This window comes from Macadamia integrifolia, unplaced genomic scaffold (genome assembly GCF_013358625.1).
Source record: "Macadamia integrifolia cultivar HAES 741 unplaced genomic scaffold, SCU_Mint_v3 scaffold1991, whole genome shotgun sequence".
NCBI lineage: Eukaryota > Viridiplantae > Streptophyta > Magnoliopsida > Proteales > Proteaceae > Macadamia > Macadamia integrifolia.
Window position 1 is genome coordinate 1 of NW_024868455.1, and position 72,089 is coordinate 72,089.

Consider the following 72,089-nt stretch of genomic DNA (forward strand, 5'->3'; position numbering starts at 1 on the left):
GTTTTTTAACTTTTTATTGGAGGGGAGCTATTGCACGAGTTTGGGTGGAAGAACCTACTGGGACACCAAAGTAGTCAGCGAACTTCAGATCTGATCGGATCTGCTCAGATCTACTCGGATCCGCTCGGATCTGCTCGGACCTGCTCGTCGGACACCGTGAGAACTTCAGACCTGCTCTTTGGAACTTCACACGCCGTGAGAACTTCGGATCTGCTCTCCCTCCTTCTCTGCTCTGCTCTCTCACAGAAGGAAGATGATGGCTGAGTCGAGTAATGATACTAGAATCGGACATGAGCCAAAGGATGGCTGGCCTCCGGATCGTGGGCTTTGATTACTGATTTTCTGAAACCAGATTTTCCAAGGAAGGATTCCAGATCGGCTTCTGCTAAAAATGATTCTAGATCTGTAGAGGGAGGTGAGGTTGATCGGGTCAAGGATGCAGATGAAAATAGGGAGGAGGTGCGACGATCCTACTCTACTGTGGTGGGTCATGCCTTGCCGGAAGTGGGAACTTTACCTGATCCTATTCACGCTGGAGCCTACACCAAGATCATAATCCCACAAGATGCCTATGAGGAAAGACTGCTACGGTTCAGGTTTGCATTGATCGGGAGGACGAACTTTAGATACCTTTCAATGGATGACATTCGAAAGGAGGCGAAGGAGAATTGGAATCTAAAAGGCGGAGTAAAGATGGCTCCTATGGGGAAGGGGTATTTTCTTTTACAATTTGAAAGGGAAGGAGACATGGCAGCCATGTGGAGACGAAGTCTTACAAGAGTCTGTGGGCAGATCATCAGATTCCAGCCTTGGAAGGCAGATTTTGATGTTCATGCCAAGAACGTCAAAACCAAGTTGGTTTGGATCAGATTTCTAGACCTCCCACTGGAATACTGGCATGAGAGGATTCTGCTAACAATGGCCAAGGCATCAGGGAGACCTGTGGCACTGGACAGACGAACTCGATCTGCGGCAATGGGCGCTTTTGCGAGAGTCCAGGTTGAGGTAGAGATTGGAGCTACCAGACTCGAAGAAATCCAAGTAGAACGAAGGCAACCAGGAACTAACGAAACATTCTGGTTCAAACAAAATATTATTTATGAAGATGCCTTGATCAGATGTGGTTTCTGCAAAAAAATGGGACATTCTGTCCATGTATGTAGAGTGAGAATGGACGCAGAGACCAGGAAGGAGTCGCAGCGCAAAGAGACTATTCCAGGGGCGACCTATGTAGATGAAGAGGAAGGCGTCCAGAGCAATGGTCACCGGAATGAGAACAGTGGCCGCCGGAATGAGCAGAATCCGATGGCTGGTGCGTCTAACTTGGAAAGATTTTCCTTACTTTCGAAGGAACGATCTCCTACCATGTTTGACTCGCACACTTTAAGGAACATTGATGGAAAATCAGTTATGCATAATTTGAATGGAGACATACAAATATGCCTTCCATTAGAAGAAGAAGGGAATATGGAAAGAAATAATCTAGCTGACACGAATTACTTGGATGATGGGGAGAATGACTTGGATGATGGGGCGGATTCTATGGATGGATCGGATAATGGATTGGTTGGTGGAAATGGGTCTCTTCTGGGTCAACGTTCCTATAGAAATGTTGTTTCATCTTGTGGGGCTGGGAACAACACCCATAGGGCCATACAAGAGAAGGAATCTTCAAGCTCCATTTACCATGGTAGTGGTGATCGGGTGATGACCCTGTCTAGGCATGGTGAGCTACATGAGACTGGTCAGTGCCAAGCACTGCAATGGTACAACAATGTCATCTCGTCATTCAACCCTCTTGAGATTAATGGTGGCACGGTGGTGGTTAATCATAAGGAGGTAGAGCAGATAGACAAAACTCTCTGCGAAAAGGAGGCTTTGGATCTGGTTCCTGGAAGACAGGGAAAGGGGAAACACCTGACCAATACAGAGCAGACTTTGAGAAAGTCTGGCCGTATTGCCTCATCAAAAAATAGTAAATGAAAGCCCTCTATTGGAATATTAGAGGGATAAAGAAGGCTGCCGCAAGGTTAGCTTTGAGGAATATTTTAAGGGACAAAAGACCTGATTTCCTCTGCATTGCCGAACCTATGATTCCCTCTGACGCCTTTCCTACGTTGTTCTTCAACAAGCTAGGTTTTGACCCTGATTTCATCCATAACGAGCGTCTAGGCGGAGTCTCAAATCTATGGCTGATTTGGCGAAGAGGTGTAGCAAAGCCTGTTGTGCTATCGTCTTCTGAGCAGCAAATCTCTGTCTCTGTGCAATGGGCTCAGGAAATTTTCATCTTATCTGTAGTGCATGCCAAATGCCTAAGAGCTGCTAGAAGAGAACTGTGGACCGACTTGGTGGCAACCCATCCTGGGCTGACTACTCCTTGGATGATTTTTGGAGATTTCAATGCCACCCTTCTCTCTTCTGAAAAAAGGGGGCCTGGAATTTTCAACCTGGGATCAGCGGGAGATTTTGGCGCAATGGTGGATACTTGTTCACTAATTCAAGTTCCTTCGCAGGGAAGGAAATTCACATGGACTAATAACAGGAGAAGGGGACATGTCTCTGCAGTGCTCGATCGAAGCTTTTGCAATGAGGCCTGGATTTCTTATTTTCAAGAATGTCACCAATTTGTCTTGCAGAGAGTGGCGTCTGACCATACTCCCATTTTGGTGGTGTCTGAAGGCTCTGAAAGACCAAAAAACTGTCCTTTTCGCTTCCAGAGGTTCTGGGCAGACCATGAGGCTTATCTAAATGCAGTTAAGTCCTCCTGGGTGAATGACATTCCTGGATCGCCAATGATGGTTATGGCTCAAAAATTAAAAAGATTGAAGGTCTTCCTGCGCTCCTGGGCAAAAGAAAATTTTCCAAATTTTAATTTGGAGATGATGGAGGCAAAAAAATGCATGGAGGAGATCCAGACTGAAATTGACAGAGATGGGATAAATGACTCAATTTATGCCAAAGAAGCTGATGCAAAGACCAGATATCTGAAGGCACTGCAAAATTATGAGAAATTATGGGCTGAAAAATCTCGTTCTAGATGGAGGAATCAAGGAGACAGATGCTCAAAATTTTTTCACATCTCAGTGAAGATTCGGCGAATGAAGAACTCCATTAAATCTCTGAAGATGGTTGATGGGACCCTGATCTCTGATAGAGAGCAGATCAAGGAATATGTTGCGGGCTATTATGAGCATTTTCACAAAGGTACTCCCTTACCAATCACATGGATTTATTGCAATGCATTCCTAATGTATTGGAAGAATGGGATAGAGGTCGATTAGATGGTATTCCCTCTGACTCTGAGATTAAGAATGCGGTGTGGGATCTTGATCCAGATAGTGCTCCTGGTCCAGATGGATTTCCTGGAGCTTTTTATAAATCATGTTGGGACATCATATCTTCAGATTTGTGCAATGCTATCAGATGGTTTTTCAGAACTGGGTTCATGCCTTACGGCATTAATAATAATTTCCTGGTTTTGATTCCTAAAATTGAAGGAGCACTATCCCTTGACAAATTCACGCCATTGTGCATGGGAAATTTTTTATGCAAAATAATATCAAAGATTCTGGCTATGCGATTATCGTGTGTTCTTCCAAAAATTATCTCTGAGGAGCAAGGGGCCTTCCAGAAAGGGAAGATCATTCATTCCAACATATCACTTGCCTCGGAGCTGGCAAACATGATGTTTGCATCCACAAGAGGTGGAGGTATGGGTTTAAAAATTGATATCCAGAAGGCGTTCGACACCATCTCTTGGAATTTTATTTTTCAGGTTCTGAGGAGATTTGGATTTTCTGAAAAATGGATCTCTTGGATCCATCAGATCCTTGTTTCTGCCAGAATCTCAGTTCTGTTTAATGGTGGCCCTGTTGGATTCTTTGGTGTGGAGAAGGGTCTGAGACAAGGAGATCCAATCTCGCCTATGCTGTTTATCATTGCTGAAGAGGTTCTTTGTAGAGGCTTATCTGAGCTCCTAGCCAATAACAGCATTAAAGCTCTATCGGGTCCGCGTGGGGCGATTATCCCTACACATATTCTTTTTTCTGATGATGTTTTTATCTTTTCAAATGCTTCCATCAGGTATGTTAAAAATCTCAATAATTTTCTCGCTAAATATCAAAGCTTCTCTGGCCAGAAAATAAATTTAGACAAAAGCAAGCTTTTCTTGGGATCTGTTCCTGCCTCTAGGAAGCAAGCCATTGCAGAAGAGCTTGGTATCTCCATTTGTAACTTCCCCACCCGCTATTTGGGGGTCGAGATCTTTAAGGGAAGGCTGAAAAAGGAGTCGCTAATCCCCATTCTGGATAAAGTCAAAGGGCGTCTAGCAGGATGGAAAGGAAAGATTTTGTCCATGGCTGGACGAGTGGAATTGGTCCGCTCAGTGATCTTGGGAATGATGAACCATAGTTCAGCTGTATATTGGTGGCCTTCATCCCTTATTGCAATAATGGAGAGGTGGATGAGAAATTTTATCTGGACAGGTGAGATTGATACTGCAAAAAAAAATCAGTCAGATGGGATCTTTGTTGCAGGCCTAAGGATGAAGGTGGTTTGGGACTGAGAAGGCTCAGAGACATAAACAAAGCCATGCTCTGTAATATGGTCTGGAGGGTCAAGCATGAGAATTCCTTAGCATGCAAATTCTTAAGGGCGAGATTTTTGAGGGGTGATGGTTCCTTCAAAAAGTCCTATAAGCCTTCATCGATTTGGCCAGGCTTTAGGAAGATGTGGGACTTCATGACCACCAAAGAAGCCTGGATGATTGGAAATGGGGACAGCATAAATTTCTGGTCAGATAAATGGTTGGGCGGCAAATCCATCCTAGAGCTAGTTGGCCTGGAGGGAGAGTCGAGTCTTCTCTGCAAGGGAAAGGTCAGTGACTTCATTGACAATTTTAAATGGAAATTGCCAAATGTTATCTCCCCTTTGCTGCATGATATTTTTGAGAAAATTCGAACCATTAAAATTCCATCTTATCCCTGTGAAGATATGTGCCTGTGGAGTCTATCATCTGATGGGATTTTCAATTCTAATTCTGCCTAGGAAGATATTAGGATTCGTAATCCGAAAGTGCCATGGTTCTCTTTGATTTGGGGTAAAAAGATGCAACCCAGGGTGTCTATCTTTGGTTGGAGAATGGTGCACGACAAGCTCCCTACAGATGACGCTGTTCAAAAGAGGGGCATAGTCCTTGTCTCTAAATGTAGCTTATGTGGAATGGAGGCTGAGACATCTTCTCATGTTTTCCTTCAATGCTCCTACTCCGAAGATATATGGCTCTTTTTTTGTGGATGCTTCAATGTGCAATGGCAGCCAGCTGGAACCATGGCCGATTTCCTCACATGGTGGAGAAGAAAACAGAAATCAGTTTGCTGCAAAGAGGCATGGATCATGGGGTTACTAACAGTGGCTGATCACATTTGGCGCGAAAGAAATATGAGAAGGCATGATGGCAAGGAACGACCGGCAAGATACCTGAAGCAGATGATTCTAGAGGATATTCAGTTTGCTAAGCCAAGCACTAAAGGTGAAGTCAAGACAATGTCCGATCTCATTTGCTGCAGGAAGCTTGGTATTCCGATTCAGCGATCTCCACCAAAAGCAATCTTAGAGGTTTTCTGGTGTAGACCCGAGGCAAATTGGATTAAATTGAATTTTGATGGAAGCTCAAGGGGGAACCCAGGTCGTGCAGGTGCAGGAGGAATTTTTCGTGATCACAGGGGAGGCGTTCTTGGATCCTACAAAATTTTTATGGGTGTCTCGGGAGTCTTCGAAGATGAAATCGAAGGCCTAATGGTGGGGCTGATGCGTGCTAGGGAGATGGGCATTCCATGTCTGTGGGTAGAGACGGATTCTAGTGCTGTTGCAATCTCTATCCAGCAAAATAAAATTCCATGGTTTGCTTTGCAGAGATGGATATTCCTCCAGCCATATTTGGAGAGTATAACATGGAAAATAACTCACAACTTCAGAGAAGCGAACTCAATTGCCGACTACCTGGCTAGAGATGCGGCGAAGACAGGGATATCAGCCATAAATGTTGACTTTCCTGCCAAAATTAAGGATTTCATCAGAAGAGATGCTGATGGCAGACCAAACTATAGATTTGATTAGTGGGATTCTCTTTCCCCTGCTGATGGCAATGCCGAAGGTGGGGGTCGGGGAATCGATTTTATTTTTGATTCACTCTATTTTCTCAGTTTGATGTAGCTCTGTAATTTCTTCCTTTTTCTTCCATTTTAATATAATGACTTTCTAGCGAAAAAAAAAGTGGCCCTCTTAAGTCCCATCCTAGCACCTCTCTGGGTCCTTCCTTGATTCTTCGATGGGTCCCTAGTATATGAACCAATAATAAGCGGGCCTTAGAAGAAAAAAATCTGTAAAAGATCGACCTTTTTTATTTTTTGTGATTTTCTCCATATAAACTAAGATAAGTTTGGCCATGATCAAATTTATGCTTAAAAAATTAGAATAATCAAATGGAGCAAGAGCTTGGCTCGTTGCCTGTTGGGAATGCCTTGATTTACTGCTTGGCTTGTTGCCTGTTGGAAACACATTGTTACAAATCAGCTGAGAAATTAATCCCAATAAGCCTTCTGTGTGGAACAACAAATCCAAGTGGATCCGTTTTGGTAACTCCACGTGGAAGAACCTCAAGTAAGGTATACAAATTAGGAATCAAACATTCACTGTGAACTGCAAACCAATTCATCACCAACAACGTACATACAGTAGTAGTACAACCACGGTTTAAATTTGCCACATATGAAAGTTTGGGGTACCAAATGTTTGGAGAAAATATATCTAAGTTATCCAATGTTGGTGAAATTATATTTTGGGTAACTAATTTTATATTTTCAATTATACCCCAAACATTACTTTACACCACCGCCCCTTCACAACGATTGGCTCCTTCTTCGCTAGTCTCCACTGCTACCACAACAACCGCATTTTTTTTTTGCCAAAGATTCAAATATATTAAAGAGAGAAGAAAAAAAAAAGATGACAAACAATTACATATCGAAGACCACATATTTCCCCACCTTCGGCATTGCCATCAGCAGGAAAAAATGCAGAAAAAAATTAAAACCGAAATCTAGGCCTAGAGTCGGCGTCATGAGCTATCTCATCCCAAATGTGCTTCGGGAGCTGAGCATTATATTCAGATGATTCTGAAATCTTCCAGGAAATGGAAAGCAAGAAAGTCTCTAGGGAGATCCATTGTTGAGCGACAAACCATGGAATGGACCTGGCTTGAACTGCCACCACCACCGCCGCAGAGTTTGACTCAATCCAAAAAGACGAAACTCTCAGGTCTTTAGCCATAAGGATACCTACGATCAAAGCTTGAAATTTTGCTACATAGTTTGATTGAATCCCAATAAACTTCTTAAAGGAACCAATCACAGCCCCAAGGTCGTTGCGAATAACTCCACCTGGGGCAGCCCTGCCAGGGTTGCCCATGGAGCTACCATCCACATTTAATTTTGTCCAACCAGAAGGGGGCTTGCACCAGAATATTTCCAAATGCTCGGGAGGACGCTTAGGATTAATGATCAAAACCCAGACGCCGGCAGCACATGATATCAGAAATGTGAGGCAATCTGTCAGAGATTGTGATTTTGGAGTCTTGATGGACTCTTTTAATCTTATCAAATACAGAGAAGGGGAAAAGGGATCTACTCCCATATCTCCTAGAATTCCTTTCTATCCAAATGTTGTCAGCCACAGTGACTAACCCCATAGACCAAGGATCTTTAAGCACTAGGATCCTACACTTTCTGATCCACCACCGAACAAGCTGAGGAAAGTCATCAATGTCAGGCCAAGACACACCAAAGCAGTCCAAGAACATTTTCCAAACTACCACGGCAAAATTGCAACCCATGAACAGGTGATTAAAGGACTCAGCTTGCTCATCACATAACCAGCATTTAGAGGCCAGAGGGATTCCTTTCACCGAAACCACATCATCTGTAGGGAGTTTTTTGTGCATTAGTCTCCATCCAAAAGTGGATAGTCTTGGCTGCATGAGTTTCCCCCAAAACAAGGAGCTCCAAGGAACCTTGGGGTTGCGTGTTCTTATCTCCTCCCACGCAGAAGAAGAGGAGAAAGAGCCCGAGGAAGTACATGACCAAGCAAATTGATCCTTCATGTTTGTTAGAGGCAGCCTAATTGCCAGCAGCTTCAAAACATTGATGGAGGAGAGGGGAGCGAACAGGTGGTAAAACCCATTGCGAGTTCTGGATGAGATCCGAAACCTTCAAAGTCGAATTCTTCAGGAACCCATAGTCTAAACCACAAGACTCTGCAATCGATTTGTCATCTATCCAAATGTCAGACCAAAGCCTAATATCTTGCCCATTTCCAATGATCCATCGCTCTTTGGAAGAAACAAAATTCCAAACTTTGCGCAATCTAGGCCAAACTGATGAGGACTTAAAAGATGGATTAATATTTCCATTCTTCAAAAATCTAGCCTTAAATAGCCTACTCATGCCTGAGTTCCCATGCTTGATGTTCCAAACTTGCTTGCACAATAAAGATTTGTTCAGGTCTCGAAGCCGGCGGATTCCTAGGCCTCCTTCATCCCTGGGTTTACAAACCTGCTCCCATTTAACTGTGACTGCTTTGGAGCTTTCCACATCACCAGTCCATATAAAATTTTGCATCCACCTTTCCATCAAGCTAATTAAAGAATTTGGCCACCAATAGACGGCCATGTTATTGACTGGCATACCCATAATCACCGAACGCACCAACTGAATCCTTCCAACCATTGAAAGGAGCATTCCTTTCCATCCCGCCATGCGCTCCTTTACTTTGTCTAGGACAGGCAACAAAAAGCTTTTTTTCACTCTTCCATTGAAGATCTGAACCCCAAGATATTTAGTAGGGAAGTTGCAAACAGAGATTCCCAAGACCTCAGCAATGTCCTTGATACGAACATGCCTGATTTTCCCCATGAATAGCTTGCTTTTATCTAGATTTATTTGCTGGCCAGAAAAATCTTGGTACTTCCTCAGAAAATTATTTAGATTACGAACATACTTAAAGATGCATTCATGAAAATAAAGATGTCGTCTGCAAATAAAAGGTGGACAGGCATTGCCTCACCTCTAGGCCCCTGGAGGAGTTTGATTTTCCCATCACGAATGAGAGCTTGCATACCTCTGCACAGAACCTCCTCCGTTAGAATGAAGAGAATTGGAGACATGGGGTCCCCTTGCCTTAAGCCTCGCTCTACATTGAAATATCCCACAGGACCGCCATTCAAAAAAATAGGGATTTTTGAAGAACAAAGGACCTGATGAATCCAGTTCACCCATTTATCAGAGGAGCCAAAACGTTTCAACACTTGCAACAAAAAATCCTAGGAGATAGTATCGAAGGCCTTCTGAACGTCAATTTTGATTCCTAATCCTCCTCCTCTGGTGGTAGAAAACATAATATTAGCTAGCTCAGAAGCCAAACCAACATCGAGTGAATCAATTTGCCTTTTTGGAACGCCCCCTGTTCTTCTGAAATCAACCTCGGCAGCAAGAAAGACATTCTTGTAGCCAAGATTTTTTTTATAACTTTACAGAAAAAGTTCCCCATGCACAAGGGCCGAAACTTGTCCAATGAGATGGCTCCAGCAACTTTTGGAATCAAAGCTAAAAAATTATTATTTAGATCAGGGGGCATGACGCCTAAGAGAAAGAATTCTCTGACCGCTCTAATGAAATCACCTTCCACCACCTCCCAACAATGCCGAAAAAAATACCCAAGGTAGCCGTCAGGGCCCGGAGAGCTATCCGGATCAAGGTCCCAAACAACCCTCTTGATTTCAGTTGCACTCGGAATAGCATCCAAAGAAAGCAAGTCAACCTCATCAACTAAAGCAAGAATGGAGTCAAGCAGATCCGAATGCTCCATGACAGGCAAACTTTTATGAAAAGATTGGAAATAATCTACCATATAGCTCGCGATCCCATCTCTGTCAAAAATCTTTGACCCATCAGATTTTTGTCGCAGTCTGATAGTGTTTCTTGCCCTTCTATTCTTGGCATAAAGGTGAAAGAATTTAGAATTCCTATCACCTTGCTTCAGCCAAGTGATGCGAGATTTCTCCGCCTAGAGCTTTTCATGGTTCTTTAAAGCATTTAAATAGGCTGTTTTAGCATCCGCTTCCTTCCCAAATAAATCGTCAGTCATCCTTGATATTTCAATTTGACTCTGAATCCCTGCCAGAGCCTCTTTGGATTTATCCAACTCCATATCAAAATGTGGGAAGGATTGCCTAGCCCAAGCTCTAATGATAGGCTTAAGCCTCTTGAGTTTATGAGCTAAGATAAAAGTAAGTGGACCAGAAACATATTGAGACCACGAATCACGAATGAGATGAATAAAGGATGAATTTTCAGTCTAGAATTTATGCATTCAAAAAGGGCAGTTACCTGGCTTCGGGCAACCCTCAAAGACCACTAAGATAGGGCAGTGGTCAGAGAAATCCCGTTGGAGCACTAATTGAGCACAGTCTTGGAAGTGGTTGAGCCATGCTTCATTGCAGAATCCCCTGTCTGGAACTGCAGCCACATGCCCTCTTCTCCTGTTGTTTGACCAAGTGAACTTTGAACTCTGGGAGGAAATTTTAATCAGGGAGCAAGAGTCAATCATAGCTTCAAATTCAGCCGCCGAACCCAGACTGAAGGACCTTGGACCATGCCTTTCATGAGAAGCAAGCGTGGCATTGAAGTCCCCAACCATGAGCCAAGGAGCAGCCGCGACCGGGATGGATGCCAATTCGAGCCATAATTCCCTCCTTTTCACTTTGAAGTTGCTGGCATGAATGACAGATAACCACAACAACCACATACCTCTTGCAACATCCCCTCCCTTTCCCTTTCTCACAACCCCACTTCCTACAAACCCGTTTCATCATACTACCCTATACCCACCCCACCCCATCTTCCACGTGCAACTGCATCATCCCCTCTTCTTCCTTGCGCGCCCTCCACCCCGGTCATTACGGTTTCTAGATGAATAAATAAGTGATCTTTTCTGTTCTTCGAATTATCATACCTTTGGATTTTTTTATTTTTTTAATTTTTTTTTTTAAAACACACCTTTGGAAGCTACCCTGTCATTTACGTCTTGACTTGGGTCTTCATCAATTGGGTATTGCAGAAAAGAACAAAAGAGAATATTGAGATATGAGAAAAGTTAAGCAATCACAAAACCCTGTTTGTTTGGAAGAAGAAAATGGGTAGGATAGTATAGTTAGTGGAAAGAAAAAGAAAGGAAAGACGGGAAAAGTATAATGATGAGGCCTACATTTATAAAATAACCAATTGTCATACCTTTGGAAGCTATCCTGTCCATATAGTCGACCCCATTTAGTTGAGATAAGGCTGAGTTATTGTTATTGATCTGCAATATTCCTACCTTGGGGATATCCATGGTTCTCTCTGCAATAATGCTTACCTACCCCATATAATTCCCTTGGTATACACCCTAAGGTTAACTTTTTCTACAAAATTTAACTATTTTTAATTATAGAAGAAAAAAATTAAAATGCAAACAGAGTAGAACCTGATTGGGTATCGGACAAGACCTATCTGATATTGATCCATTGGTACATCCCAAGGGTAAAAAATTAATAAAAATAAATATTTTACAGAAAATGGATAAAATTAATCGATCCAAAGGTCTTGAGCTTTAAAACCATGTTGGAGATTGCACAGAGGCTAGGCTTGGTTAGTGGATCAAGTACACCAGCATCATCTAAAAAAGAAACCTCTATTAGCCCAATATGTTCTCTTACAGGATTACAAGAAGTATGTGGCTCTCTTGGGTGCCCGTATAGCCCGTAATGGACACCCTTGGAAAAAAAAAATCTGGAAAAGAGACTTTTCTCTTATGTGATTTTCTCGGTATGAACTAGAATAAGTTTGCCCATGACCAAATTTATCCTTGTAAAATTAGAATAATCAAATAGAATAACATCGACCTGTTGCCCGTTGGGTACGCCTGGTTGCAAATCTTGCAGCAATGTGGGGAGTATGATTGCGCCTATGATTCTTCTCCTCCGATCAAGGTCAGGTCTTCATTCTAATCAGAATCTTTCTTGGCTTCGTACTTGTCTCCTTATACCCCGTCTACACGTCTTACTGTAATTACCGACAAAGACAATCAACACCGACACCTTCGTTTCAAACTCCACATTAACACGACACCTTCGTTTCAAATTTCCAAGAAGTGGATTGCTTTCCTTTGAAAAAACAATATCTCAAATTTATTTATTTATTTTTGTGTACAAAAATCAAATGTGGAAAAATATCCGTACCCATGAATTAGCAATATCGATAACTGATATCTTGTTATCGATAGGACTTCAAAAAAACAAAATATCGATCAACTCTCTATAAATTAGCAATCAAGATGACATAAGGTTCACTACCGTACCCATGGCTTCTTCTCGCACTTATCCGACTCCATTAATGTCGTTTTTCTATCTTTGCCTTATCATCTTATTCCTCAGTACTTCCTCTCAGTCGTTATCAAGTGAAACAGAGGCTCTACTCAAATGGAAAGCCACTCTCCAAAACTACTCTGTCTCTGCTCTCCGTTCTTGGAAGCTTACATCATCATCATCAGCACCAATCCCCTGCTGCAACTGGTTTGGTATAACTTGTAACAAAGCCAGAAGCAGTGTGATTGAGATTAGTCTTCCGGAAGTGGAGCTGCAAGGTACGCTTGACAACTTCACCTTCTCTTCCTTTCCTAATCTCCTCTGTCTCAATCTCAGTGGCAATGGACTCACAGGACCCATACCAGTGCATATTGGTAGCCTCTCCAAACTCATCCTCCTTGATCTCTCCAATAATTATCTTTCCAGCGTTCTGCCTCCCTTAAGTAATTTAAGCAGCCTACACTTCTTAGACCTCTATGGCAATGAAATCAGTGGAAAAATTCCTTTAGAAATAGGGAATATGAAAAATCTGGTTGAGTTAGCAATAGCTTCGAATAAATTCACTGGCTAATTTAAGCAACCTTGACTTTCTATACTTGCATACCAATGAACTCAGTGGTCCAATACCTTACGCAATGGGAAATCTAGAAAATTTGGTTATGTTGGACCTAGATGCAAACAAGCTCAGTGGTCCAATTCCTCATTCTCTGTCTAATTTAAGTAGACTAGAGAGCCCCTTATCTGTTTGACAATTAATTATCTGGTCCAGTGCCTACAGAAATCAGAGATCTGAAAAATCTGATTTACTTGGAGCTATCTTTCAACAACCTCAGTGGTCCAATCCCTCATTCTCTATCTAATTTAATTAGACTAGAGAGCCTCTATTTGCATTCGAATCAATTATCTGGTCCAATTCCTTCTGAAATCGGAGATATGAAAAATCAGATTGACTTGGAGCTATCTCAAAACAACCTTAGTGGTCCAATCCCTCATTCTCTGTCTACATTAACTAGACTAGAGTTTCTCTATTTGGATTTGAATCAATTATCTGGTCCAATGCCTTCTAAAATCGGAGATATGAAAAATCTGATTGACTTGGAGCTATCTGAAAACAACCTCAGTGGTCCAATCCCTCATTCTCTGTCTAATTTAACTAGACTAGAGTTCCTCTCTTTGAATTCGAATCAATTATCTGGTGCCATACCTCAAGACTTTGGTAGCCAAGCATCCATTGTAGAATTCCAGTTGTGCAACAACCTCTTATCTGGAAGCTTACCGCAACAAATATGCCAAGGACGATCACTTCAAAGATTAGTGGTTCAAAACAATAAACTTACAGGTCCTATTCCTGACTTCAGAAATTGCACAACTTTAATGAGAGTAAGACTTGAAAAAAACCTATTAGTAGGAAATATAACTGATAGTTTTGGTGTATATCCACATCTTTATTACATTGATATGAGTCACATTAGACTATATGGAGAGCTATCACCAAATTGGGAAAAAGGTAAGAATTTGTCCGTTCTAAAGATTTCTGGAAATAATATTAGTGGGAAGATACCACCTGAGATTGGTCAGTTAACACGACTCGGACTACTTGACCTTTCTTTCAACAAACTTGCTGGGGAGATTCCAAAGGAACTGGGCAGCTTATCCACTTTGTTCCACTTGAATTTAAGTGGCAACCATATTTCAGGGCATGTACCAATTGAAATTGGCAATTTAATCAATTTGGAGCTTCTTGACCTCTCTGCAAACATGCTAACTAGATCAATCCTCACTCAGCTTCGTCAATGCTCCAAATTGTTGTCATTTGAGCTGGAATTCATTGAATGGAAGCATTCCATCTCAAATTGGTGATCTAGTATCCCTACAAGTTCAATTGGACCTTAGTCATAACTCAATTAGTGGACCGATACCACCAGAGCTCGCAAAGTTGGTGATGTTGGAAATTTTGAATATATCACACAATAGGATCACAGGCTCAATACCTCTTTCTCTTGAAGACATGGGTAGCTTAGTATCTCTTGATTTCTCCTACAATGAGTTGGTGGGTGTTGTTCCTAACAACAAAGTTTTCAAAAATGCTTCACCACAAGCATTTAGGAATAATAAAGGGTTATGTGGTGACCTTCAAGGTCTGCTTCCCTACAATCAATCTCATAGAAGCAAGGGATCAAAGAAAAATGGACATAAGGTTGTCATATCCATCGTTGCTTCTTTGATAGGAATTGTATTCCTAGCACTTGCAATTATCGGTCTTTTCTACCCCTTGCGAAAAAAAGTGAAAAAATGAAATATAGAAGCAACAACAAGAAATCATGGCAATATATTTTCCATATGGAATTTCAAAGGCCAGATTGCTTATGAGGACATTATTCAAGAAACCGAGAATTTTGATTCCAAATACTGTATTGGAACTGGAACTTTTGGGAATGTTTACAAAGTAGTGCTACCTACTGGCCATGTTGTAGCCTTGAAGAAGTTCCACCCATTGGAAGGTGAGACAATAGTTAATGATGAAAGCTTTGGGAATGAGATGCGCATATTAACAGAAATAAGGCATCGAAATATTGTCAAACTTTATGGATTTTGTTTCCATCCACGATGCATGTTTCTTGTGTATGAGTACATGGAAAAAGGAAGCTTAGCACGGATTTTGAGTAACCAAGCAGAGGCTATTGGGTTGGATTGGCTGAAAAGAGTAAATGTCATCAAAAGTGTGGCTAATGCTTTGTCTTACTTGCATAATGATTGTATTCCACCAATAATTCATCGGGATATTTCAAGCAAAAATATACTGCTAGACTTGGAACTCGAGGCTCGTGTATCTGATTTTGGCATTGCAAGACTATTAAAGCCAGACTCATCTAATTGGACGTCACTTAAAGGAACTCATGGATATATTGCTCCAGGTATGTAAATTTGTCATTGCTATGTACTAATTTTTTTTTTTAATTGTTGTTTAAGTTTTCTTTATTTTTACTATAAGGTGTTTTTATCGTTGTTTAAAAGTATTTAAGACCTAGGACTATTTTTTTGGATTGGTCCATTGAAGTATTTGTCATATACGTATAAAGTGTTTATATCTCATCATCCAAAAGGAGTAGAATGTTTATCGCCTAAAAGGACAAGAATTTATAGGTTTTCCCATCTAGAGAGTTATTCTGGCATAGCCTGTTTCTATCATATGGCAAGTCAAATGGCGATGTAATGTTTGTGGACAAGTGGACTAGGTTCCCCTCACTCCTATTCAAAACTATAATTTGACACATGAAAAGACTTATTTGCTAATGTGAATAGCGTATAAAGAGTGTTTTACTATGCAAAATATGTATATATAGGGTGCTAGTGTCAAAAGCCACAATACTCACTAGTAAAGAAGAAATATTAGGCACAAGTTTCCTCCAAAATTATAGAGAGGAATTTATTTACATCACCTACCATTTTTTAGCCAAGTGTCTTATTGAATGGGGCACAAATTTTGTGGAGAGGTAGAGCCCAAAGTCCCTAGTTCACATGTGAAGTTTAACCTCAATGAGATTTCCAGTGGATAAATGAAGCATTAAATTATCATGATTATAGAGAGGCCCAAAGAGGGCGGCATGGACTACTGAGAGATGTATGGACAGAGGGTAAATAATTGAATTTGAGCTTTAAAATTGACACTTGATGAGTCCATGCCTTTCTCTGCCATATCCATTATTTAAAATATATTTTAGTTTCTTGTTTCTATTTTAGATAATTGGATGTCTCATTTATATACTTTCACTAAGCCTTTTTCTTTTTTCCCTTATAGAGCTTGCCTACACTATGGCTATAATTGAGAAGTTTGATGTATATAGTTTCGGAGTACTAGCACTAGAAAAAATTATGGGAAGGCATCCAGGGGAGCTCATCTCATCTTTAACGTCAATAGTTGGCCAAAAGATGCTGTTAAGGGATATGTTAGACCCATGCCTAACATCTCCATCAGATCAAAAGGTTGCAAAGGATGTGATTTCCATTGTGAGAATAGCACTTGCATGTTTACGCAGTCACCCACAATCCCCTCCAACTATGTATCAAGTATTGGAAGAGCTACTTGTTCTTCGACCATCAGTTGTGGAACATTTTCATACAATTTCTATAGGTGACCTAAATGATATTGACGTGCAATAATTGTGATTGAATATTCATTTGACCTACAGGGGATTGAGGCAATTCATTTGAGACTACACTCAAAATTAAACAATAGTTCCCAAGGTCAGCCTTCTATTAATTGCCTCATCTTTTTTAATCCAGTTTTCAAAACTATATAACCCTTTTGGGATTTTGATAGGGATGGCATGGCTAAAGTCCTCATTGTAGACAATACAGATGGTCTTTATTTCTTTGGAGGTGATTCTTTTCTGAAAACATTTTTTTTTTTTTAAGGTCAGCAAAGTATATGTATTAAAAGTGAAGAAAGAATACAGAAAAAAAATCTAAATCTTTTCTGAAAACATTTGTAACTATAGTTTCTCTATTTTAAAATGTACACTTAGCTTTCGTAGTTATCGGCTTATTTTAATTTTACTAAATGAGGTTTTTCTAATGTCAATTAATTCACCTTGATCCCTTTCTTATTTTGGAATTTAGAAGTGGCAGTTGAAGTTGAAGGAAGCCACAAAGGCTACTCTATTATTTCAGCCTCATGTTGTAGTGACAATTGACTCCAAGGGTTCTCTTTTCACCTCCTTAGACAATTACGTGATAGCATTCTACCAATTTTCTTTCATAGTGACATGGAGACTCAATTTTTGATATTGTTATAAAATGAGGGAATGTTATGCCATCTGATTATTCTGTTCCTTATCTTATGCTTTAGTTATCTAGTCTATCAGAGTTATTTGATGAATGCTTTTATGGATATATAAGGAATATGAAGAATTCAAAGTTCAGATAAATGGGTAGTTTTCATGGCAAGAAGATCCCCAAGGAGGGTTGAACTATGAAAAATGAAACACCATGGCCAAAGAACATTATATGGGATCATCCAGATAAGGTGCAACTCTATTTACAATAGAATGATCCGAGTACCATTAATTGTAGGAGAGCTGTTCAAGACTATGGATTTCTGGTTGGTTGATATGTGTTAAAATACTATAGTTAACCTAGAAGGTATACTTCATGAGAATGAATTGTTTGGCTTAATATCCTTTTGTCATGATTTTAGTGCCTGGATACGAATCTAATATGTAGAAGATTTGAGAAATAGATTTCTAACCTTATATTGTTTTTATACACAAAATATGACATCTTTAATTAAAATGTCTGCTTATACAACATTTTGCTTGAAACTGAACTACATTTAAAGACGAGAAAATGGTAAAATAGTTGGGATCCATATTGGTTCTTTTGTTTCTAAATATATGATTTGTACTACAGATATTTCTTAGACAAAATGGTGTTCGCGATACTGAAGGAAATGAATTTTCATATCTGATTTATGTTTCTCAAGAGAAGCCATTGGAATTTGATCACCACAAATACATTGGTAAAGCCCAAATCGTTTCTTCAGTTGCACCAACATCAAGTCTGTTTTTCCATTCTTTATACTGATGAATAATTTATTTTGTTCTTTCTAGTGTGATGAAATGTCTACCATAGGAAGAGTGTGAGACCAATTGAGATTGAGGTCTGTTATGCTGATTTTGTCCAACTTTTAAGTATTTTCTTTATCATTTTTTCTTTAATTTTGTAGAAATGATGAGTGTTCTTAGTGTAAATGTCTTTTCAAATTTACTCCCATTCATTTTTCTTTAATAGACACCTTTATCTATTCTGTTACTTCTAATCAGCCTTTCTTCCTTTTTTCCAGGTTTACATGTTCAAGTAACATAATCTGCTATTATGTTACTTCTCTCTCTCTCTCTTATATAAGTATAAGATAGATAAAGGTGGAAATTAAAGATCTTACCTCTCTAATTTTCTTCGTTTCATGTTTTATGTCCAAAGCCGAGTCAGTTCCGCGAATTTCAATTTTCACGAGAAATTCCCATGATAGAAGAAGGTTCTTTTGGGTGCTCTGTTTTGTACAAGAATTGTGTTGTGACGGCATGTGACAGTGATATTCTTATCCAGTGAAGATAAGAAGGTGATATTTTTTTCTTGTATTTTTCATTGACGGTATTGAAGTGAGAGTGTTATTGTTTTTGTGATTCTACCTTATTATTTGGTGAGATATTTTGTTTTTTCAAGAGTGGGTTAGTGTCATTGATGCTTATTGGTAGCCTCTAGTTTATCTAGAGAGGAACATTGTAATCTCATTATTTACATAGTGGAAGTTTGATCTGGACTAAGTCCCGTGGTTTTTACCTCTCATATTGGAAGGGTTTTCCACGTTAAAAATTGGTGTCTCCTATTGTGGTTTGCCTTGATTGATTTATCTATATTATTAGTTCTTTTTTTCGCTAAAGGGTCATGTATATTAAGAGAAAAGGGAAAAAATTAGAAACTGTACAAAGCGGATCCATAAAAAGAGGATCCAAAGAAAAACAAAAACAAAAATCACCCCAACTAGGACCCACCCCCACCTACGGCATTGCCATCAGCGGAAAGATAGGTGCTAGGCCAAAAAACGGAAAATGAAAACTAATAAAATCTGAATCGCGATCTGCCCATTGCATCCTCAGCCATGAAGTCAAGCACCTCAGGAGGCCATGCCACCATTGATGTAGATGCTTCCTTCTTAGCAGCCATCTGCGCCAAGAAATCTGCTATAGGGTTTGCCTCTCGATAACAATGAGTGATTTTCCATCTTATACCACTGAGATAAGAAATAAGGGAAGACCACCTTTGCCAAACAAACCACGGGACCCAACCCCTTTGAAACATGAGCACGACAGCGCCCGAATCACATTCAATCCACAGAGATGCACAATTCAGCTCTCTTGCTCTCTCAATTCCTTTAATTAAAGCTTGAAATTCAGCATGGAAATTTGAAGCTATTCCTAAATAGGAGCTATAAATCGCTACAATCTGGCACTTGCTGTCCCTTATAATGCCACCTGCTCCAGCATTCCTTGGATTACACAAGGACGAGCCATCACAATTTAGCTTCCACCATCCATCCATCGGAGGCAGCCAGAAAATTTCTCGCACCCCTTTAATCTTCCTTCTTGGCACCTCTATATTAAGCTTCAAGCATCTCTCAGAATCTAGTCGAGATTTTATTTTGTCACTTTTTCCTGGGCCACGTCTTCTAATCTCCTCCATTATTGTATGAAAGACTTGACCATAAGATCGATGGAGACCCTTAAATCTTCTTGAATTCCTTTCCATCCAAATAAAGTATGGAACAAGAATCAAACCAGCCATCCACATTTGAGACAGTCCAATGGATTTGGATTTTTGAGTCCACCATGAAACATGCGCTGAAAAATCATCCCCCTGATAGGACCAATGAAAACCAAAGACTTCAGCAAACGCCCTCCAAATGTAGACAGCTCCATCACATTCCACGAACAAGTGATTTATAGACTCCTCAGCCTTATTGCACACCTCACACCTAGAAGGGAGCAGCACTCCTTTTCTTTTTACCTTGTCATCACAAGGAAGCTTTCCATGTATAAGTCTCCATCCAAAAACTGATTGGCGGGGGATCAAAACCGAGCTCCACACCATTTTTGCCCAGCCCACTTTAGGAGAAACCTTTCTCAATGCTTCCCAGGCCGATTTAGTGGAGAAAGCTCCTAAGGAGGATAGAGACCAGCAGCATCGGTCTTTCTGACCCTGTGGTAAGGATATATTCCCTATAGCTTTGAATATATCTTTTAAAAATTCAGACTGAATAGGGGGAAAACACCACTTACCATCTTCAATAAAATCTGCCACTTTGCAATTGCTATAAGAAAAATGAGACAAAGGGAGGGGGGAGAGCTCAGCAATAGACAAAGGACCTATCCATCGATCCTTCCAAAAAAATATGTCCTCACCTGTACCCACCATCCACCGCTCAGATAGAGATACAAAGTTCCACATCTTCGCAATTCCTTTAAACACCAAAGATGCTCTATAACCCTTCTTGAGGTCTCCACCTTCATTCACAAATCTAGCCCGCAAAAAGGAACTAAAAGCAGATCCTTCATGCTTCATTTGCCACACAAGTTTGCTAAGCACCGCACAGTTGACCTCCCTCAATCGCCTGATACCTAAACCCCCTTCCTCCTTAGCTTGGCATATCTCTTCCCATTTCACAGTGATTTTCTTCACTGTGGAAATATCCCCAGACCATAGGAAATTCCTAATCCAGCGCTCCACCGTTTTAATCACTGATTCAGGCCACCAATAAATGGAAAAATTATGAATAGGCATACCTAAGATCACAGACCGAATGACCTCTGCACGACCAGCCATTGAAAGGAGTTTTCCTTGCCATCCCTGTAATCGAGATTTAATTTTATCCATAAGAGGAAGCATCCTATCCTTCTTGATAGCGCCCTTGAAGATCTCAACCCCAAGATACCTCATCGGAAGAGAGCAAATTGGGATACCCAGCAGATCAGAAATATACCTCTTCCTGTGAGGGGCGACTTTGCCAAAAAAACCCTTACTCTTCTCCAAGCTTATTTTTTGGCCAGAAAATTCTTGGTAATTAATCAAGAACTCTCTCAGACATCTAACATGTTTTGCTCCGGCGTTCATGAAGATAAAAATATCATCCGCAAAAAGCAGATGACTGGGGACAGTAGCATCTCTAGGACCAGGGAGCGCCTTTAGTTTTCCCTCCTTTAATAGACCATTTAGACCCTTGCACAACACTTCTTCTGCCAAAATAAAAAGCATAGGAGATAGCGGATCCCCTTGTCTCAAACCTTTCTCAACTCCAAAGAAACCCACCGAACCACCATTCAATAACACTGAAATTCTAGAAGAAACCAAGATTTCATGAATCCAAGCTAACCACACATCCGAGAAGCCAAATTTTTTCAAGACCGCAAAAAGAAAATCCCATGACAATGTGTCATAGGCTTTCTGCACGTCAATCTTAATACCCATGCCACCCCCTCTGACAGATGTATGTAATAAATTAGCAAGCTCAGAGGCTAATCCAATATTTGATGAAATAATCTTACCTTTCTGGAATGCCCCTTGCTCATCTGACACCAATCGAGGAAGAAGGCAAGATAACTTCTCAGCCATGATCTTTGATAGGGCTTTACAGAAAAAGTTTGCCATGCAGATGGGGCGAAATTTATCCAGAGAGACCGCTCCCTCCACCTTTGGAATTAGCGTCACAAAACTGTTATTTACCCCATTCGGAAGCTTCCCACCGCGGAAGAAAGCAATCACAGCCCCACAAAAATCGTCACCCACTATCTCCCAACACTGTTTAAAGAAAGCACCTAGGAACCCATCAGGGCCAGGAGAGCTATCTGGATCCAACCCCCATACCACCTTCTTTATCTCTTCTCTGGCAGGAATAGCTTCTAATATGGAAGAGTCCTCCCTATTCACCTCATTAGGAATCACCTGCAACAGCTCCATATGATCTATGCAATGGTCCACTTTATGAAAATTTTCAAAAAAAAGTGACACATATTCTACCATCTGCAGCGGCTCAGAGACCATTGTACCATCTTGTTTTTTCAAAGCACGAATGCTGTTTTTTATACGTCGCACCTTAACCGATAGATGAAAAAATTTTGAGTTACGGTCTCCAAGTTTCGCCCAATTGCAGCGAGCTTTTTCAGCCCAAAGTTTTTCGTGCATCTCCACTGCTTTCAAGAGCTTAGTTTTCGCCTCTGCTTCTCTGGAGTATAACTCATCAGACATCCCTATCTGGTCGATAGTTCGCTGGACTTCCTCCACTTCTGCAGTAGCATCTTTAAGAGCTACATCCAAGTTAGGGAAAGTCTGTCTTGCCCACCCTTTTAGAGCACTCTTCACCGCCCTTAATTTATATGCCAGCCTGCCAATGGGACCACCCCTAACCTCCCTAGACCACACATCCCTCACTAGGTCCACAAAGGATTCCTCTTCCATCCAAAAATGATGAAGTCTGAACGGGGCATTTCGAGGCTTAGGAATCGCTGCTGAGGAAAAAAGGATTGGAGCATGATCTGAAATTGATCTATGGAGCACCTTCTGACCACAATCACCAAAAACTTCCAACCATTGAGCATTGAAAAAACTTCTGTCAAGCCTTGCCGCCACATGTCCTCTACATCTATTGTTTGTCCAGGTAAAATTGGATCCCTGGGACGGAGAGCTAATCAAATCACAAGCATCCACCATGGCCTAGAACTCTGCCGCGGCACCCACATTGAATCTACCAGGACCCCTCTTCTCATGGGAATATAATGTGGCATTAAAGTCCCCCAAAGCAACCCATGGAAAGGACAGGGCAGCCACAATGCCCATCTCCACCCAAAGATTCCTACGCTCTGCCCTGAAACACGAAGCATGAATCACAGAAACCACAACCTGCTGACCATTCCATTACATAGAAACTGAAATCATCTGCTCTGAGGACTGAACCACCACAGGCCTCGCAAGAGAATTTTTCCAGACTACCCAGAGGTTTGGCACTTTATCAAGACGGGAGTTATGGATAAATTCGGTCATGAATCCCAGTCGATTAAAAAAACGAGCAGGGAAAGAAAAAGAATCCACCATGGGCTTTGCAATACACACCACATCAGGGGAGTGATCACGAAGAAAAATATGCAACGCTCTAGAAGCCGCTGCCTTTCGAACACCTCGGATATTCCAATAGAAAATCCGCATAATTAAAAAGATGTTCCATCAGACTTGTCCGACCTCAAGGTCTGACCACCACCTTTCTTTTTCTTTTTCTTTTTCTTTTTCTCCCCTGCTTCAGCTCCTTTCTCAATCATCTCTGCTGCCTTGTCGACCGCTTGAACTCCCATCCGAGCAATCTCCTTCCTGCTCAAAGGGAGCTGCAATGGGGCAGTATACTCCCTATTCATCACTGTACGACCCCCTGCCAGTCAGACCTCCTCGAGAACTACCTAGGGACACCCCTGTCCTTTTATGACGAGCAGAAAACCTCACCCCACCCTGAGAGGAGGGTGCCATGGCCTTGCTCACCTGCTGCTGAAGCTCCAACGGTCCAGTGGTTAAAACTGAAACCAACTGGTTCGGTTCTCCTTCCTTGACCATATCCCGGTCTGATTCCTGCCCAGATTCAGAGGAAGACTCTTCATCAGACCGGCCCACCTCATCATCAGAAAATACCGCCTCCTTATCTGAATTAGAAGATTCAGACTGTATTTCCTCACTATCATGAGATTCCTTATTTAAAATCTCCCCCTCCTTAGCCGTTTCCAGATTTTCCGAAATAGGAATAATTGAATTGTGAGATGGAGAAATCAAATCAATTAAAATCTCACCTTCTTCCACATTTGGTAACTGAGGCAGAGAATTAAGAGGAATACAAGATCCCGCCAGTACTCCATCAGTGTTCACACGTTTTGAATTTGAAATCACAAGATCGTGATCCCTTCTTTCCAAAGAAGTGTTGATTCGAACCGGTGAGTTACTCGTTCCTAAGTTAACTCTGTCTTCTTCATACATCGCCCTTGGTATCTCTGCATTGGCTCGAGCATTCTGCCACTCATCATAGGCCTTCTTTTCTCGGCAGGTGTGAACTTGGTGCCCCAGTTATTTATAGAAACTGCATTTGCCCAATGAATCCTCATATATCAATTGTTGCTTGAACCAGAACAAAGTTTGAGTCCCAGGCTATTTGCGTTTAACTTGGATTTCCTCCAGCCTTGGAACCCCCACTTCCATCTCCACCAGAACACGAGCATAATTTCCATATATAACGCTCTTGGTGCGTTGATCGAGACCAACTAGCCTCCCTACCGCCTTGGCCATTGTTAATAATACCTTTTCATGCCAATATTCCAGAGGAAGATCTGGAAATCACACCCAAACCAGGACCTTATTGATCAATTTTTCATGGATGCTAAAATCTGGATGCCATCTTTGAAACCGAACGAGTTGACCTCCAATCTTCATAGGGCTTCGCTTCCACATCTGGTCCATGTCATGCTCAGACTCAAATTGGAAGATCGTGAAGCCCTTACCCACGGGTATCATCTTCACTTTACCTTTCAGTTTCCAAGAGTCACGGGCTTCTCTGCGAACATCATCCAGGGAAAGAAAACAAAAATTGATTCTGCCAATCAAGGAAAATTGATATTTTAGTAATCTATCCTCGTAAGCCTCCTGGGGAATGATCACCTTGGTCGAATTCCCTGCATGAATAGGGTCGGGCAGTTCATCCACCATCGGTGTGTTTGAGCCTACCACATTCGCATAAGATTTATGTGGTATTTGATCAGTTGGGACGATCACTTTTACAGAAGCTTCGGTATCAGGACCAACAATGGAGGCGAAGGATTTATTTGCAGCAGCAGAAGGCTCATTTCCTTCATCCAAAACTGCCTTCTCCATTGGAGGATGAGCCTTTCAAAAGTCTGTTAACCGGAGTTGCCTTCCCCTATCCTGCGGGAATCCACCTCCTGGACCATCCCCTGTGACTGTGAAAGGGCTCTCAAACATCTTCTCAGTAGTTCCAGAATTTTTCCTTTAGGAGTAGATTTTTTTCCTTATAGTACAGTCTGAACTTCTAAATAATATTTTTAACTCTATCAAGGAGATAGCTATTTGCCCTGATCAGATGGAGGACTTCTGCACCTGGGAATTATCTCCTATGGAGAATTTTTCTACGGCTTCTACATGGGATGAAATTAGAGAAAAATCCCCAAAAGTTCCTTGGTTCTCTTTGATTTGGAGGAAAGGTCTTCCCCCATGGTATTCTACCTTAGGATGGCAGCTTGCTCATAGGAAACTCCCAATGGACGAGCTGATCAAAGCGAAAGGCATCATGATGGCATCGAGATGCTTCCTTTGCAACCAAGATGAAGATGGCATTGACCATGTATTTATTCATTGTCCATACTCAACTTGCATATGGGAACGGTTTTGTGATTGTTTTGGGATTTCTTGGTCGATGCATCAATCTATAGAAGGTTTGATAACATGGTGGAAGTCCAAGGCAAGAATCTTAAATTTAAAAAACCCATGGCTACTGAGCTTCTCAATCATTGCCACTAATATTTGGTGGGAGAGAAATAGACGAAGCCATGAGGACAAGGCTCAATCTGATGCGCATATTTTTGAATTAATTTGCCATGAGATTGGTCTTTGTTTGGGTAGTTCGAAGGGTGAAGTGAAGAGCATCAGCGATCTCTTATGCTGCAGGAAATTGGGGTTACATGTAGAGGCCCCTAAGTATATTCCACCTCTAGAAGTTCATTGGTGTAAACCCCATTCAAATTGGTTTAAAATCAATGTAGACGGGAGTTCTCTGGGAATCCAGGAAGGGCAGGTGCTGGTGGCATTGCTCGTAACAAAGAGGGTCAGATTTGCAACTCTTTTAGTATTTATTTAGGCATTAAAAAAATCTTTAAGGCTGAGTTTGAAGCGGTTTTGGAAGGTCTGATCATGGCAAAGAGATATGGTGCGAGTGAAGTGTGGGTTGAGTCAGATTCTGCTGGTGTGGTGTCTGCTATGCAGAAGAACCAAGTTCCATGGTTTGTGCTCCAACGATGGAGAGCTATTCTCCCCTATTTGAACTCTATTTCATGGAAAAATTCTCATTGTTTTTGCGAGGCAAATGTGGTTGCAGATTATTTGGCAAGGAAGGCTTCAAAATCAAGAATCACAGAAACCTCTGTGACATTCCCCAGTCATATTATGATGGAGATTGAAAATGATGCAATGGACAGGCATAGATTTAGATTCTACTAGGGTGTTTCTTTACCCTAGTAACTATTCTTTACTAGATTCTACTAGGGTGTTTCTTTATCTTATCCAGGAGAGGAAGCAAATAACTATTCTTTACCCTGCCTTTAAAAGTCTCCACCCCCAAATATTTTGTAGGGAGATCAGCCACGGCAATGCCCAGAAAATCGCTAATAAAATGACTTCTATGAGGGGCAATCTTCCCAAAAAATATTTTACTTTTTTCCAAGTTTATTTTCTGCCCTGAAAAAGATTGATACTCGGATAAAAACTCATGAAGGTGCTTCATGTACCTAGCTGACCCATTCATAAAGTTGAAAATATCATCTGCGAAAAGTAATGGGAAGGAGTAATTGCCCCTCTAGTGCCTGGGAGAGCTTTCATCTTCCTTTCCAGAATCAAGTTCTTCAACTCCCTACAAAGAACCTCCTCTTCCAGAATAAAAAGGATTGGACAAATAGGGTCTCCTTGCCTGAGACCACGCTTCACACCAAAGAACCCCACTGGACCTCCATTTAGCAAAATTGAAATCCTTGTTGAGAGCCGCATCTGGTGGATTTTGTTGATCCAACTGGGAGAGAAACCAAATTTCTTCAAAGTTGCAAAGAGGAATTCCCAAGACAGAGAATCATAGGCTTTTTGCACATCGAGCTTTAGACCCATACCTCCACCTCAAATGGATGAGTGCATCAGGTTTGCCAACTCTGAAGCAAGGCTTATATTTGCTGAAATAATTTTATCCCTCTGGGAGGCACCTTGTTCTTTTGAGATTAATCTTGGGAGAAAGAGAGTTAACCTGGAAGCAACAATTTTGGACAATACTTTGCAGAAAAAGTTTCCCATACATATGGGACGAAACTTATCCAAAGAAGATACACCATCAGCTTTAGGGATAAGGGTTAGGAAACAATTATTTACCCCCTTAGGAATTTTTCCTACTAAAAAGAATGAGAAAACAGCCCTACAAAAATCACTTTCCACAATATCCCAAAAACTTCTAAAAACTGACTTGGAAAGCCGTCAGGGCCTGGAGAGCTGTCCGCATCCAGATCCCATATCGCCAACTTAATTTCTTCCCTTGAGGGAACAACATCCAAGAAAGCATTGTCTTCATTAGAAATGATTGTCGGAATTTGGTCAAGTAACTCATAGTGTGGTTCTATAGGAATTTCAGAGTGAAAATTCTTGTAAAAATCCACAATATATTTACCCAACTCTAATTGATTAGAAATCCAAGAACCATCTTCATGACGTAACATACTAATCTGATTTCTTGATCTTCTAATCTTCATTAAAAGATGGAAGAATTTTGTGTTCCGATCGCCTTCTTTCAACTATCATAATTTAGCCTTCTCAGACCACAGTTTTTCTTGCAGCTTACTAGCATTTCAAAGGGCTGTTTTTGCATCAACTTTTTCGTTAAAGAGAGCATCCGACATTCCTGAAGCCTCAATAATATCCTGTACTCTTTTTAGCTCTGAAGTAGCTTTATTCACTTCCTCATTTAAATTAGGAAATCTTTCTTTTGCCCAAGCTTTTAGCACCCCTTTCACCACCTTCAATTTCTACGCCAAAATGTAGATGGGGCAGCCACCCACATGATGAGACCAAGCTTGCTTCCCCACCGACTGAAAACTATCATCTTCCATTCAAAAATTATGAAATCGAAATGGAATGTTGCTAGGATTTTGGATCACATTAGAATGGATCAAGATGGGAGTGTGATCAGATGCAGTGCAGCTTATTACTCTCTGAGAAATATTTTTGAATTCATCAATCCATAACTCATTATGAAAGCTTCTATCCAGAACAGCCATGACATTACCCCTTCTACGATTATTTGACCAAGTATACTTTTTACTCTGTGAAGTGGTAGAAATGATCATACAAGAATCCACCATTGCTTGGAACTCTGTTGCCGATCCAACATTAAACTTCCCCGGACCTTTTTTCTCATTAGACAACAGCGTCGCATTAAAATCACCAACAACAAGCAGAGGGAGAGAAGCTACTGAAATAGCCGCCAATTCCGACCACAAAACTCTACGCTCAATTTTAAAGCAACTGGCATGAATAAAGGACAAAAGCATTTTTTCCCTGCCAGTCGACCTCAATAGAGAGCTATTGTTCCGACATTGAGACAATGGAAGGGTGACTCTGACCACATTTCCAAATTATCCATAGGTTAGGCAACCTTTCGTGACGAATATTATGGATAAACTCCGCCGAATATCCCAATTTATTAAAAAATAAATCACGGAATTGACTCACCTGAACCATTGGTTCAGCCAAACACAAAAAATCTGGAGAAGACTTTGTTAGAAGAGATTGTAAAAACCTCTTACCAGCCTCCTTCTTCACACCACGAATATTCCAGAAAAGAACACGCATGATTAACTTGTTGAGTCCATGACCTTGTCAGATACAGATGTCTGACCTCCACCTTTTTTCTTCCTCCCCTTTTTTTCTCCCACTGTTTTACCCTGCTCACCCATCAAAACAGCTCTATCCACTGCCTGAACTCCCACCACAGCGATCTCCCTTCTACTAATTGTAGAGGTAGGACCCGGAGCATGCCCAGAGGTAGAAATCCAACCACCCTTGCTCGTCAAGCCGCCCTGACTAGTACCCTGAGTTAGTCCCGTTCTCTTTGTGCGCAATGACATTCTCATAAGACCCTATGACACCCTCGCCAAAGGGACTTCCTACTGAGAAGTATCCACCGTATCATAGATTGGGGAAGATCGAACCTGATACGGTCCACTTTCTTTTGAACCAGAATCCTGGTCTGAATCGGATTCTAATTCTGATTCAGAACCAGAATCAGACCCCTCCACATCATCACTAGAGTCCTTCCCTGACTCAACTCTTTCCTGCGCTAATCCCACATTTTCCGAAATAGGAAGATTTTTATTACCCGAATTCAAATTAATTTGAATCTCACCTTCTTCTATGTTTGGAAATTGAGAAGAGATAATGTTTGGTGAGTGTCCCGCAGATCTGTTTCCCTCTTCAATAGGTAACTACCCTTTATTTTTCAAATTCTGATTTGAGAGAGGCGGATTTGAAAATTTTCTTTCCAAAGAAGATCTGGAAATACCCAACAAGTCACCCCTGTCTGAGTCAACTCCATCTTCTTCGTATACCGCACCTGGTACCCTTACATTGTCACGAGCACTCTGCTTCTCATCCTCCACCTTTTTGAGTCGGAAATTATTTACTTGGAGACCCATCCGCTTATAGAAACCACACGTTGTACAATTATCTTCATATATTACTCACTGGCGAAAGCCAAAAATCTTAGTAGTACCTGGTTTGAATCTCTCTACCTGAACCTCCTCAACACGAGTAGCAGCTTCCGAGCTATCAACTTCAATCAACACTCGGGAAAAGTATCCCAAGTTACCTTGTCTAGTATGATTATCCAGGGCAACCAGACGTCCTACCGCCTTCGCAATAGAGAGAAGGACATTATCATTCCAGCATTCCAAGGGAAGGTCTAGAAAACGAAACCCACACGAGCTTCGTGAAGGAATTTTTTTCATGGGTGTTAAAATCCGTTTCCAGTGTTGAATCCGAATTAACTGTCCACGCACACGCAAAGGGGTTCTTCTCCAAATAGCCACCTTATCGCCCTCACATCGCAATTGAAAAATTACATAGCCTTTTCCCAGAGGGTGCATCACAACCCCTTGACTCAATTTCCAGTTATCTCTTGCCTCTTGACGTAAATCATCCAAAGATAGAAGACGAAAATTTACATGGCCTATGAGAGCAAACCTGAAATTCTGTCTCTTTGCTTCATAATCATTCTGTGGTATGACGATCCTTGTAATGTTTCCTGCTTGAATCGGCTCTGGGAGTGAATCAATTGCAGGCCATGAGGCTAGACCTACAACCCTTGCATAAGAAAGAGTAGGTGCATTCACCTCTGGCCCCTGAGGAGGAGGTCCTCGATCCAAAGCTTCGCGATCACCATTATCCATATCACCACCTTCAGAGCGCCTCTCTTCCATCCCTCAAAATTGCCTACCGATTACCATTTCAACAAGAAACGGAATCTATAAACCAATCTCTCAACATTTTATAAAGACAAAGTCAACTGAACATAAATTATACCATCTAGCGCGAGGAAACAATGCTCGACCTATCAAGCATTCAAAATACATCAGGTTTGCCCATGTATTTGAATCTAAGTTTATAATAGCTAGAGTACACAGTTTTAAGAATTTGAATAAGATTGTGCAACCCCTGCACCCAGACACAGAGGGGCAGTGAAATTATGCCCCCATTTCCATAAAATTAAAAAAATTCATTCCCTATTTATGCCCATATGCACCTCTCCTTTAGTCCATATGGGAATAGGGGCCACAGTACCAATTCTTTCTCCTCTTTTAATAAATGCAAGTAAAAGAACTAAAAAAATCTATGCATGATTGACGTCATCAAGATAGAAGTTATAAACCAGGAAAGCTTAGTTTGCTATGAGCTATTCCTCCCATATGTGGGACTCACTACTTCTTGACCAAGTCGGCATTTTGCAAAGAATACAAATCCCATAAATACTTCATTTCTTCAAATTGGCATTACTCAACCATGTCATACTATTGAATCTTTAGCCAAAATTATTAATAACTGGATTGTCTACTCATTCATTTTCTTAAGGATTTCGATCGTTACCTGGTTGCATGGTCATGCACCAGCATAGGACCGAAGCGGTGTGGGGGGAGGGCATAGGAAGGCATAACCAGATAGTGTTTTTTTATTATTATTATTATTATTATTTTTTTTTTTTTTTTTTTTACCTCAAACTTTTTCTCGTTACTGGCTTGAGAGGAAAGGAAAGACTTCACACCTCACAAATTAGCCCAGATATACCGTCTCCCTATTATCTAGGTTGGACTTAGTCTTGTCAAGCAACCAACTGTGCTGTTTCTCCTTTCACATCACTTGTTATATGTTAGCTCTGCTAATACTAGCCCCACCTACCTTGTTTTCCATTTTGAAATATCTAATATCCTTCTTAAAGATCCTACATGTATCAAAACTTTAGTTGGAATCTACTTTCTCCATCACTTTCAGATAGTAAATGCCTCTTTTGTTGCTTTCCATTAACTTAAGACAACCAAAGTTGTCATCTTGACTTGCATTACTTCAGTATGATAAAATCTTCATTCTCTGTTGTCCACAAGATTCTGTCTATCATGATAATTATGATCAACCAGCTGTTTCTATGTCTGGTTCTTCCAAACAATATGTACATGGTTAACTCTCAATGGGAAAGATATACAAAAAGAAAAGGAGTACTCAGTTCACTAGGTTCCCGCATGTGCGAGGTGGGAGGGGCAGTACCTTACCGTTGGATCAAGCATGCTCCTCAAGAAAGATATACGCAGAACATCTATAATTGATGCAACTTCGTTGGAAGCTATCGATCGCGAAAATCAAACACACTCCTCCAAGTGTGCAAGGCTAAAAGAAATTCTAAATCTCATGCCTTAATTATGTTAATCTAATGGCTGAAATCAAATACCAAAAACAATTGAGACAAAACCTAGTCAAGATACCCTGATGGCCTAATCGATGGAAGGGGGTTTCCTTGACACAATGGTTGCTATTATTTTTTTTGCTAAAAAGGTCAATGGTTGCTATTAAAATAAAGAAAAACAAGGAAAAGTATTGCGGCCAAAACCATGAACCAGGGACTGCCAAGGTTGGACGAGACTTGTGTGCTTCGTAGCAGGATCCCAAAGACAACGACTTCCCATATTCATAACAGATCACTTTCCAAGCTTGGAAATTACCTGCCCCTGTCATCATCTAAGCATCTTTCTAAAAATACAGAAATAAACTGCATTTAAAAAATCCTAAGAATTAACTTGGTAGGGGAAGTGTTCTCATTCCTTATTTACTGCTAAGAAGCTTCAAGAATCCTTCCATTTTTTATTTTATTTTATTTTTTTTCTTGATAGTTAAGCACTTAGGCCCCCAAGTATATGAACAAGTTGGGTTAGCTGAACTCCATCATGGTGGTTGGGCTAGGTTTTCTGCTTCTCCTTATGGCCTTAATATAAGCGGATCTCCGTAACAACTTGGGGTGGTTGCATTGGGCTGCTTCGACCTTTTCAGTTATGATGCTTAGGCTTGCATCAATCATGATACTCCATAAAATCATCTCACCAATAGGTGTGGGACACATGGCAAATAACCATAAACTAAGGGACTCTCCAACTCAAAAGTACCTACCTACAGGGGCAAATAGGGTATTTTCTTATGAGGATTAGGGTTTCATGACACCTATCTTATAAAAGGGAAAAGGAAGGCTAAGAAATGACAGGTCACTCTCTCCCTCTCACACACTCTCCACTGCTCTAATAATTTATTTTTTTTCTGAAAACTTAAGCATTGGAGCCCCTTGGCCGGAGCATGCTTCCGACCCCTTTACTTGTAGGTTTATTTTCTAAAGTGAACAATCAGATTTCTGCATCAAAACCATCTCGGTGACCTTTACTAATTATGCAAGTCCATCATGCAACTAGTTCATCTGATATAGATGGGACTTCCACAGCTTTAGAATGCCCAAGAAACCCATCTACTAGCCATGTTCAGATAGGTGTAAAACTGAAGGAAATGTGACCTATTGAGCTTTTAATAGTCAATTGGGTAGTTTGCATAGTTGCATTAGTTTATTAATTGTTTAAATCAGTAACCATGCATGACTGGTCTAATCCTTACCGTTAAGAAACTTGGAATAATCAAAGAAGCAAAGAAAATCAACATCACTTATCTATGCTACTCCCTATATTTTCTTAGTTTCCATTGGGCCCCGCATGGAAAATTATTATTGAAAGAGCCCATGGGGCCTACCTGTCAAATGCATCAATCAGTTGTGGACCATGCATGCATGTTGTCTATAGTTTAGTCAGTAAGAATTTCCAACTCAACGAAGTCAGACGTATCTTAACCAATTTTTCCATTGGCTACTGTTTATATTCCAATAATTTTATCTCTACTAGTCCAACCAAATTCTTTCTTCTTTTTATTGCATTGCCCATTGAGCTCAAGATCAAAGTTCATTAACACTTGCCCTTTTGAGGTTAGAGATGAAGTACTTATCAATCCAAGTTGTCTTGCCTTTGATCATCATAATATTCTCTCTGAGTCATCTCTTCATTGGCAATCAATTTGGTGTATTGGCTCCAAATACAACCATTCCCTTCAATGTTGGGGTGATTCTTGATTTCAATAAACTGGTTGGGAGAATTCGATTGAACTGCATCTCCATGCATTATCTGATTTCTATGAAACTCACAGTTTCTACAAAACAAGACTGGTTCTCCACACCAGGGATTCCAAGAACAGTGTGGTCCATGCTGCTTCTATGGGTAACTAACAACTCTTTCTCTTCTTCTTTAGTAGTTGCATTTGTTCATTTTTTATTTTTTATTTTTTATTTTTTATTTTTTGCCTTCCCCTCTTTGTTATTGTGAATTTCAGCTTTTCAACGGGATTTGGATTGTTTATCATATCATGTTCTATTTATGCAGTGAATGACATAGATAAAGAGATTTTACTCAAAGCTTGAACAAATTGCACCTTATCCTACTGTCTACAAATCGTTTGGGGTATCTTCCATTGAGGAAGATCCATATATAGTCTGTCTAGAATAACATTAATTCGGTGGTTATATCACTCTGTCTGAGACTGTGTTAGGAAATAATAATACATCAGTACAGTGATTTGAAAAGAAAAACAAAAAGGAGCTCACACACATACAGAACACAAAGATTTAAGTGGTTCACACAAGATGGGCTACATCCACGGCAAGCGATAATCAAAGTTTCCACTATTCTGATAAAGAAATTACAGTACTCCAACCCTCACCCATTTACAAGATAACTCCCTATATAGAGTGTTTTGATGCTTTACAATATAGAGAAATCTTATGGTGCAATCTCCCTCATTGAATTGCTCAAACTCAAGGATTGGAGTACTTGCTTTGCAACTCAAAATCTGTCCTCAATATAAAAGAATAGAACCTTTAACCTAAGATATTACAACCCCCTCGTAGACTTCCAAGTTGTGACATGGACCAATTACAAAATATATAGAAAAATAAAACTTAAATAGAAAATCTAGAAATCGAAAACTAGTTGAGGTATTCCATGAGTTGTTGAAGTCTTCCATACCTTGATGCAAGAATTGAGGTCTCCAATACCTTGATGCAAGAATCAATACTTTGATTCTTGTTCTAACATGAATAATAACTTCCAAGTGGATTTTCTTTGCAGTTTCCAAAGCAAGAGAAACTTGTTGACATAGGGAAGAGCAAGAGGCACTTAAAGGTCTCTTACAGACTCCCAATAGTGAATTTTGCCAAGGGTGTTTGGGCCAACTTCTTTAATGTTTTTTGATAGTTTGGTCGACAATATTGTTCGCACTTGGTCATGCCTTGATCCAGCGGTAAATGAGCTTTGTGGGCTTAGACCTTGATGCGGGTAGATATTCGTAAAGGCTTAGTTGTTGAGCTTGGACATTCTCCTATTCTTCAAATGAATCCGTCTTCGAATTCTTGTTCCACTTAAAAATTACTTGAACTCTATCTGGACCAAATAAGAGTGTAGAAACTTCATCAAGCATGTGATGACTTGCAAAAAAGGGAAGAAATGCAATAAAAGTAGCTTCTCAACTAGAAATGGTAATACCCCATGTCATCCTTTTAGTTAGTGAGATTTGAATTGTTTACTTCAACAATGTTTGTGCTTGTTGTTGAGTTGCTAATGGCTCGGGCAAGCGTGAGACCTATGGTGAAAAATTTATCAAAAAATGATCAATATATGTACTATAGGTGTCAGACCTATGATATGTGCAAGGATTAAAGTATCGGTATCGGTCGCCATATCGGTCGGCCAAAATTAAGATACGTATCGGAGGGTATCGTATCGTATCGGAGATATGCTAAGATACGCTAAAGATACGCACATAAATGGATAAGAAACACTTTTTTATACACTTTTGCATAAAAAAATAGTTAAAAAAAGTTATATATAACATGTATTATGCATAAACAGTAAATTGAGAGTATCGCACTAAGAATCCAAGGTTTGTAGTTGTCCCATAAATGTAAAATCCTTGTTCCCAACCTTGATTTCCACTTTAGTTAGAGAGAAAAATGGTTGGCAATAACTTTGGAACAAAAACACCTCAAAAAATTATGTTTTTCTAAAAAATTACCCATTTTGGCCATTTTATGACCGTATCGGTACGTATCGGTGTGTATCGATCGATACATACCGATACACACTGATACGTATCGATACATACCAAAACATACATTTCACTTCAATTTTGAATTTTTCATAGACTATCGGTACGTATCGGTGCGTATCGGTGCGTATCGGTGGTGTATCGGTGTGTATCGGTGTGTATCGTAAGATACGTATTGATACAAAAGGGTTTTAAAAATTTCATGTATCGTATCGGTCAGTATCGTATTTGTAAGGACTGATACTGATACGTATCGGCCGATACTGTACGATATAGACCGATACTTTAAACCATGGATATGAGTATTTGTTCCATGCAAAATTAAATTTGAGAAATTTATTACACGTCTTTCCAAAGATGAATTCAGCTGGAGATGGTAGCATTGAAACATGCTTTGCAACTTTAAATGATGAGGGTGGGACATGAAGAATAGGGTCCCCTCCAAGTGTGTCTTGAGGAATGTCATTGTTAACCTCGTGACTTACATCATTTCCAAATCAAAAGCTGAAGTGACCATATTCATGGGGTTATTTTGTTCAATATTCATCGAACACTAGTGGTACACATAAATCAACACATGCCATAATGGTGTATGGAAGATAATCCTCTAAATCTAGTGGTACTTCACATAATCGTTAAATGTCATGTTGCACTTCCGAATAGAGTTCTGGTTTAAGTGTTTCAAAACTTTCATATCGTTGACTTCCTCATCCGGGTATTAATCAAACTTGGGAATTCTCCCAAATCAACCTAAGAAATGGTAGATGAACAAACCAAAATCTCATCATTGATTGAAATCGGTTTTGAGAATTTTGGTTTGTTGTCATTGATGCTCCTCGAACGAACAGATTTTTGGAACTTCGAAAGATGAAAAGCAAGTATTAGATGTCTCCTTAATCGGATGTTCGAACGTTGCGGAGCATTCTTTTATCACTCTAACTCAAGAATCAAGCCAACAACTTGATGCTGAAATTGCAACTTCTCAACCTCAAGAGCTAATTTAACAATATTTTGTCAAGGCTGTAAATTTTCATCTCTATGCCGTACTTGGCTTATGGGCATGTTTCTCCCCTCCAAAGTCGATGACTTTCTCATACTCATAAAAGGGTACTTTCCTAGCATGGAAAGTACCTGCTCGGTGACCTTTACTGATTAAGCAAGTCCATGTTTAGATAGAATAAAAATTGAAGGAAATAAGGTCTATTGAGCTAATAGTCAAACTAGAGATTGCATCAGCTTGCTGGTAGCTACAAGAGGGTAGGATTTATTATCTCAATTCTAAAATCCCTTTTTTGGAAGCAGGTTGCATAGTGGCATTAGTTTATTAATTGTTTAAATCAGTAACCACAACCGACCTATATGTTCCCTAGTTGCCATGGGGCGCTGCATTGACAACTATTATTAAAAGAGCCCTTGGGACCATGCATGCAATTTTCTAGAAGCTTTTAATATTATGATTTAGCAAAATTTCTCATGAATGACTTTTGAGCATTTCTTATCGTTTCCAATGACCTTATTTAATTGTTGAACTTGGTCTGGTTCTCAGCCTCTCAACTGTTATCAAGTAGACAATGAAGTCGACGTAATAAATGTTTAAAGGAAGACAGAATTCAAATATCTTCTTTCTTTGTATTGCTTATTAAGCTCAAGATCAAAGTTCCTCCTCGAGGTTAGAGATGAAGTACTCATCAATCCAAGTTGTTTTGCCTTTGATCATCTTTACATTCTCTCTGAGTCATCTCTTCATTGGCAATCAAATTGTTGTATTGGCTCAAAATACAACCATTCCCTTCAATGTTGGGTTTGTTCTTGATTTCAATAAAATGGTTGGGAGAATTGGGTTGAGCTGCATCTCCATGGCTTTGTATGATTTCTATGAAACTCACAGTTTCTACAAAACAAGACTGGTTCTCCACACCAGGGATTCCAAGAACAGTGTGGTCCATGCTTCTTCTATGTGTAACTAACAACTCTTCCTCTTTCTACCTCCTCTAGTGGTTGATTTGTCTATTTTTTTGCTTTCCCTTTATCCTATGATGAATTTTAGTTTCGTGAGGAGATTTCGATTGTTTATCATATGATAGGTTCTATTTATGTATTGAATGACATAGAAAAAGAGATTTTCCACGAAGCCAGAACAAAATTGCTCCTTATTTTACTTCCTACACATCATTTGAGTTATCATATGATCTATATGTAATGAAATCAAAGTATTGTAATTTCTTCATCAGAATAGTGGAAGATTTGGTTATCGCTCACCGTGGATGTAGCCTATCTTGGGTGGACCACTTAAATCTTTGTGTTGTGTATGCATATGAGCTCTTTTTAGTTTTTCTTTTACAAATCGTTGTACTGCTGTGTTGTTATTTTCTAACACAATCTCATAGAGATTGATGCGTTACAATATAAACGACTTTCAAAACACTCTGTTCATGCTGCTTGAATCTATTCCATCACTTCTCCAATGTAAGGTGTGATAATGAAAAAATGCAGCAGTTCTTTTGCCTTGTCGTGTATTATGATGAGGGCAAATGTACTTTGTGAGTGCATAAGTTAGAAATGAAGAGACAGATAAATGAAGTTCTTTATTTAATGCAGCTCTTGATCTACTAAAGAACATAGAAGTACAAGCAATTATTGGGCCAGAAACATCATCTCAGGCCAACTTTATGATTGATCTTGGAGACGAAGCTCAGGTGCCCATTATATCTTTCTCTGCAACTAGTCCTTCTCTTTCTTCAACTCAAACTCCTTATTTTGTCAGGGCTTCCCTTAGTGACTCCTCTCAGGTAAAAGCAATTGCTTCCATTGTCCAATCCTTCGGATGGAAGGAAGCTGTACTGTTATATGAGTCCACTGATTATGGTAATGGAATTGTACCTTATTTGGACGATGCGTTTACAGCAATCGAGACTCGTGTCCCTCACAGAAGTGTCCTTTCTCCTTCAGCCTCTGATGATCGAATTCTTGCAGAGCTTTACAAGTTGATGACAATGCAAACTAGAGTATTTGTTGTGCACATGACATACTCAATCGCTGCTCGTTTATTTCTGAAAGCAAAAACTATTGGAATGATGGATGAAGGATATGCCTGGATTATCACAGATGGGCTATCTAATCAACTGAATTCCATGAACCTCTCGGTTGTCCATTCTATACAAGGTGTACTAGGTGTTGAGCCTTATGTGCCCATGTCTGATAAGCTTATGAACTTTAAGATCAGATGGAGATACAAGTTCCACAAGGAAAACCCAGATATGGAAAGTGCCTCTCTTAACATTTTTGGACTGTGGGCATATGATACTGTCTGGGCACTAGCACTGGCAGCTGAGAAATTAGCGGCAGAGAATCTCCACTTCCAACACCCACAAGTTGTTAATGAAACAACTGACCTTTTAAATCTTGGAATCTCTACAATAGGTCCTAAACTTCTCCAGACAATCTTGGAGACAAAATTTAAAGGCATGAGTGGAGAATTTAGCCTTGTCGATGGACAACTACAATCACCGGTATACCGGGTACTCAATGTAATAGGTCATGGAGGAAGGGAGATTGGGTTCTGGACACCAACAAATGGAATTTTACATGAACTGAATGAATCTTCAAATTCCAATCTCTATCCTATAGTATGGCCAGGAGATTCTATGACAGTGCCTAAAGGTTGGGTAATTCCTACAAATGGGAAGAAACTGAAGATCGGAGTTCCTGTCAAGGAAGGATTTACTGAATTTGTGAAGGTAGTAAGAGATCCTACTACTGATGCCACAATTGTCACTGGGTACTGCATTGATGTCTTTAATGCTGTAATTGGGGAACTGCCATATGCACTTCCTTATGAGTTTATTCCATTCAAGAAGCCTAATGATACAAGTGCTGGGACATACAATGATTTTATCTACCAAGTATATCTCCAAGTAAGTTTAGCTAGCTTTATATTTGGATAATTAGTTGTGATCCTTTTCAGTTCACTACCATGATGTGCATTTTTTTTTCTTTCCAACAGAAATATGACGCAGTCGTTGGTGATATAACTATCAGAGCCAATCGGTCCTTGTATGTCGATTTTACGATGCCATTCACACAGTCTGGGGTAACAATGATAGTGCCAATCGAACAAAATCAGAGGAAGAATATGTGGGTTTTCCTGAAGCCGTTAAATTGGGATCTATGGTTCACTATTCTCATCTTCTTCATCTTCACAGGCTTTGTGACCTGGGTCCTAGAACACAGAGTAAACAAAGATTTTAGGGGTTCACCTACTAATCAACTTGGAATGATCTTCTGGTTTGTCTTCTCCACCATGGTTTTTGCACATAGTAAATACTCATTCCTCTTCTCTTTTATTGATATTTTCTGAATTAACTTATCGTATCCCAACATCCATAGGGTAACAAGCCACAAGTCAATGGTACATTAATTGTTCTGACTCAAAGTCTAGATACCCTTTAGGCGGTGGAATCCCATTTGGGAAGGATAACTCCTCTCCCCACATGGGCTAGTTGACCAATACTAATAAAAGTTTTTTCAATGGCTACAGAAGAGGTCTTCAGCAACTTGGCTAGGTTTGTTGTGATCATATGGGTATTTGTTGTGCTCATCCTCACATCAAGTTACACAGCAAGCCTAACTTCCATGCTGACGGTTCAACAGCTCCAACCTACTGTCACAGATGTAAAAGAGCTCATAAGAAGTGGGGAGAATGTGGGGTACAAACAATACTCATTTGTGTATGAGATGCTAATTCAAATGGGCTTTAATAAATCCAAGATTAGAACCTATGAAACTGTAGAACAACTAGACAAAGCTTTATCTAAAGGGAGTAACAATGGTGGTATTGCTGCGGCTTTTGATGAGATCCCTTACATGAAACTCTTTCTTTCAAACTACTGTGATAAGTACACCACGGTAGGACCTACTTATAAGGCTGATGGATTCGGCTTCGTAAGTCCTCTCTCTCTCTCTCTCTCTCTCTTCTCTCTCTCTCTCCCCCAGTGTAAGTATTTGTGTAACTGAATTCCTTTCATTTGTATTTCTGATAGGCTTTTCCAAGAGGATCCCCTCTGGTACCTGATGTTTCGAGGGCGGTCTTAAATGTAACAGAAGGAGGAAAAATGGCAAGGATTGAGCAAGCATGGTTTGGGCAAGACAATTGTCTTAGTAGTACAAAGGTTTCTTCATATGGTCTTACATTAGATAGTTTTGGGGGCTTGTTCATCATCACTGGAGCTGCTTCTCTCCTAGCCCTCTTCATATTCTTACTTAGATTTTGTCGTAGCAATGAGGTTGTTATCAGACATGATAATCCTAATGCTTCTACATTGAAAAGAATAGTTGAAATGGCAAAAAAATATGATGAGATAGATCCTTCCTCTCATGATTCTAGAGTAATTAAAAATCACAAACAAAAGACAGAAATTGCATTAAGCACTGAAGCCTCCCCCATATCTATTGCTCCAAGTCCGCCTACAAGTCAATCTGCTATAGAACAAGGGTGGGAATCAACCAGTTCCTCCCGTACAGAAGGAAATGCCACTCCCTTGGAAGGTCAAGAGAACCCATTTAGTACGCAACCAAATGTAAATTGGAGGCAAGGTACCGAAATACTTTCTACTGAGATTATTTGTCGAGATGACTTTGAACCAAGCTCATTGGAGAGCGAGGATCCATGTGACTGACCCATTTAGTTGGGACAAGGTCTCTTCTTCTTCTTTTTGTATTATTTGTGGCGATGCATAGAGGCCAAGTGCCCTTGTAATCAATGGTTAATTTTGTAATTGACATATTCATTAATGATTTAATGTTAGTGAAGGTTTATACCATGAAACTAAGAGCATTGATACTCTCTCTCTCCCCACAAAGCAGAAGTGCTCTTGATCAAAAGAATAATTCCCCTAAAAATTATGCAAATGAGAAACCACCGACTAGCCCCAAGGGGGTAGTCAAGTTGGTAAAAAAACCTTCGCCTCAAGAAGCCTCAAGAAGCATGTGGTTTTGAGTGTAGAAACGCAACCCTAGAATGATGCAGAAGACTGAAAAAACAAGAACAAACAATGCACACAGGTTTACGAGGTTCGAAAAGATTGTCTACGGCCTTGGTGAGATGAGATCCTGCTTCACTATCAGTGGAGAATAGGGTTACAGCGCTCGTCCTTACACCTCTTAGTATTTCTTGCATTACAGATAAGGAAACCCACTACAAATATATAGCAAAAAACCCTAATCCAAAAATTACAAAACTGTCCTCAAATAAAAAATTCGAGCAGGAGGTTGCGCCCCCCTACACCCCCACTATGCAGGGGGCCTCCTGCCCCCTTACAACCCCCATAGCCTGCTAACCGGCTAGCAGGACCGCCATCTTGCCTGTCGAAGCTTCCGCACCAGTACTCCCTAAATTAAATTGTGATGAAATACAAGACATCGTACACCAACATTGAGTTCGACTCCTTTTATCTCCTTGGAGCTACTCACACAAGGGTGTTTAGTGCTCTTCACTGTTGATGAGCACATTTATGTGTGAAATCTAGGGTAGTAAAATATGCATTTTACATATTTAGATGGAGCTACCTTGGGTTTTACTCTCTTTTTGCAGGCTTTATATTTTCAAAGCTTTAACACTATCGGGCACTATATCTCCAATTTTACACGTAAGAGGTCCTATTTCTTTTCATGGTTGTGAAGATGATGAAATTCTGGGCAAGATGGACGTGTTCAATAGCAAGTATACATTCGTTTGGTCAACCATACAAGTGATTATTCTTTTCGGGTCAAAAAAAGAATAATGGATCAGAATTGAACCGAGATGCAGAACCAGCCCATCTGCAGTTGTTCCAAGGGTATAAGGAATATTCTAAATGCCAACAAGGATTGATGGACCACATCCTTAAGTGATTGAAGATTCGTTTTTGGTAACTACCTAGCATAGTTGGTGAGTTGTAGTGTGCAAAATCCCTTCCTTATTAGGCCTCAAGTTCGAACCTCTTAACTGCCATTTTGTTGAGGTTTTTATTTTAGAAGATTTTCTCTTTCCTACTCATCACTCAAAGGAGGTCGGCCAAAAGGTTTCTTACGCAAGAGGAGAGAGAAATAAGGAAATAACGAAAAAAATAGAAAAAAGGGCGAAAAACAGGAAAGGAAAAAAAATAATTCAAAAAATCGTCCAAAAATAATTTAAAAAATTGTCTAAGATGCTGCCCACGTTTAAAGAAGAGAGAAAAAAAATAAAAAAGAAAAAGAGAAAGGAAGCAAAATCGTTAGAGATTCCCTAGTTTCTACAATTCTCTATCTTCTCTCTCCTCCATCTCATCAACAAGATAAAAGAAAAATATCTTTTTTTTTAGAAGCTAAAATCTTTAGCTTCCCTCCCCTATTATCTATATAATAGAATTAACACAAGGGGAGGAGGCAATTCATTCTTCTTCTATACTTTTTTTTTTAGTTGCTCTATCTCTTTCTCTAGTTTTGTCTTTCTCTAGCTCTAGTTCTACGTTTATGCTTTAAAAACTTTTGTAAGTTCTTTTTATTCAATTAATGCAAGAACTTTTTTTTTTTATTCAGTCTTTTATTTTTATTGTTTAAGCAATTCAAGTTGTAATTTTCAAGTTCTAGTTCTAGGTGACAAGAACAAGCTATGGAACATGTCTTTCGAGTTCAATTTATTTTTTCTTCAGATTTGTTTTCTCTAGTACTAGAAATTTAAGATTTAGCTTATTCCAGATCTAGTTTTTAGTACGGGTAGTATCTCAAATCGATCAAGTTTTCAGTTCAAGGGTTGAAGTTCAAGTAAGTAGGCTCCTTCAGTAGTCTTCTCTCCCCCCTCTCATTCCCTCTTCTGACTACCTTTTCTTTCTTAATTTAAGATTTTAATTTTAGTTGTTACATTATTGCTATCCTTTTCCCCCAAGGTTCATGGCTAGTGTATGTGTTGGTTTTGCCCCTCCTAGCCATAAAATCATCAATTTATTATTTTTATTTTAATTGTCTCCCTTTCTCTAAAGCCAAGTAGAGTAACCCTTGTAAGAGTGACTCTCTAGTCAAGTAGGGAAGCTCATATTATGATGCATCCCTCGGGCTAAGTAGAGAAACCTACTTGTGAGTCTCTCTCTAGCTTTATCCCCTTTCTTTTACTTTATTTTTATTTCAGCATTTTTTCCCTTTATTATTTTTTTTTATTGCGTGGGTTGTTTATTTTTAGTTATTTATTTATTTAATTTTAATTGCGTGGCTTGCGTCTTTAAATTCTTAGATGATGAATGGTTAGGACGTTATTTTTAGGACGGTAATTAGAATTAGATCACAACCATTAATCAGTTCACTTTCGCATTACTAAAAGAAATAAAAAATAAAGTTGCTGCTCTCCCTGTGTTCGACCCGTAGCTACACTGATCCGTACGCTTGCGGTTACATTTTAAATCTCAAACAAGTTTTTGGCACCGTTGCCGGGGAGACAGTTCCATGTTATTTTTCACTTTCTTTTGGTAAATCGGAGTGCTTTGTTTGCTTTGTTTTATATTTTTCCTTTTCTTTTATTGAATTCCTGAGAAGAACAACTTGCAATAATAGTTGTATCAGTGGAGGTCGCCATGCCTCATAGAATGATAAAGACAGGTTTCGCCCTGTAGCAATACCTCAGGAATTGACCTGAGCAACCCCGAATCCCTGTCGGTAAGCTCCCAAAAAAAAATCAAAAAATCATAAAAAAAAAAGGTTTTGCTATCCATTCTTTTGTGCTTGTCTCACTTTAGTTGTGGGTAGTTTTCTGTTGCATGAGTGTTAAGTGGGTACGTAATACTAAGAATCGGTTAGAAAGAAGAGATCCAACAAGTAGTGACCATATACGTTTGCTCTCTTTAAAACCCTTCAATATGGGAGACCAACAGCAAAACCCTTCACCTAAATCTCTGAAAGATAGGTTCTACCCTGCTAGAACAGCCCAACCTTTCTGCATAGTTCTACCACAAGCCCAGGGCAATAATTTTGAACTCAAATCTCAATACATCACTATGTTGCCCCACTTCTATGAGTTGACCTCTGATGATACATACCTATTTCTAAGGGAATTTGAAGAGGTATATGTTATAATTAAGATCCAACAGCTTTCTGATGATGCTGTTAAGCTTAGGTTTATCACTTTTGCATTGAAAGACCAAGCTAAGAAGTGGTTGTATGGGTTACCCACAAATTCCATAACCTCATGGGAACAGTTCACAGTTGTCTTCCTTAAGAAGTTTTTCCCAACTCACAAGACCAATAAGCTTAGAAGTGATATCCTTCAGTTTAGGCAAAAGCCTAGTGAGTCATTTTCCAAACTTATGGAGAGATTCAAGGATCTACTCCAAGAATGCCCTCACCATGGCCTAGACCTATGGCATTTATGTCCAATAATTTATTAAGGTATTGATTACCCAACTAAACAAATGATAGAGTCTATGTGCCTTGAGGGATTCACATCATTTACAGATGAAGGAAATGCATGAGAATTCTTACTTAACTTAGCTGAAAAACCCGTGAGTGGGAATCAACCCAAGAGAGTAAAAGAACCATAGGAGAAAAATGATATTTTGTGGATGGGATAGTAGCCAAGGAAGCCCATTTGGATAGCCTAATCAAGAGGATTGAGGCTATTGTTCATAGAGAGCCATCATCAATCAATTTGGTTAAGATTTGTGCTTGTTGCCAGTCCCCTGGACATGTCATAGAAGAATGCCCCAACACCTCTGGGGGCACTTCTAATGATAGTGTTAATGCCTTATACCAGAATAATCCATATAGTAATACCTGCAATCCAGGATGGAGAAATCACCCAAATTTCTCTTGGAATCAGGGCAACCAAGCAGGGCCTTCCAATTTCCATAATCAAGGTCAACCTGGACTCCAAAGGCCTCCCTTTGCACAACAATCTTTTTCTCAAAATACTTTTCCTAGGTCAAATGTAGGACCTCAGGCTAGTTTTCCTAGGGCCCCTCTCCTATCATCTTATCAGCAACCCCCTGGGTTTACCAACACTGGAGAGGCAAGTAGAATAAGTGACTTGAAAAAAAATATGGCCCTCCTCATGACAAGCCATCAAAATCTTACGAGAGAACTTACCCAAGTTGTCTCAATTATGCGTGAGAGGGAGAAGGGAACTTTACCCAGTCAATCAAAGCCTAACCCTAGGCATCATCAGCCTGTTAGTTCACAAGGACCAACTAATGCACCACTGAATATAGTACAAGGTCAGACCCAACAAGGGCCCTCTAACCAATGTAATGTTGTTTATGCCCTTAGGAGTGGTAGAGAGTACCAACAGAGCGTTCCTAAATCTTCCTCATCTATTACTCCTGTTAACTCTCCTTCAGTTGAGGACACAAGTGTGCCTCTTGTTCCAGGTTCGTCTGATGAACCTAAAGATTTTTCTGAAACTAAAGATGATTTGGTTGAGGAAACCAAAAATGATTCTTCTGAACAGGGGCAAATCCCTAACAGTCCTTATGTTCATCCTATCTCATTTCCTAATCGCTTGGTACACAAAAAGAAGACTGCTTCCATGGATAAAATTTTAGAAGTCTTCAAAAAGGTAGAAGTGAACATCCCTCTTTTGGATGCCATATCCCAGATCCCTGCCTATGCAAAGGTACTGAAAGATTTGTGTACTCACAAACGTATCATTAGTGTGCCCAAAAAGGCGTTCTTGGCAGGTAACATTAGTTCCATAATTACTCAGCCTATAGCAGCCAAGTATAAGGATCCAGGGAGCCCTACCATATCTTGTGTCATAGGCAACACCTATATTGAGCAGCCTTACTTGACCTTGGCGCAAGTATGAATCTTTTACCTTACCATGTGTACAAGCAACTAGGATTGGGAGAATTGAAAGCCACTGGAACTACTCTTCAGTTGGCAGATAGGTCTGTTAAGATTCCTAAAGGGATGGTTGAGGATGTTTTACTAAAGGTGGGAGAATTTATTTTCCCTGTTGATTTCATTGTGTTAGATACTAAGCCCTTCTCAACCAAGGATGAGATCCCAATAATTCTAGGAAGACCATTCTTGGCTACCAGTAATGCATTAATCAACTGCCGGAATGGTTTCCTAAGATTATCTTTTGGTAACCAAACTGTTGAGTTTAACATGTTTAGGATAGGCAAGCAACCACATATAGAAGAAGAGATCAATATGCTTGAGGATTTTCTAGATTTTTCTGATGATTTAGTTACCAACTTGGATATTGATTTTGATTCAGAATTCCAAGAGTGTATGGATGAATTTGGATGATGATAGTGAAAATTTCTTTTCTGAAGTCTTGAATCTTCACACACCTGTGGAGCCCTTAGGACCCTTTTCCAATTTCATTCCCAAACCTTTCATAGTTGAGCCCCCTAAGCCAGATCTTAAGGAGTTGCCATCTAATTTGAGGTATGCTTTCCTAGGGCCTGACCAGACTCTTCCTGTAATAATTTCTTCAAATTTGACTTCTAACCAGGAAGAGGAATAAAGTGTTAAAAGATAATAAGGAAGCCTTAGGTTAGACCATGGCTGATATCAAGAGTATAAGCTCTTCTATTGTGCAACATCATATACATCTTATAGAGGATTCCAAACCATCCATGGAACCCCAAAGAAGAGCTAACTCAGTGATGATGGAAGCCATTAAGAAAAGGATCCTAAAGTACTTGGATCATGGAATAATTTATCCTATTTCTTATAGCCAATGGGTAAGCCCAGTTCACGTAGTACCTAAGAAGTTTGGTGTGACTATAGTTCATAATGTCAATAATGAACTAATTCCAACCCGTGTCCAATCAGGGTGGAGAGTGTGCATAGACTACAAGAAACTTAATGTGGCAACCTGGAAGGACCACTTCCGATTTCCATTCATTGACCAGATATTAGAGAGGTTAGCTGGACATGAATACTATTGTTTTTTTGATGGATATTCCGGCTATAACCAGATCTCAATTGCTTTAGAGGACCAACATAAGATCACTTTTACATGTCCATATAGAACATTTGCTTATAGGCGTATGCCCTTTGGGCTTTGCAATGCCCCTGCTACGTTCCAACGATGCATGATGAGCATCTTTTCTGACATGGTTGAAAAATTCTTAAAAGTATTTATGGATGACTTTTCAATTCATGAAAATTCATATTCTGAATGTCTTCATCTTTCTCTAGTTTTGAAAATGTGCATATCTAAGAATTTGGTTTTGAATTTGAAGAAATGTCATTTCATGGTTAAATCTGGTATTGTTTTAGGCCATGTAATATCCAAGAAGGGAATTAAGGTAGACAGAGCCAAAGTGGATTTAATTGATAATTTACCACTTCCTCAATCTGTTAAGGACGTCCGGTCTTTTCTAGGGCATGCGGGCTTCTACAGAAGGTTTATTAAGAACTTTAGTCAGTTAGCCCGACCTCTCACTTCATTACTTGCCAAAGATTAAACTTTAGAGTTTTCCAAAGAGTGCCTAGAATCCTTCAAACAACTTAAGAAGGAGTTGACCAATGCACCCATTGTTCAACCACCTGTTTGGACTGAACCTTTTGAACTGATGTGTGATGCTTCGGATTTTGCCATAGGAGCAGTTTTGGGTCGAAGGATTAATAAGCTGCCCACTGTCATTTACTATGCTAGTAGGACCTTAAATGATGCACAACTCAACTATACAACCACTGAAAAAGAATTTTTAGCAGTTATGTTTGCATTAGAAAAGTTTCAGTCTTACTTAGTTGGTTCACATGTGGTGGTGTATACTTAACATTCTGCTCTCAGATACCTAGTTCAGAAGAAGGATGCCAAAGCCCGTCTCATTAGGTGGGTTTTACTTTTACAAGAGTTTGATTTAGAAATTAGGGATAAAAAAGGAGTTGAAAACCTAGTTGCAGACCATTTATCCCGGCTTCCCAATTCCTTGACTATCGATTATCCAGTCAACGAGAACTTTTCAGATGAACAATTATTTGCAATGTCCAATGAACCATGGTTTGCTGACATTGTCAACTTCTTAGTTTCAGGTGTGACTCCGGATCACTGGTCCACCCAAGATAAGTATAGATTTTATTCCCAAGTTAAGCATTTTTTCTGTGATGATCCTTATTTGTTTAAGATATGTCCGAATCAGATTATCCAACGATGTGTTCCTAATCATAAGCAACATTCTATTCTCTCTTTTTGTCATGATCATGCATGTGGTGGACACTTTGGACCTAAGAAGACTGCCGCAAAGGTTCTCCAATGTGTATTTTATTGGCCTACTCTTTTTAGAGATGCTTTTGATTTTTGCAAAGCTTGTCCCGCCTGTCAGTCTTTTGACCATATCAATAAGAGGAACATGATGCCCCTCAACCCTATTTTGGTAGTTGAGATCTTTGATGTATGGGGCATTGATTTTATGGGACCATTCCCTAATTTCTTTGGAAATTTGTACATACTTTTGGCCGTTGATTATGTTTCTAAATGGATAGAGGTCATACCTTGTAAAACTAATGACCACAAAGTGGTGATCCAGTTTCTAAAAGAGAATATTTTTTTCCCGCTTTGGTGCACTACGTGCAATAATTAGTGATAGGGGTACTCATTTTTGTAATCGGCCTTTTGAGGTCCTAATGAAAAAGTATAGGATCACCCATAAGTTATCTACCCCTTATCACCCCCAAACTAGTGGCCAAGTGGAGGTGTCTAATAGGCAGATCAAACAAATCTTAGGGAAAACTGTTAATCCCAACCGTAAGGATTGATCCCTTAGGCTCATTGATGCCTTGTGGGCCCATCGGACTTTATTCAAGACCGATCTTGGTCAGTCTCCCTACCGTTTGTTGTATGGGAAAGCTTGTCACTTACCAATTGAGTTGGAGCATAAGACCTTTTGGGCCATCAAGAAGCTCAACTTTGATTTGTCTGATGCGGGAATTCATCGTAGGCACCAACTATTTGAGCTGGAGGAACTTAGGAATGAAGCCTATGAAAGTTATAGGATTTACAAGGAAAAGACCAAAGCTTTCTATAAAAAGCACATTCTGTGCAAATCTTTTGCAATTAGTGATAAGGTCTTATTGTATAACTCTCGATTGCATCTTTTCCCTGGTAAGCTTAGATCCCGATGGGATGGCCCGTTTATTGTCTATAATGTATATCCCCATGGGGCTGTGGAGATTTTGAATCCAAGAACAGGGGTAATTTCGAAGGTTAATGGTTAGCGTTTGAAACCGTTCCTCGAGTTTCCTACTACTGGTAGTGAAGAGGTCATGGATCTCCATGAACCTCTTTACACTGATGATTAACTTTTAATCAGGTATGACCCCCTTGCATTGTCTTCGTTTTTAATTCTTTCCATGCATTGAGGATGTTGCATGACTTAAGTGTGGGGGAGGGAAACCAGCGTCTGCTTTTTCCATTTTATTTTATTTGTTTTTCTTTTTGGTTTTTTGAGCTTGCTAAAGGATGAAGTCCTACTTTGGATTTTGACTAATGATCATACCATTCGGTTGCTTGATGTATGAAAATAAAAGTTTTTAACTAAGGTATCCTTTTGAACGTATAACAATCATGTTGAGAAGAAAGAAACAAGCCTGTGTCTTGAGATAGGACTTTCTTTTGAAAAATAAGAGACCTTTGTTTTGTGGTGTTGGACCAAATGTAAGTCTATGGGTTCCTTATACTTTTGATTTGGAGTTGAGACATTCTTTTTAATTTGGCATGAGTTGACAAATGCACAATTTTAAATGAAATGTGAAATATGGTATAAAAAAGAATAAGAGTTGATTCCCTTGGAACTAGACAGGTCATTGCACCTCAGAAAGCGTGGTGTCTTGATTGAAATTCCTAGGGAGGAAACTTCTGAAAGAACTCTAGCATCACTGTCTTTGTGGGCATATACAAAAAGCGAAGCTACATAGTAACTTGGGTGTCTGGTGTTTGCTCCACCATGTCATTCAGGCCAAAAGTAGTGGAGCAGAATAAAGTTTATTAAGCGAAAAAAAGAGAAAAAAAATATGCAAATGTCATTAATGCTTGGTAATATATTTTGGTCAAAAACACTCCAACGCCTTAGCCATTGGTTCCCTATTTCTTCACAAGTGGTTTTACCTTAAGATAAGGATGTTTTGGAAGAGACAAGGTGAGTTCCAAATCAAGAAATACGCTACTACCTGGAATTGATAAAGGGTAATAAAAGTTCAAGTGTGGGGGTCCCTTGTAAGAAAAATTATCTTTGCTCCGGATCGGTATAGGCCTTACCTTTAGCCAAGATTGAGATTTATTTATTCTGAATTTTGGGTGTATATTCACTACAAACACCCACGAGACACAAGTCGTCCACTAGGGGTGACCTAGGGGTTTAAAGGCTTGTTGCACATGCTAAGTGCAACCATGATTCCTATGAAGGCGAGTTAGGTTTTTTGTTTTTATTCTTTTTCATTTTATTTTGCTTGAAGACTAGCAAAGTCTAAGTGTGGAGGAATTCCGATGAGCACATTTATGTGTGAAATCTAGGGTAGTAAAATATGCATTTTACATATTTAGAATTGAGCTACCTTGGGTTTTACTCTCTTTTTGCAGGTTATATATTTTCAAGGCTTTAAGGACTATCGGATGCTATATCTCTAATTTTACACGTAAAGAGGTCCTATTTCTTTTCATGGTTACGAAAATGATGAAATTCTAAGCAAGATGGACGTGTTCAATAGCAAGTACACATTCGTTTGGTCAACCGTACAAGTGATTATTCTTTTCGGATTAGAAAAAGAATAATGGATCAGAACTGAACCGAGATGCAAAACCAGCCCATCTACAGTTGTTCCAAGGGTATAAGGAATATTTTAAATTCCAACAAGGATCGATGGACCACATCCTTAAGTGATTGAAGATTCATTTTTGGTAACAACTACCTAACGTAGTTGGTGAGTTGTGGTGTGCAAAATCCCTTGCTTATTAGGAGGTCTCAAGTTCGAACCTCTTAGCCGCCATTTTGTTGAGGTTTTAATTTTAAAAGATTTTCTCTTTCCTACTCATCACTCAAAGGAGGTCGGCCAAAGGGTTTCTTATGCAAGAGGAGAGAGAAATAAGGAAATAAAGAGAAAAATAGAAAAAAGGGAGAAAAAAAAGGAAAAAATAATTAAAAAAAAAAATCGTCCAAGATGCTGCCCACCTTTGAAGAAGAGAGAGAAAAAAAAAAGAAGGAAAAAGGAAGCAAAATCATTGGAGATTCCCTACTTCCTACAATTCTCTATCTTCTCTCTCCTCCACCTCATCAACAAGATAAAAAAGAAAATATCATTTTTTTTAGAAGCTAAAATCTTTAGCTTCCCTCCCCCATTCTCTATATAATAGAATTAACACAAGGGGAGGAGGCAATTCATTCTTCTTCTAGAGTTTTTTTTTTAGTTGTTCTATATCTTTCTCTAGTTTTCTCTTTCTCTAGCTCTAATCCTACGTTTATGTTTTAAACACTTTTGTAAGTTCTTTTTATTCAATTAATACAAGCACTTTTGTTTTTTATTCAGTCTTTTATTTTTATTGTTTAAGCAATTCAAGTCGTAATTTTCAAGTTCTAGTTCTAGTTCGAGGCTTAGTTCTAGGTGACAAGAATAAGTTATGAAGCATGTTTTTCAAGTTCAATTTATTTTTTCTTCAGATTTTTTTTCTCTAGTACTAGAAATTTCAGATTTGGATTATTCCAGATCTGGTTTTAGTACTGGTAATATCTCAAATTGATCAAGTTTTCAGTTCAAGGGTTGAAGTTCAAGTAAGTAGGCTCCTTCAGTAGTTTTCTCTCCCCCCTCTCATTCCCTCTTCTGACTACCTTTTCTTTCTTAATTTAGGATTTTAATTTCAGTCATTACATTATTGCTATCCCTTTCCCCAAAGGTTCATGGCTAGTGTATGTGTTGGTTTTGCCCCTCCTAGCCATAGAACCATCAATTTATTGCTTTTATTTTAATTGTCTCCCTTTTCCCTAAAGCCAAGTAGAGTAACCCTTGTAAGAATGACTCTCCAGTCAAGTAGGGAAGCTCATATTATGATGCATCCCTCGGGCTAAGTAGAGAAACCTACTTGTGAGTCTCTCTCTAGCTTTATCCCCTTTCTTTTACTTTATTTTTATTTCAGCATTTTTTTTCCTTTATTGTTTTTTTTTTTAATTGCGTGGGTTGTTTATTTTAGTTATTTATTTATTTAATTTTAATTGCGTGACTTACGTCTTTAAAGTCTTAGATGATGAATGATTAGGACGTTATTTTAGATACATATGTTTAGGACGGTAATTAGAATTAGATCACAACCATTAATCAGTTCACTTTCGCATTATTAAAAGAAAAAATAAAATAAAATGGTTGCTCTCCCTGTGTTCGACCTATAGCTACGCTGATCCGTATGCTTGCGGTTACATTTTAAAATCTCAAACAACTACTTTCAGTGAAAGTTGAATGGTTCTCATTCAATCCCGGTATGACCCAATCCATATGGTTGTGGGGTCAGTATGGGCCGCAGGAATAGCACACCCCGCCTCCACTCACCTGAAAGCTAGTGGCATGGACACGCACACATGTCCACAATCCATTTAGGATCCACGATGCAATACTTTAAGTTCATAAGATTATGAAATGATTTTAAGATCACATACTTATAATATAAACAAAATATATCAGCTGGTGATTTCTAATGATATTTACCATATTTACACAAAAGAATGTTTTCACATCTGGATCATAATTACAGTTATGCCCCCATAGGGCTACATCTGTTAAGTACAAAAAGTATACATCTAAGAAGGGGCAACAACGGGGGGTGAGCTTCCACAAAACCCAATGAGGGGTAACACAAGCAATCATGACAATCCAAGAAAATACAATAGTATAAATATTCATGTTCAACCACATCAATATGAACGCAATTATATGAATGCAATGACATGATCCATTTATTACCAAGCAATTCTAAGCAACAATTTCTAAGCCCAAAGGGGATATAAGTGCTACTGCAACATGTGTTATCCCCATTCATGAATGTACGTTATCAGTTCCCAAGAATACAAGCTAGTTACGAGTCAGGAGCTTGCCGATTTCGGAACCACATCATTACCCGACAAACCCCTATTAATAACCCTCCCATTATACCACTACATCGAATCCAACATCGCATATAGGGTATACCCGTCACCGAATCAAACATCGCGTGAGGGTCTGTCACGACGTTGGCATCTGAGCACCTCAGTCACCGAAAATCATCCTCAACCACGGACCGTCGGACGAGAGGATTAGCCAATACGTAAACCCCTATTGGCAAGGGCTGTAACACCAGGGTGGTTATCTTAGCCCAATACATTCTAATATGCCACATCACATTTTAATCATGCTCACACACACTCACCCTGAGCCTACAGTGCTGCCGGCACCAACCGTTGGCCACCATGCACCCTAGTCACACACACACATACCCACACACACAACCTAAGCATGTAGTGCCGTCAGCACCAACCCTTGGCCACCCTGCACCCCAGTCTCACACACACACACTCATCCTGAGCATGTAGTGCCACCGACACCAACCGTTGGCCACCCTGTACCCCAGTCACACACGCACACACACACTCACCCTGAGCATACAATGTCGTCAGCACCAACCGTTTGCCACCCTACACCCCAGTCACACACATGCACACACACAAACATACACCCTGAGCATGCAATGCCACCGACACCAACCGTTGGCCACCTTACACCCCAGTCACACATACACACGCCCACACCCCTTGGGCATACAGTGCCGTAGGCACCCACCATAGGCCACCCTGCATCCCAGTCACACACGCACGCACACACACACACAAAATCCACATTCTCATGCCACATCAAAACTTCACATAAGAAACAAGATAATAATATGCAAAATGACATGATTCTTACACATGTGATATGATGCAAGCATTCCATAAAAGCATACAAAATCCCCTCACCTCGAGTTCTAGATGGCGGTAGATAGTTGATGGTTTCGTGCTTCCGTCACTTCTCGGTTCCACTCCTAGGATACATAGTGCTTTTAGATTTTTCGGTTATTCATAGAGGAGTGGGACACTAGGACTCGTGCCCCAATAAAAGGATTAAAAATTAGGTTTAAAATAGTTCACCGGTGGATGCTCACCGGTGGACAAATCCGCCGATAAGTTCACAGGAGGACAAATCCGAAAGGGATGCAAATCCTGTAATATTTTCACCGGTGGATGGTCCCTGCCTTCATCAGTTGGCCAGTGACCATCAACTAGTGAAGTTAAAATCGGGGTTTCCTTGCCCAATCAGTCTTATAGGCCCTGTGGCCCCTGTGTATGGTGGTGGGACTGCATGTTGTTCAGTGGGGTGTCATTTCCCAACTCTATTCTTTCTCTCCTCTTTTACATAGTTTATAGCTTAGGTTTTAATAACTTTTAGAGTGGATTTGTATGTGGGGCACTCACACACACCACACCTAGCTTAGGTTTAGTGTAGTTGCTGAATTTAGTTCAATATAACATCATATTATGGATTTTAAATGGGAAATTGTAAAGGGTTTGAGTAGAACACTTGTCTAGGGTTTAGTTACCCCAATTTTTAGGGTTTTGGTTAGGGGTTTCATAGGGATTTGTCCTTAGACCCAAAGTTGAGTGAATAACCTTGCCAAGGTAGGTCTCTTACTTTGATTTCCCCCTCCCATTTTGTAGTCTTTATGGTTGGGTATGTGGGATTTGGTTGGGTCTCAATTACTTCCAATAAAGAGTGAAATGGGAAGGAGAGAGAGAGAGAGAGAGATTTGTGTGTGTATGTGTGGAGAGAGATGAACACATGGGCTTACCTCAAGAATGGAGCCCTAACCTTCCTCCTTCCTTCCTTTCTTGCTCTCCTTCTTCTTCTTCTTCTTCTTCTTCTTTCTCCCCCTCCTTGTTTCTATTTTTGGTAGGAGAAGAAATGAATGGTAAGAGTCCTATTTATAGCCACTTAAGTCCCACTAAGGGTTGTTTGGAGAATTAATGGGTTTTTATCCAATACCGGGTTATTCCGCTATTCGAAACTAACGGCCCACTTCGAAATGTCCAACCACATTAATCAACTCCCTAACATATTGCTCCATCAATGTGGATGGGTTTGGGGTGCACGATTGTGAGGTCTCGGGGCCCACGGCAAAATTACCCAAAATTGGCCTATACACTCACCGTATGGTGTTCACCGGTGGATACTCCATCCGCCGGTGAATATTAGCTGGTGAAGGCTGAACTGGTCACTTTGTATGGAGATCTCTCCTCAGTCTGAGTGGGGCCTTCCCCAGGGTTTCTAGTGTGTGAGGTTCGACTGACCTTCCCCTTCGTGTTCGGAATCCCTTCCAATTATTTAAGCATAGGTAACAGGTGCAAGTGGGGTCGCCCTTCCTTCCTGGGCAAAAGACGAATGCAACCCAGTACTCATTGGTACCATGGTTTTAAGTATCTCCGATACCGATACGATACCCTCCGATACGTATCTTAAATTTAGTCGGCCGATACGATACATTAAATTTTTTAAATCATTTCGTATCAATATATATCTTACAATACATACTGATATGCATCAATACACCACTAATACACATCGATACGATACAACATGCCTCGATACGACTCTATGAAAAATATAAAATTGAGGTAAAATGTACGTTTCGGTATGTATTGGTACGTATCGGTGAGTATCGGTATGTATCGATCAGTACGTATCGGTATATATCAGCACGTATCGGTGAGTATCGATATATATATATCGGTACGTATCGGTGAGTATCGATACGTATCGGCGCTACGGTCATATAATGGCCAATATGGGTAATTTTTCAGGAAAAAAAACGATTTTTTGAAGGGTTTTTGTTCCAAAGTTGCTGTCAGCCATATTTCTCTCTAAATAAAGTGGAAATCAGGGTTGGGAACAAGGATTTTACATTTATGGGACAACTACAGACCTTGAATTCTTAGTACGATACCCTCAATTTAGTGTTTATGCATAATACATGTTATCAATAGCTTTTTTTAACAAATTCTTTATGCAAAAGTGTTTAAAAAAATGTTTCATATCCATTTATGTGTCCATCTTTAGTGTATCTTAATGTATCTCCGATACGATACGATACCCTCCGATACGTATCTTAATTTTGACCGACCAATACGGCGATCGATACCGATACTTTAATCCTTGATTGGTACTGATGTCCTCCGGTGCCGCACCTGAACATTAAAATAGGAAGTTTTGGGGTCCGGGTATAACATAGCCAGGCTGAAGGCCTGAATACCCATCATTAGCAAAGAAAAAAAAAAACCGCCAACTACCACAGTAATTTTGTATTATCAATAAACACCTATTCCTTATTTCCCAATTTGCAGTGAACTTGAAGATGGAGTTAGATTCAAGGTATGTCAAATCTTCAGAGAATCCTTAAATCCATATATTTCCTTCCACACACCATTGAAACTCTCAAAGCAAATTCATGATAGAATCCCTGACCTTCCACCCCCAGGGGTCTTTGGTGAAGAGAGGTCGATTCCCACGCTGAGAGTAGTGTATTGTCCTTTTTGTTAATATTTATATTCATTGAGAAATCTTGGGGATTTGAATGAGGATTTGATCATATGTAATAATAGAAACAAATAGGCTATACATGTGAATTGTAATTGTGGGAAAAAGATGTAATTAACTAATTGATCTAATACAACCCAAATATGATAAAAAATGAAGATTCCAAACTAAGCTAACTATGACAGTGAAATTGCTCTTTCGTTTCTTTTTTTTTCTTTTTTTTTGAAGAAATTGCACTAACAGTGTGGTAATCTCCCCCCCCCCTCCTCCTTCTAATAAAAAATGGAGAAATGAATACACCCTGGTCATGAGGACCCTACACCTAAGACACAAAAGGTGATAAAATGACACTGCCACAACTTTGAAACCCTAAAAAATCCACCTTCTTTAGGTCCATATGCACAAATATAGGCATCTAAAATAGACAGGAGACTAGGTCACATTACCATTGCACAAGCACGAGAACCAATCAAGAGTGACGCACAAGCATCTAATCGAGGGTAAGATGGTACTTTTTCCACCCCTATGTCTCGAAGTACGGGTGTGCAACTAGATAGGGATTCTTTCCCCTCAAAAAATAAGTCACAGTTTCTCAACTTTTGTTTTTTCCATAAAATGCCGATACGTGGGGCTTAATTTCTTTGTTTACATTAATTTTGTTCAATGAATCTGTTCCAAAAGAAAGTCAAAACTGTGGAGGTCACATAATTGTCAACCCCTTTTAATTCCATTCGTTAAAACTAAAATAAAATCCATCCAAGGAAAAACAATGCTAGCTGTTCTTCCCAATCTATGCAAATTAAGTCCGTCCATCTTTGGTTGGATCATTTGGGTCCTAGTTGAGCCTGACCCAAGTTTCAACCCTTATGCACTGATGCATACCGTATATAATAGGGAATGTCTTGAAATTGTTTATAAGTTTCTTATACCTCCTATCCCTCTAGGTGTTCAATTCCACCTCTCAAAAACACATTTTCAATAAGATTTTTTTTTTTTTTTTTTTTACTAAAAGTTCATCTCTCCCTCTTAACTCATTCCTTTTCATTGTAGCCACAGAAGGGCTTTCCCGACTCTTAAATGCCTACAAAGACCTCAACCTTTTTAAGGGAATTAAAGTGGCCAGGAATGCACACAAAATCTCCCATCTTTTTTTGTTGATGATACTTTCATTTTTTTGTAGAGCTAATACTGACGACATCTCTACCATCAAATGTATTTTGGACATCTTCTCTAACCTTTCTGGACTTACTATCAATCTTGAGAAAAGTGGGATTACCTTCAGCTATAATGTCAACAACTCTTGTAAATCTAAAATCTGTAATCCGATTGGAATCAGGGAAATGGACAATAATTCTACTTACCTCGATACCAATCTCTACCCGTTCAGGTCCAGATATAATAGATTCCAACATATTATAAATATTGTAGGCAAAAAAATTTCTTCTTGGAAGGTTAACTTTCTCTCTTTTGTAGGTAGAATGATGTTAATCCAATGAGTTCTTTCTTCCATCCCATCTTATCTTATGTCTTGCTTTTCTTTTCCTAAACTTACTTGCAAAAACTGAACTCTATGTACCTGAATTTTTGAATGGTGACAATCAAAAGGACAAAAATATGCAGTTGATTGGTTGGCATAAAGTTTGTATCCCTAAATCTTCTTGTGGTTTGGGCTTAAGGACTTCTGAAATTCAAAACAAAGCTCTTCTCTTGAAGATGAGCTAGAGACTTCTAAATACCTACCTAACAGATCCATTTTTCATCCCACTACTTTGAAGACAAAAGGTTATACTTCTTGGAAGAGTACCGTAAGTATCCTTCCCACTCTCTCCAAAATGATACGGCGTAATATAGGTAATGGATGCAATATCAACTTAGGGAATGATTCATGGACACCTAATTACCCCTATCCCCTTACTAACCTGCAGATCCAATAATCTCCCCTCTCATCTGTCAGCAAGATAAATGATTTGATTATTAGGAATTCTTGGAATATCAGTTTCCTTAGTTCTTTTCTCCCTTTATCTCTGGTTAATTTTAAAAGTTCAAGCGAACTCTCAATCTGATATTTGGTGGTGCCACCTTTCAAAAACAGGAATCGTAACCACTAAACTGGCTGCTAAATTTTTTACTCCTAAACTAAGTACTAACTCAATTGGATTCTCCAATAGGTGTATTTGTTTCTCCATGCTCACACTGGTGGAGATACTAATGGAAACTCCAAATACATCCAAAATTTAAGATTTTTTGAGACTTTGCCATGGAGGCTTTCCCACGAAGGATATTTTGGGGGAACGGATGCAAGTTGACTAGTCCTTTGGTTTCTGTCACACTCAACCAGAATCCATATGGCACATCTTACTTTCATTGAGTTCACTAAGCGTATTTGGGCTGTTAGCCCTTCGGCTTTAGACGATGAATAAATATATGTTGCTTCTTTTATGAACTTAATTATGTACTTCTTCAATTCCAACTTGATCCTTGATAATAATCTAAACAATTTTTTCTCTATCTTTATTATTATATGCTACTTTATTTGGACTCATAGGAATCACACTATTTTTAAACATTTAAAAACAAATCCTCACAAGATCCTTTCCCTTGCTTCATGTTGGGTTACATGTCTTCAATTTTTTCCCATTATATCTCCATCATCACAAGTACCAAAGCTCGCACCTAAATCTTAGTCAATTATTATCCCAAATCTAAATTTTTTTATTATGGTCTATGTATATGTTTCTAATCTTAGTCTTAATATTTATGATTGGGCGACTTGCTTTCATATAAAGGGATATGTATCTCATTCATAGCCAATTACTTAATAACAGGAAATTTAATTGAAGCAACTACTAGGGTTTCCTTCTTGGAGTGCAGGTGGTGCAATTAAAGGGATAGAGTATCAAGGAAGTTTGGAGCAATTATGAACCATTACATTCTTTCTTTTTTTTTTTTTTTTTTTTTTCTACCTTACAAACACCTCATGGCCTTGAATCGTAGTCCCCTTCTTACTAGATGCCTAAAATACTCTCCCCAGTCTCTCTTTTTAGCTCAGGCCTACGAATGAAGCCGTCACGCTTTTGGCCAATATAGCTTACAATGTTAGGAAAACTTTTATGTCCATGTGTAACCTGGATAACAATGTTTTTACCTCTCTAATTTAATATATCTTTTTCTTTCTTATCAAAAAATAAAAGTATGAAACGGATGACCAGTTTATGGTGTTAAATAATTATAAGGGGAAAAAAATATAGCCATGTTTTCCCCTTCCCATTCCTCTCTATTTCATCTCCATTTTCATTTTACTTCTTCTCCTCCTCTTTCTCCTTTCTCTCCTTGTAGTGGATAGAAAGAGTGAGAGGGCGGTTGGTTTCTGTATTCTTGCCAAAGCAAGAGGGATTAGAGAGAGAGAGGTGGGTGGGTAGGTTCAGAGATGGGGGTGCGGGAGCAAAGGTTACAAGGGGAGAGAAGGTGGTTTGGTTTTAGGGTAAGAGAAGGGGTAGAGGGGGAATGGGGGTCTAGTTCAAGGGAAAGCATGAATGGGAGCCAGGATAGGGGTTGGAACAGGGACGGGGAAGAAGGGGATGTGTTGGATTGGCAGTTGGTGGCGGGGTATAGAGGCACAGGAGCGCCAGGTGGAGTGGTGTGGTAGGGGCACAAGGGTGGGGCTGCTGAGGGGCAAAGGTGGGGGCAGGGCTAGCGAGGGGTGCAAGCGCAAGAGCAAGGCTATGGAGGGGCATAGAGCAAAGGCAGGCCTCGAGAAGAGTGCAGTGATACGGTTCAGGCCAGGGGTGTGCGTGAAGCAGTGCTAGAGCTGGGGCAGGGCACAGGTGCAATGGTGGGAGCACAAGTGCAGGGCTGAGACAGGAAGAAGGGGGTCCGGGTGGTGGTGGGATCGGGGTGGGAGATGACAGGTGGTAGAGGAGAGCTAAGGGTTTGTCTATTAAAACTATTACATTTAGCAGCAATAATAGTAGCAAGTACGTTTATCAAAGGTAAAAGAAACCTGTTGTTATATAATTAAGGATTTAATAATAAAACTAATATTTCTGTAAAAATATTAAATACCTGCCACACAATTCATAGATGATTTCCCGACGGTGAAGAAAGCTTCCGCCGGTTAAAATCATGGTAGTAATTACCACCACTAAAAGAAGTTTTCTTGTAGTGCTGCTCCACTGAATGGATCTTATGGTAAAACCACCACATGCATCACAATCTTAATTGGAATTGCTTTGAAACCAACTTATGGGCAACAACACTTGTGTACTAGAATGAAACAGATCCCTTATTAATGAAGTACCAAGAAGAGAAGAGCTAAAGATTTTCTACTTGCAGGCCATACTCATGTAATGTAGGAATCTTTCCAAGTTTATTTAATAAGGAAATGAATAAAAAAGCTACAACAAACTGCTACCCAATACCAATTAATAATAGAACTACATCCAAGGAACCCATTGGACCACCTAAAGACTATACCCTTGAATTCTTTGGCCAATTATCCATCTGATAGGCCAGTTAAAAATCTTTGAATCCATCTAAAATAATTAGTATTGACTTTGTAAGTAATCATCCTTTGCTTATCCAATGGGACCCATGAGTAATTGACCACTATTAGTTTAATGTCATCCTTACTGTCACTATTTGTTTTATTCCTGTTGCCATCAACTAGGTAACTGAATTCGCTGAAGGTTCGTGAAGGTTTCGAAAAATGGATGTGACCCTGTACCTATATGAAGCTGGTGGTATTGAAACCTCTATAAAAGGGTGGATTTGGGGGGCCTCATCAAAATCCAAACTCTAAATATACTTCTTCTTCTTCTTCTTCTTCTTCTTCTTCTTCTTCTTCTTCTTCTTCTTCTTCTTCTTCTTCTTCTTCTTCTTCTTCTTCTTCTTCAAATTATTGGTTGCTCAAAATGGAAGTGTCAATTCATCAACAGCCTTCTTTCATGTAGGAGTTATTCTTGACTTAACATCGAAACTTGGGGCGAATGCTGAGAGCTGCATCTCTATGGCTCTATCTGATTTTTATAATTTGCCTACTCATGCAAATTATACAACAAGACTTGTTCTTCACACCATCGATTCCAAAAATGATGTTGTGATTCAGCATCCTCAGGTACTTCACTAGACCTTCTTTTCTAAATGGTAAAAAACAAAATAGTATCAAAACTATGTAAAGTTTAACATAACATTCAAGCCCGTAATCAATGATTTCCGATTCATCGCATCTAAGGCTAAGTGCTTAAGCAGTAGGAGAAAGTTCTTATCCTTAATACATGAATTAGGCCTAGGAAAAAATGATTCGTAGTTAGTAAATGAGGGATTGAAGACCATAGCCAAAAACTGATATTGTTGGTATCCCAAAATCTTCTTGGATCTTCTATATCGCTCTAAATTTCATCTACCTCCCATCTACCTTCTGTAGCCTTAGTCAACCCGTAGAGGAGACTTAGAGCTGCTGCTTCCATACCATTTCCCGTCAACATATAGTTAGCATGGAATAAGTGACAATTTCTAGCTATTATAACGGCTACTGCCCAACCCGAAATGTTCTTTTTTGTATTAGTTATCCCAATACAGCACAGCTTCACTACACCAATTATCAACCAGACTTGCTGTTTTTAGTCAATTAATATTTTTTATCTTTACTTGTAAGCATTTTAGATTCCTTGGTCATCCTGTTCTTAATGAATTCAGATTTACTTTCCCCCCCACCCCAAACACAACACAAAAAAAAAAAAAAATGTTGAAAGGGTAAAATAAAGTGGATCATATTTACCTTTGTCTCTCTCCTTTGGCTGAGATACAAAGGACAGAGCTCATGTACACCTCCGGCTGGCACCAAAATCTTCATCACATACACACAAGACGTCGTTAACCCTGCACTGAAAAGGAACTCACACGTAGGGATTCAAGTTGTGCTCAGTCAACAAGAAAGACGAGTAGAGAAAAGAGAAGATAGAACAGAACAATCATTAACGCCTCGCCATAGTGAATTTATTCCAAAGTACCCTAACCTTGTTCCCATTATATCATATAAGTTTCACTTTATTCTCTTCCAAAACCAATGTGAGACTAAAGATTTTCCACTTCTTTGCTTTGCTAGAAGCAACATCAAAAAAGTATCAGATTCATACTTGTAAAAAACAAAACAAAGTAAACATTCAGAAGAAGTATTTTGAAATTTCTATTGTTTGTAAGGAAAATATAACAAACAGAAGTTTAAGAAGCTAGCAAGGAGACAATAGATGCCTCATAGAAAGATGGAAAAGCTAAGAGTTCAGAATAACAAACTTCTCTCCCTTCCCAAGGAAAGAGGAAATGAAACTGCAGGCATAGACCATGGCAGAGGATCAATGGCTGAAAAGGAGATTAACAGGGAAGTAGTGAATGTAATTCAATTAACTGCAGATGAAAATTCCTAGTTTTTCAACCCCACTGTCATCTCAATGCCTCTGCAAAATATTGGCATCGATGGTTATTCTAACAGAATTTGCTTTCTACCCCAACCAACTCTCCAAAGAGTAAAGTGTGATGTATCAGAATAATTAAAAAATCAACTCTTTTTGGTTCCTTTCACTTATGGCATTCTAACACTGTCTCTTAGGTGTATAATTTTAAGTTACAGCACCAAACAAGTGTTTATTTAGTCAAATTATGCTTCAGTTCATTTACTAGATTTTATAAATGCAGCTTTATACTTGATGAAAGATGTAGGGGTACAAGCTCTCATAGGGGCACAACAATCAATTCAAGCTTCCTTTGTGATCGATCTTGGAGAAAAAGCTCAAGTGCCAATTGTGTCTTTCTCTGCAACAAGTCCTTCTCTTTCTCCCCTTAGAAGTCCTTATTTTATAAGAATAGCAATCAAAGACTCAACTCAAGTTCAAGCCATTGCTGCCATTACCAAAGCATTTGAATGGAAGGAAGTGGTTCTGATATAAGAAGATACAGATTATGGAAATGGGGTTATACCCTATTTTATTGATTCATTCCAGGAGATTGATGTCCATGTGCCATACAGGAGTTCTATTCCTTTGGATGCAAATGATGATCAAATATTAGAAGAACTTCACAAACTAACAACCATGAAGACTAGGGTTTTCATTGTCCACATGTCTTCTTCTATTGGATCTCAACTTTTTATTAATGCAGACAAGGCAGGAATGATGAGCCAAGGTTATGCTTGGATTGTCACTGACGGGTTATCAAGTATATTGGCTCTCATGGATTTCAATGCTATTAACTCAATGGAAGGTGTATTGGGTGTATGACCATACATACCAAGGTCGAAAAGGCTTGAAGAATTTAAAGGCAGATGGAAAAGAATGATCTACTCAAACAAGTCATATGGTGAATTATCTGAGCCAAATCCGTATGGCATATGGGCATATGATACAATTTGGCACTAGCTATGGCAGTAGAGCGAGTCAGAACATTAGATACTCAGTTCCTGAGTAGTAACACCACAGAAAATTTAACTGATCTTTCGAGCCTCAGATACTCAGCAATCAGTCCACAACTTCTCCAAACTATCTTGACCACTAGATTTGAGGGCCTAAGTGGTGATTTCCATTTGGTTAAAGGACAACTGAAATCTTCTACTTTTCAAATATTCAATGTCATTGGGGAGGGGGAGAGACTGATTGGATACTGGACCCCAATGGGAGGCATTTCAAGGCAGTTAAACACAATGAGCAACTTAACAAATTCGAATTCTATGAGTAACCTCAAAGCCATTGTATGCCAGGAGACTCAACTACCAAGCCAAAGGGTTGGGCTATACCAACAAATGGTCAAGGGAGCTTAAAAATTTTGGTGCCAATTAAGGATGCCTTTTATCCATTTGTGAATGTTGAACAAGACCCCATCACTGGTAAGACAATTAATGTCACAGGGTTATGTCCAGATGTATTCCGTAGTATAACAAGTCAGCTACCCTTTGGTCTCCCCTATGAATTTCATTCTTACCCACCCCCAGGGAAAGATTTCGAGAGCTATAACTAGCTAATTGATCAAGTTTACTTTAAGGTGAGTGAGGTTGATTTATAATTTCTTTTCCATCATGTTCATGAAAGGTATTACCATACACTTATACATTGAATTAATAATAATTTAATTCTGTTCTGATGGAAACAAATATAACTTCGATGCAGCTGTGGGGGATATAACGATTTTGGGGAATCGATCTAGTTATGTAGATTTCACAATGCCTTTTTCAGAATCAGGGATCGTAATGGTGGTGCCAATGAAAGATAACATGAAGAAAGAATTTTGGATGTTCGTAAAGCTTTTAAGCTTAAGTCTTTGGCTGGTGAGTATGGCAGGTTTTGTTTACATAGGAGTCGTGGTGTGGATTCTTGAACATCAGATAAATCCTGAGCTTGGTGCATCACGCGTAAAACAATTTCAAGCAAGCATCTGGTTCTCCTTTTTAACACTCGTATTTGCCCAACGTAAGTACACATCTCTTAACTTCTCAGTGTTCTCATTTAAGTCGCAAAAAATATCCTACCAAGATAACAAACTATTTGAGAGAAAAAAAAAAAAAAAGAATCAAGTTAAAGTAACAACACAAGAAATAAGTCTGTTTTAATGGTTGTAGGAGAGAAGATTGAGAACAACTTAACAAGGGCAGTGTTGATCACATGGGTGTTCTTTGTGCTCATCCTAAGACAGAGTTATACAGCAAGCCTTTCTTCCATGTTAACAGCAGCACAATTGCAGCCAACAATCACAGGTGTTAAAGACATAAAGCAAAATGAATATTATGTGGGATATCAAGATGGTTCATTTGTAATTAACTTCCTAACAAACAATTTGCATTTGGACGAGTCCAAACTAAAAAGTTATAGCACTCCAGAATAATATCATTATGCTTTATCTAATGGATCAGATAATGGAGGAGCTGATGCCATTTTTGATGAAATACCTTATATCCAACTCTTCCTCAATATGTTTTGCAATAAATACACCATCATCGGACGCACCTACTTGTCTGAAGGATTTGGCCTTGTAAGTCTGGCTCTCTCTCAAGGTTGGCTTTTTTTTTTTTTTTTTTTTCATTTCCGAAGAAATAAATGTCAATAGCCATCTCAAATTGCATTACTTTTTTATTTTAATTGGGTGAAAGTACTGAGGTTTCTTATTTTTTTTTTGGTCTTCCCTAAAGGTTCTCCTCTAGTTTCTTACTTGTCAACAGCAATATTGAATCTTACCGATGATGGGACAATGGACAAAATTAAGCAAGGGAGGTCAGAAAATCAAACAAAGTGTGATGCAGATACTACTCCAACATCCAGCAACCAGCTCACTTTGCGAAACTTCGGAGGTCTCTTCTTAATTATAGGAGTTGTTTCAGGATTTTCACTATTAATACAATGTTTCCTGTTTGTGTATGGAAGTTGGCATGCACATGCCAGCAGGAGGATGTATCTAAAATCATGTTGGCAAAAGGCTGGACATAAGATCATTCATATCACAAATTTTCTCAAGGTGATGCAACCCTCAACTAAAGTTGGATCCATTGCCGAAGGAGGAATCTCAAGTCGATGCTCAAGGAGGTAGACGCAATCCTCTAAACAATTACTAAAGGCAAGGTATTTCCATGTCTAACATTCTGACCAGAACAATAATATGTTTACAGATTCTGTTACCATTCATAAATATTTCTCCAGTGATTACAAGGTAGTATCCTCCAAAGATCATAAACAAAGTTCAAAGTAATCTTGTAATATGCTATACATGCAGTTCTCATTTCTTTGTTTTCCTCTGTTCTAATGAGTTTAAAGTACTACATTGTAATACTAAATAAATGTGTTGCTACACGAACAGCATTTACTGCAACATAGAACATTTTGATAATAAGAATTGATGATGAATTGTGTGTATTGACATGTAAGATATATACTAAGTTACTAACATGTTTCCTTATCTTAATATGGTCCAAAGCTCCAAAATCTACTACCTGATCTATATCTTTAGAAACCAGTTCCCATCTACTACCCATGGTGGAGAGAAACTCTTCACCCGCCCCATATGACCCTCTAATTGAATTGGATTGGAGAATGGTATTTCGGACAATAAACAATAGGGAAGGGGAGTTAATGATGACCCTAAATCCAATCATAGCATCATATCACCATTGATGACCTTGATGAAAGAAAACTTAATCCATATCTTTAACTCGAGCAATGTTATGATAGGAGTTGATAAATTGAAAACAAAACCATGTCTAAGAAGATATTGTGTTCCCCTGATGCTCTACCCGTTTCTTTGATCCTTATCTAGTTATACACCCAATCTAATTTTCTAATCCTCTGATCTTGATCTGCAAAAGCACAACTAATTCAAGATCTATTAAGAAGGAGAGAAATCAGAGCATCAAATTAAGTTCAAGACTTTTAGAATTTCAGATGCCAAAATCAAAGTTTCCATCAAAGATCAAACTCAAGGAGAACTGGAGAAGCACGAGGTACCAAAGATTGAACACAATCAAAGTCAATTATAGTACTCATTAATGGCTAAGAAAAAGGCCACAAATTTAGAAATATATCAACAAGACTAACAGGATCTGAAAACTATAACAAACAACAAAGCATACGAAAATATGATTTCTCACCTCAACTTGAAAATTCTTCTTCGATTTGGAAGAAACCCTAGAATAATAGCTTCTACACGAAATAAGAAGCAAATAAATTAGGGTTTTTCTCACATAGAACGAAGGCAGTTCAAAAACTAGGAAAACTTGAAGCAGTTCAATTAGATTTCGCAGATGAAAGGACAGAGATACCTCTGCGGTCGGAGAGAACCACTGCCTCATCTCTCTCTCTCTCTCTCTCTAACCGTCGAAGACACTGCCTCATTTTGGTTTGATTTCAAAATGTAGAATCTCTTCTTGGTTTTGGTATCAATCAGACATGGAGGGTGGTAACTCTAGAGAGAGTGTGCGAGGCACCGCGTAAGGGTGTCAACTTGAAGGTGAAACTAATCATTTAGGTTGTCTTTGGTATAATTTATTTTTATATTTATTATCTATTTTAAATAATTAATTATTCGTTATTATCAATATTATAAAATGAAAAATAGGTTTGGTGTGCGTAGTGCAAAAATATATTATGCATAATTGCATTAGAGGATTACAGGATATTGAATATTTTGGAGGTGCTCAATGTTTCTATTAACTTTTGAAAATGACTTGTAGATTACATGCAAAGATAATAAATTTTGAGTTTGAACCAACTATAAACCATATAAATGATGATTGGATAATAGCAGCAGCTTCCTCTTTGTTCAAGACTCTAGTGCCTAGATTATGGTTTTCTGGAGTTGTTTTTCCAATTCTTCCTTCTCTTCACACTGGACTTCTAGTTCATCATTCAGATCTTCTCCAATAGGTTGGGTAACACTAGTCTCAGAACTCTTAATAGAAACTGAATCCTTATCTGCAAGGATTGAATTGATTTCATCTCCACAAAGATAGGATCTCATAGAGCAATCCCAATTTTCAACTACATAATCAGCAACGACTTCTTTCTAAATAATATTGTACTTGCCTTACGTAACATGTTAGAGAAACTTAGAACGAAATCAAAGTAAATTGGTTCATTCTGTTTCAAAATATAGAATATTTTCTTGGTTCGGTTCCAATATATGATTAAAATCGTTGAATCAAACCATTTTCAAACATAATAAATCATGTACTTTTTTAATGTTTTAATCCATATGAATGATAATTTTTATTCATTTTAATGTTTAAATAAAATTTGATAGATTATGGCCCTAAAATTTTTTTTTTTTTATTGAAGATATTAAACGTTGACACAAACACTTAAATATGGCTCAAACCAAACATACATTTGGTCAAAACTGAATAAGGAACTGCATACTGGTTTGGGAAATAAGTTCTTATTCGGTTTCAATTTTGTTTCGGTATCCACATGTTGTATCTTGAATCAAATTGAAAAACCGAAACTATACTAATTGACACCCTTGACCTATGTTAATCATTCAACACTAAACCAATACTTATCACAATCTATCAATGGGCTACGAGTGCAACTTGTAAAGGGTTGCAGCTTAATAAATAAGAATAAAATATATCGCATCCAAGCACAAGATGGATTCGGTACCTATGGACCACATAAGAATCCCTTCTACTTCAATGATTATCAGTCTATCTTATCCCAATTTATATGTATAAGAACTTTCTTGTAGCTGTTGTTACCAATTCTCATGCATTAGTAGCAAGAAAAATGATGCCAAAAATAATTATTTAAAAAATTATCTTTTTTTTAACTTTATAGTAGTGTAGCAATAACAAAGTCCCTCAATGGTTATTTCATGAATAAATTTCTTCTTACTAAAATTATTCTAGTTTCACCATAAGTTCTTATATGACACATGAGCTCCAAATTTTTTTCATATGCATTCTTCAATTACATTGTAATTAAAATTAATGTGTCGGTATAGTGAGCATTGGGTAGTTGGGAGCCCCTATGGGCTCGTGCTCAGATGCTCTTTCCGATGTTCATCACACCTCACCACTCGCTGCAGAGAATATGGACTCGGGGTAGGAGTGGCTCTACCCATGTGTGGGAGACAAATGCAAGAGGTCTATAGAGGTCATATTTAAGGATCATGAAATAACAACTAGCATTGGAGAAAAAATTAATATTATGAGAAGTAGAATGCATCAAGCCTTGAAAAGGAATTGATTTTTCAAGATGTTTCAAATGATATGAAGGAAACATTCTACCAGAGATATAAAAAGGAAGAACTTTTCACAAAGAAAACCAACAGAGATAATTCAGAAATCTTTCATGAGATTTGGGGGAATCAAAAGCTTATTCAAATATTGGAGCATATGTTCAAAGATATAGAAAGCATCTCTAAGCAGTGCTTGATTTAAAACAATATAAATCTCATAAGAGAGTAGTATGTAGCTCTTTTGCAGCCTGTTTTTGATGGTCAAGGTAGAAGCAAATTGATATTAAAAAAAATATATATCCAGCAAAAGACCTCAAGGAATACATCTATCAACACTAATAAATAAGGATTTGCGGTCACCTAGAAACCACTAATGGCGTGTTCCTCTAAAGGAATGTAGCATTTGATGATAATTTCTGTCGAATGCACCTTCTCAAATGGCTGAATTCCAAGCTTGAAGAAGAAAAGACTCTCTCTCTCTCTCTCTCTCTCTCTCTCTCTCTCTCTCTCTCTCTCTCTCTCAAGTTGTGAAGGCATACTAGTAATATTTTTTATTGTGAATATGAGAATTTGTTTAAATTTAAAATATTGAGTAATATTGGTCAAACATGTGTTTATTTGTCCACCTTACAATATATCGACCAACTTTAATCCAAAAAAAAAAAGGCATATCTAGGTAAAGTTTGAAAATCTTGGTCCAACTTGTGAAAGTTATATCAAATGATGGCGATTTCAATGAAATTAGGATTATTTCATCAAATTTATCAATCTCAGTTATATTGTTGAAAAATGGGATTTATGGTCATTTAAGGCACATTTGTAATGATTCTATTATGAATTAAAAACATATTCAAATGTAAATCTTTTTGTATTCTTGATCAAACATGTGTGTGTGTATGTGTGTGTGTGTGTGTGTGTGTTTTAAGGATATTACGCTATATTGATCAATTTTTAATATAATCAAATAAATTTTAGGCGTATTTAGGTGCAATATTGGACATCTTGGTCAAGCTTGTGAAAATTAAGTCAAATGATAAAGATTTTCAAGAAATTTTGATAATTTCAACGAATTTAGTGGCTTTGTTGAAGTGTAATATGTTAAGAGTTGTAGGTTTTATAGCTTAAGATTTAGGGTTTAGGGTCTTATAGTTAAACTTTTGATAATTTGGTCAAATTTATCAAACTAGAGTGAATTTAGGCAATATTTAGGTATATATTGGACATCTTGATGAAACTTGTGAACACTAATAAGTTCAAATGATGCAATTGCAATAAATTTTGTCAAACTTTTGGGGGTTTATGATAGTAATATAATGTAGAGATGTGCTCTTTAATCCCCATTTATTGACGGGTTGGTTCGGTTTGGTCTTGCAGGGTCTGAACCGGAAAGGGTCGACACTGGTACCCTGTGGTACATGACTGCACAGGTGACGTCAAATGCAGGGTGGCTGGATAAGATTGAGGCAGTAGCCTGAGTGATTCGCACGCCTAGGTCTTGCCCTTGCACATATCACAAGGCCATATATGAATAAGAAATGTGCGTTATCATATTTGAATGATAAGAACTTAGTCTACAATATGTGGCGAGAGTGAGGTATGTGTTAAGATTCTGTTGTCCTCCAAAATACAGCAAGGTTGGCTTCTTTGGCCAACTGGTGGGTGTCACTGGTAGGTGCGAGGCCCACTAGTGTGACCCACATGCATATGTAATGTAGGCCCTAGCAAGCCCGACTTGGGTTAGCACATGTATTTCGGCCTCCTCGTCATAATGAGGCCTCGTACATCCGATAATGTCTGCTATGTTAGCCGGTATCACGACTTAATGCGTTTTGATCCATAAAGGGGCAAAACCAAACAGACCCCAGTAGATATATTTATAAAACTAGGGTATAAATAGCATTTACTCTTTCTCTCTCTCCCATTTATGATTTCAGCCAAGGTTGGTGAAGGGAGTAAAGAAGAGGGAGAAAAGGGGAAGAAGAGGAGAAGGGAGAGGGAAGAAGATCTACCCTTAGTTTCCAAAGCTGCGACCTACCTTTTCATCACCAGAATAGTGTCTGGTATCTTAGGATCTACATTTTGAGGTAAGTAACACCCTAACTCGATGGATTGTGATGAAACCCTCATGTGTATAGTCAAATCAAAGTAATAATAGAACCCTTCTGTGATTTTCTTTGAAGGTTTGAGGAAGGGGAAACCCAGATTTGAGAGTATTTGGTGACATTTTAAGTTTGGAAAGGAGATCTTAGGTTTTGGGATTTCTTAAGCCAATGTATGATTTCATCCCCAAAATCTTGATGATGACTTAGATTCATAG

The 72,089-nt window shown here is 39.1% G+C and overlaps 4 protein-coding genes and 1 non-coding gene across 5 annotated transcripts; 4 read left to right on the forward strand and 1 right to left on the reverse strand.

Annotated features, from left to right (window-relative positions):
* Nucleotides 1–11,682: 11,682 nt before the first annotated feature.
* Nucleotides 11,683–14,481, forward strand: LOC122065383 (MDIS1-interacting receptor like kinase 2-like). The gene is made up of 2 exons (XM_042629192.1): nt 11,683–13,023; nt 13,227–14,481. The coding sequence occupies exons 1-2, from the start codon at nt 12,453–12,455 to the stop codon at nt 14,315–14,317; spliced, it is 1,662 nt and encodes a 553-aa protein (XP_042485126.1). The 5' UTR covers nt 11,683–12,452; the 3' UTR covers nt 14,318–14,481.
* On the forward strand, nt 14,466–18,802 carry LOC122065384 (MDIS1-interacting receptor like kinase 2-like). The gene is made up of 4 exons (XM_042629193.1): nt 14,466–14,595; nt 14,761–15,372; nt 16,257–17,975; nt 18,067–18,802. The coding sequence occupies exons 1-3, from the start codon at nt 14,466–14,468 to the stop codon at nt 16,616–16,618; spliced, it is 1,104 nt and encodes a 367-aa protein (XP_042485127.1). The 3' UTR covers nt 16,619–17,975; nt 18,067–18,802.
* Nucleotides 18,803–37,203: 18,401 nt separating this feature from the next.
* Nucleotides 37,204–41,202, forward strand: LOC122065385 (glutamate receptor 2.7-like). The gene is made up of 5 exons (XM_042629194.1): nt 37,204–37,486; nt 38,126–39,441; nt 39,531–39,843; nt 40,065–40,468; nt 40,567–41,202. Exons 1-5 carry the CDS (start codon nt 37,204–37,206, stop codon nt 41,200–41,202), a joined length of 2,952 nt encoding a protein of 983 aa, XP_042485128.1.
* Nucleotides 41,203–44,775: 3,573 nt separating this feature from the next.
* Nucleotides 44,776–44,882, reverse strand: LOC122065387. Its single transcript, XR_006135998.1, has one exon. It is a non-coding gene; the product is annotated as a small nucleolar RNA R71 (small nucleolar RNA).
* A 16,890-nt stretch (nt 44,883–61,772) lies between these two features.
* On the forward strand, nt 61,773–67,157 carry LOC122065386 (glutamate receptor 2.7-like). Its single transcript, XM_042629195.1, is given in 9 exon segments — nt 61,773–61,806; nt 62,017–62,190; nt 63,758–63,996; nt 64,063–64,321; nt 64,477–64,805; nt 65,187–65,520; nt 65,670–65,852; nt 65,961–66,079; nt 67,056–67,157. Coding segments are annotated over 9 exon segments (1,773 nt in total).
* The last annotated feature ends 4,932 nt before the right edge of the window (nt 67,158–72,089 follow it).

What these genes read in the sequence shown, in the direction of transcription:
- LOC122065383 (XM_042629192.1), top strand. Translation starts at nt 12,453, where the DNA reads ATGGCTTCTTCTCGCACTTATCCGACTCCATTAATGTCGTTTTTCTAT. An exon ending in AGCTTCGAATAAATTCACTG is followed by an intron (nt 13,024 to 13,226) that starts GCTAATTTAAGC and finishes TATCTGGTCCAG; the next exon opens with TGCCTACAGAAATCAGAGAT.
- LOC122065384 (XM_042629193.1), top strand. Translation starts at nt 14,466, where the DNA reads ATGGGTAGCTTAGTATCTCTTGATTTCTCCTACAATGAGTTGGTGGGT. An exon ending in GTTATGTGGTGACCTTCAAG is followed by an intron (nt 14,596 to 14,760) that starts GTCTGCTTCCCT and finishes AATGAAATATAG; the next exon opens with AAGCAACAACAAGAAATCAT. An exon ending in TCATGGATATATTGCTCCAG is followed by an intron (nt 15,373 to 16,256) that starts GTATGTAAATTT and finishes TTTCCCTTATAG; the next exon opens with AGCTTGCCTACACTATGGCT.
- LOC122065385 (XM_042629194.1), top strand. Translation starts at nt 37,204, where the DNA reads ATGAAGTACTCATCAATCCAAGTTGTTTTGCCTTTGATCATCTTTACA. An exon ending in TCTACCAAGTATATCTCCAA is followed by an intron (nt 39,442 to 39,530) that starts GTAAGTTTAGCT and finishes TCTTTCCAACAG; the next exon opens with AAATATGACGCAGTCGTTGG. An exon ending in AGGCTGATGGATTCGGCTTC is followed by an intron (nt 40,469 to 40,566) that starts GTAAGTCCTCTC and finishes TATTTCTGATAG; the next exon opens with GCTTTTCCAAGAGGATCCCC.